At 45.2% G+C, this 72,089-nt stretch overlaps 2 protein-coding genes across 10 annotated transcripts; both read right to left on the bottom strand.

Moving 5' to 3' along the window:
* Positions 1-13,255: 13,255 nt before the first annotated feature.
* Positions 13,256-48,799, bottom strand: LOC141110568 (uncharacterized). Of its 8 annotated transcripts, none has more exons than XM_073601976.1 (5): positions 48,574-48,799; positions 39,939-40,007; positions 39,562-39,701; positions 24,249-24,326; positions 13,256-16,887 (listed from the first exon to the last, which is right to left on the bottom strand). In XM_073601976.1, the coding sequence occupies exons 4-5, from the start codon at positions 24,322-24,324 to the stop codon at positions 15,902-15,904; spliced, it is 1,062 nt and encodes a 353-aa protein (XP_073458077.1). In that variant the 5' UTR covers positions 24,325-24,326; positions 39,562-39,701; positions 39,939-40,007; positions 48,574-48,799; the 3' UTR covers positions 13,256-15,901. The 8 variants fall into 8 exon arrangements, with proteins under 8 accessions (XP_073458077.1, XP_073458076.1, XP_073458073.1 ...); XM_073601975.1 differs by lacking the exon at positions 39,562-39,701 and adding an exon at positions 25,509-25,694; XM_073601972.1 differs by lacking the exon at positions 39,562-39,701.
* A 6,547-nt stretch (positions 48,800-55,346) lies between these two features.
* Positions 55,347-68,194, bottom strand: LOC141110567 (uncharacterized). 2 transcript variants are annotated; one of them, XR_012236302.1, is made up of 3 exons: positions 67,522-68,194; positions 61,932-64,794; positions 55,347-61,836 (listed from the first exon to the last, which is right to left on the bottom strand). XR_012236302.1 is itself a non-coding variant. In XM_073601969.1 (2 exons), the coding sequence occupies exons 1-2, from the start codon at positions 68,160-68,162 to the stop codon at positions 63,747-63,749; spliced, it is 1,689 nt and encodes a 562-aa protein (XP_073458070.1). In that variant the 5' UTR covers positions 68,163-68,194; the 3' UTR covers positions 55,347-63,746. The 2 variants fall into 2 exon arrangements, 1 of the variants encoding a protein (XP_073458070.1); XM_073601969.1 differs by having other exon boundaries at positions 55,347-64,794.
* Between the last annotated feature and the right edge of the window lie 3,895 nt (positions 68,195-72,089).

Here is a 72,089-nt window from a genome sequence, read left to right as displayed (position 1 = left end):
CCCCCTTGTATCCTGGTCCTTTTTTCACCTTCTTGAATCCTGGTCCTTCTTCTACCTTCTTGGATTCTGGCCCTTCATCCACCTTCCTGGATCCTGGTCCTTTAAGTCACCACCCAAATTCACTACCAAGGCCTTCCTCCTTGGGCCGGCCCACAGTGGGCGCACATTCTTCCTCTGCCATCCGTATGGTCATTATTTTTTCCTGGTTAGACCTCTCAACACCCCAGTGGATGGCTACCACAAAAAGGAATGGATTCCCACACTATCAGCGAGACCCACCCAGGCCTAGTTTTACACTTCTGCACTTAGGGAGCTTGTCCATCACTTTCCAGAGCTAGAAATGGAGAACACTGTACACAAAGGGTGGTAAGACTGGTACCTTGACATCTAACCCTACCATTTACAAATATACTTTTCTGTCTACAACCAAAATTATTTAAGGTAAAGGCTGCAATACTCCCAGGTACATTAGTAACACGCAGGTATTGTTTAACGTCAGCTTGCAAAGACTAGTCTGCTGAGCATTTGATTCGGCATGCAATTACAAAGCATTTATCGAGCTTCACATGGCTCTTACGAAGCCCTTAAAACACTTCAGCTCCAAATGACATTTTTAAGGTCTGAGTCCTTAAGAAGTACAAACATTCAATAATAGTAGGAAAAACTGCAAGTTAGGCAGAACAATTGGTAAAAAATTATAGTGTAAGGTGACCTACTGTTCATGGAACGCAGGGAAGGATCACACAGACAAGTCATAAGCTACAATTGCTCCTAGAAACCATTAGCATTTGGGCTGTTTGGGATTACCTGAGGGAGACTCAGCAGGGTTCCCTGAGAATAAGAAGCCCTATTGAAAGCAATGTGGGCTTGACAGCTCTCTCAGCCATGTGCGGCCATTTTTATGTAGCGATTACCTGCAGGCGATTAGCCCTGGACGCAGACTGTCTGCATCCAGAGCTAATCATCCTCAGGTAATCAATGCATGAGCAAGTAACCTGCGAATGGCTGCAGGAGACTCAGCAGGGTTCCCAGTGTAAGGAATGCCCTATTGAAAGCAATAAGGGCCTGACAGGTCCCGCAGCCATTTGCGGCCATTCGCATGTAAATGCTTAAAATGTAAATGTAGTGATTACCTGCAGATGATTGGCCTGCGTCCAGGGCCAATCATTCGCAGGTATTCGCTGTATGAGCAATTACATGGAATCCTGTGGATGATCGGACTTGAATGCAGACAGTCTGCTTCTAGGGCCAATCACTAGCAGGTGCTGTCAGGCTCCCATTGGATCAGTGGGGTTTCCTACCCAAAACTAATCACAGGGAACAGATGAAGCAGTGCTACAACCACCTCTTCCATCCACATCTCCAGGCACCGGGCTTCTGATAACCTCCATCACTATGTAGTTCATAGGAAAAGCTGGCATTCCGATAATTCAGCATAAATGGTTATCCTTTATTACAAAATAGTGGAGTACAGATGATAAAAACTCCAACGTGTTTCGGCCGTCAGGCCTTAGTCATGGCTCAGACCTCATGGTTGAAACTGAAACGCATTGGCTTTTTTATCAAATTTACTAGACTATAAAGAATAACAATTTGTGCTGACTTATAGGAGTGCCAGCTTTTTCTGTGGACTTATCACAGGGAACCCTGCTGAGTCTTCCTCGGATAATCGCAAATGGTCCCATGCGCAAGTGTGCATGGGGCTTAAGGGCTCATTTACACCATGTGTATAGGGCTGCGTTGCTCAATGCATGCTCAGTCTACGCAATCAGCCGAAATCCATTGTTTCCAATAGTCCCAGTTCCACCAACGTGCCGCGTTGGCGACTGAGCAAAAATGAAACATAGAGCTTCCTTTTGGTGGTATTTGGTCACCTCTGCATTTTTTTTTTTTTTTTGCGCTAAAAAACAAAACAGTATTTTTTACTTTCTCCTAAAAAACATACCCAATAAATAAAAAAAAAATCTAATTTCTTTATCAATTTAGACCAATATGTATTGTATTCTGCTACATATTTTTGGTTTAAAAAAACTTAATAAGCGTATATTCATTGGTTTGCGCAAAAGTTAAAAGCGTCTACAAACAGGATATTTTTATTAAGACCCCTTTCACACTGAGGCGGTTTTGAGGCGTTTTAGCGCTAGAAAAAGTGCCTGTAAAGCGCATGAAAACTGCCTCCCATTCATTTCAGTGTGACTTTTCACACTGGGGTTGTGTGCTTGTGGGACGTTAGGAAAAGGCCTGCAAGCAGCATCTTTGGGGCGGTTTAGGAGCGCTGTATTTAGTGCTCCCAAAACGCCCTTCGAATTTAAATAAATGGGCAGCACTTCCAAAGCACCTGAAAAGCCTTTCAGAAGCGCCGCAACACGTCTGCTTTTAACAGCTTCTTTGGGGTTAAAAGCACCCCGATATTGGCCGAAAAGCATGGCTTAAACAGCACTAAAGCGAGTGGCACTTTAGCACCAACGCTGCCCCAGTGTGATAGGGGTATTTATTCATTCTTTACTAGTAATGGCGGAAATCAGACTGCGATATTGCAGTGGACAGTCGGACACTAACTGACACTTTGTTGGAACCAACACTGATACAGTGATCAGTGCTAAAAATATGCACTGTCACTGTACTAATGACACCGGCTGGGAAGGCGTTGGCATCAGGGGTGATTAAAGGGTTAACTGTGTTCCTAGCCAGTGTTTTAGGCTAGGAATACAGAAACCCCATTGAGGCAATGGGAGCCTGACAGCACCTGCTGGTGATTGGCCCTAGAAGCAGACTGTCTGCATTCAAGTCCAATCATCCACAGGATTCCATGTAATTGCTCATAAAGCGATTACCGGGACGAAAGCCAATCATCTGCAGGTATTCTGCCTAAAGCCTCATACACATGATCGGATTATCAGACGGGAAATGTGTGACGGCAGGCTGTTGGTGGAAAATCCGATCGTTTGTACGCTCCATCGGACAATTGTTGTTGGATTTTCCGCGGACAAATGTTGGCTAGCAGGCTTTAAAATTTTCCGCGGACAACGATCTGTTATCAGATTTTCCGAACGTGTGTACACAAGTCCGTCAAACAAAAGTCCAAAGTACAAACACACATGCTCGGAAGCAAGGAGGAGCCAGAAGCGGTCGGTCTTGTAAACTAGCGTTCATAATGGAGAATTAACATTCGTGACGTGGCAAATTATGAAATCTCGAAATACAGCGCACAATTCTCTTCTTCTTTAGTGGGATAATAATGAAGCTGCTTTGCTGGTGATACTAATGGAGTTATTGCAAACGAATTTTCAAAGGCTTTTTTTTATAGTGATATCAAGAATAATATTATTGTGCTTTTTTTTTATTTTTTTTTTATTTGGGCAAGTTACTACAACACCATTATCCCGTAGTTTATAAGATCAAAGATACAACTATGTTGGTGTCCCTTGTCAATTTTACATTGTATTTTTTAAAATGTAACTGTCTACTCCCAAACTGTCATTTGAAGTATAACACATAGCCAAGTATTATTCTACACAATTTTTTTTATTGTGCATTAAAAAAAGAAAACAAATAAAATTAGATATGCTATCCGCCAATAGAACTTAAAGCGGTGTTCCAGCCAAAAACTGTAGCTGCTGACTTTTAGCAAGGACACTTACCTGTCCAGGGAGCCCGCGATGTCAGCACCCCAAGGCCGGTTGGTCCATCGGATCAGGTGCAGGCGCTGCCATTCCAACTAAGGGAAACCAGCAGCGGAGCCTTGCAGCTTCACTGCCGGCTTCCGACTGCGCATGCGTGAGTCGTGCGGTGCTTTGTGAATGGCCAGCTTGTCTTCTGGAACACACACATGTCCCAGAAGACAACAGGGGGGGGGGGCTCGCTGCAGAAGAGGAAGTGACGTCCTTGGTCGCGGCCTGGCTGGATCGGAAGTACTTTTAGTACTTCCAAAAAAGGTACGAGAGAAAGTATAAAAAAAATGTTTAAATATCCAAAAACGAGGGGTGGAGAGGTGGTCTTTCATTTAAGACCACCTCTCAAAATTGGGTGGAACTCAGCTTTAACCAAAAAGTGCATTCTATGCATCCAAAAATATAACTAATTAAATCATTACTATTCAACCACAAAATAAAATAAAAGCCTCATGCATGTGTCCTGCTTCTTAATATAGGGGGTCAACAATGCCAAGAGTTGGTGAAAGCAGGGGTCCGTCATCCGGAGGTAATTCCGAAAATCATCTGGATTATTCTCCTGGAGCTCCCGCAGCAAAGGCATATGACATAATTGGTCACGATTAATAATGCAACCAACTTTTGGTCCAAGAAATCCTCCTCCTGTTTCTGGACTGGACTTGGGTCAAAGCAATAACTCCAAGGCCAATAATAAATAACACGTTATCACCTCCGATTCCGCAACATGGCTGGTTGACGAACGGCCGTTCAGAAACGAACTGAATAACGCAAACTGAAAAGTGCGAAATGAAAAGTGTGAAATGAAAAGTGTGAATCAACACTCACCAAACTTCTACTAACACGAAATTAGCAGAAGGAGCACAAAGGGTGGTGCCTGACAATTGAACTTCCTCTTTTTCAGCTCGTAGTACGTCTAGTACATCACTACATTCATGTTTGTTGACCGACAATTATTTTCCGTTTGTATGCAAGACAAGTTTTTGGCCAATGCCCTTCGGACAAAAGTCCAAGGCTTTGTCTGCGGAAAATCCGATCGTGTGTACGAGGCTAACTTGCAGTTTTTCCTACTATTATTGAATATTTGTACTTCTTAAGGACTCAGACCTTAAAAATGTCATTTGGAGCTGAAGTGTGTTTTAAGGGCTTCGTAAGAGCCATGTGAAGCTTGATAAATGCTTTGTAATTGCATGCTGAAGCAAATGCTCAGCAGACTAGCCTTTGCAAGCTGACATTAAACAATACCTGCGTGTTACTAATGTACCTGGGAGTATTGCACCTTTTACTTTAAATTATTTTGGTTGTAGACAACAGAGTATATTTTTAAATGGTAGGGTTAGATGTCAAGGTACCAGTCTTACCACCCTTTTGTGTACAGTGTTCTCCATTTCTAGCTCTGGAAAGTGATGGACAAGCTCCCTAAGTGCAGAAGTGCAAAACTAGGCCTGGGTGGGTCTCGCTGATAGTGTGGGAATCCATTCCTTTTGTTGGTAGCCATCCACTGGGGTGCTGAGAGGTCTAATCAGTAAAAAATAATGACTATATGGATGGCAGAGGAAGAATGTGTGCCCACTGTGGGCCGGCCCAAGGAGGAAAGCCTTGGTAGTGAATTTGGGTGGTGGATGAAGGGCCAGAATCCAAGAAGGTAGAAGAAGGACCAGGATTCAAGAAGGTGAAAGAAGGACCAGGATTCAAGAAGGTGAAAAAAGGACCAGGATCCAAGTAGGTGGATGAAGGACTAGGATCCAAGAAGGTGGATGAAGGACTAGGATCCAAGAAGGTGGATGTTTGCTCAGTCTGTCTTCTACTAGGACCCACAGATCATTCTCCATGCTGGAATCCCCCAGAGGTTCTCCCCTTAGTGAGAACCTCTGGGGGATTAATTCAGGTTTGGTCTCCACCCAGAGACTGACCACATCAATCACCTTGCAGGTGGACAGGGAGAGAGGGGAAAAATATTATAGCCAAAACCAGGATGCTAGAACCAGCAACTATGATGGAGCAGGAGCACACATGCTCCTGACAGATTCATTGGATAAGACTCATGGACTTCACACTTTATGCCACTGGACTTTGACCGCCACCTACTAGACTTATAAGTAATGGACCCACCTACCCATCACTGAGGTATGGTCCTTATACGTTCTGCAATGATCCACCCCAGAATCACACCCCTCTCTCCATTTCCCTTCTTCTTTCCTTCACTTCACTACTTCAGTACATCCTCTATGACCCTCAGTTGAGGCTACTTCAGAACTCCAAGATGCCACATTACTCTCTTCCTAGTATGTTGAACTTTCCTAGGCACCTGGAACTCAATTACTCTCTATGGCTGGCCTGTGTGCCAGGCCAGTGCCATGGTTATTTTCTAGCAGTTCTGTATTTACTACCTTTCAATTAATAAAAATGATTGAATTAAAGCAGAGGTCCCCAAAGTCCGGCCCTTTGCTTGCCTTTATCTGGCCCTTTGGGCACTTTTCCTCCCACTCATGCAAGACCCTATTCCTCCCAGTGACACCAATAATGGGACATAGTTCTTGTTGCTGACAACAGGGCACTATTTCACCCATTGACATAAATGATGGGGCATTATTCCTCCCAGTGATGCCAAAAACTGGGGCACTATTTCTCCTATTGACATCAGTGATCGGGCACTATTCCTCCCACTGACACCAATGATGGGACACTATTTCTCCCACTGACACCAGTGATGGGACACTATTCCTCCCATTGACACCAGTGATGGTACACTATTCCTCCCACTGATACCAATGATGGGGCACTTTTCTTCCCAATGACACCCAATGATGGGGCACTATTCCACCCACTGACACCAATAATGGGGCACTATTTCTCCCATTGACATCAATGATAGGGAGACCTATACTATTGCTTGCACAGCTGAGATGCACCATGCACATTGTGAGTTTTATACCGGTGTCGTACCGGTTTCTGCTTCCTCCAGAGCGGATTATTTGTGATTTTATGCTGGTCTATGTAAGTGCTCTTTTTAAGCAATAAAACATAAAGCGGTATTACACTATATCCTGCCTTCTGTGGCTCTTTGTTGGGAGCTATTTCACAGACCTACTTGATGCAAGTTGATATATGCAGTGGATGCAAGTTGATATATACAGTGGAGAGATGTTATAAGATGAAGACACCTACATTTGTATACCTGCAAAGTGAATTGGGATCCAGCTTCCTCCATAAATGATTGCTTGATTGGAATGGGATGCACAAAGCAGCTACAGCACTGAATGAAGGAGTCCTTCCTATTAGTCATGCTTTGAGGTCACTGTGTGGCCGAGGCGATTTGGTGAGCGCATTTTGTTATCACTTCGGGTGAAGCACTTTAACCACTTGCCGCCTGCCATATAGCAATATGACGTCGGCAAAGTGGTTGCGATATTCTGACCAGACGTCATATGACATCGCCAGGATATCAAGCTGCTGCGATCGCGGCGATCGTTGTTGCGGTGTGTCAGCCTGACACACCGCAACGCCGATCTAGGTAAAGAGTCTCTGACAGAGACTCTTTACCACGTGAGCAGCCGTGTCCAATCACGGCTGATCATGATGTAAACAGGAAGAGCCGTTTATCGGCTTTTCCTCACTCGCGTCTGTCAGACGCGAGTAGAGGAGAGCTGATCGGCTGCTCTTCTGACAAGGGGGCGTCTGTGCTGATCGATAATCAGCGCAACCCCCCCCCCCCCCCCCCGAGGATGCCCACACCAGGGACTCCACCAGGACTACCAGGGGTGACCACCACTAGTCACCACCAGGTATGCCACCCATGGCCACCAGGGATGCCAATCAGTACCCACAATGGATGCCAGTGTCCACAATGGGCATCACTGATTGGCAGGAATTATTGTTTGGCACTGATTGGCATCCATCAGTACCATCCATTAGTGTACATCAGTGCCACCTATCAGTGCCCATCCGTGCCCCCTATCAGTGCCGCCTTTCAGTGCCCATCAGTGCCACCTATGTGTACCCATCAGTGCTGCACTACATATCAGTGCCCATCAGTGCCGCCTATCAGTGCCCCATCAGTGCCGCATATTAGTGCCCATCATCAGTGCCACCTCATCAGTGCCCATCAGTGAAGGAGAAAACTTACTTATTTACAAAATTTTGTAACAGAAACAAAAAAAAACTTTTTTTTTCAAAATTTTCGTTTTTTTTTATTGTTTAGCAGAAAATAAAAATCCCAGAGGTGATCAAATACCACCAAAAGAAAGCTCTATTTGTGGGAACAAAATGATAAAAATTTAGTTTGGGTACAGTGTAGCATGACAGCGCAATTGTCATTCAAAGTGTGACAGCGCTGAAAGCTGAAAATTGGTCTGGGCAGGAAGGTGTATAAGTGCCCGGTATTGAAGTGGTTAAGCAGTTTATTGAAGCACGTTTGCACTTTATTTTTCATGGTGTTGGAGCATACACAAGAAGATTTGTTCACATATGATTATTATGGACATTTCTGATGGTTTATTTTATTGTGTACTTTATTAATTAGATACACAGTGTATATTATTTATTTGACATTTGATTTTTGTACTGATTCTTTTGCGCCCTTTATATATATATATTTTTGCAATGACAGGGCACTATTCCTCCCACTGACACCAGTGATGGGACACTATTCCTCCTACTGATACCAATGATGGGGCACTATTCCTCCCACTGACACAAATGATGCAGCACTTTCCTCCCATTGACACCCAACGATGGGGCTCTATTCCTCACGCTAATCCCAAAGATGCACTGTTTACTCCCACTGATGCCAGGACGGTTTCTACTTTTAATGGCCACAGTCCGGCACCCCTAAAGTCAGAAGGACAGTAAACTGGCCCTTTGTTTAGAAAGTTTGGAGAATCCTGAACTAAAGACAGAAATTGCATTTTTTAGCGATGCTGAGAGTGCGGCCAATGTACGGAGCGTCCCAGATCATAGGTAGCACGGTACCGATCTCTCCCACGGCACTTCCATTAACTTCCACATTGTGAAGCTCCTGCACAGTGCAGTTTATTACAAAGAGTGACCTTAGCCTTTAATGTTCAAGGACATATTTGCCTGCTTTATTTTTGGTCCCAGATTCCTCACACGGAGAATAAAGAGCACATGTGGGTTGGTAAAAACAATAGGTGTTGCAGCGTCAAAGCTTCGCTAAACCTTCCGTGGATTGAATGGCTCGGATCAATACAACCTTCTGCCCCAGCATCAGGGGAGCACTTGGTGTAAAGAAGGCACACCGTGTATCTGTTTTAATGCTGGTCAGTGCGAGTTGAGACTTCAAACCGCCCTCCTTGATGCTTCCAGGCATTTATCTAATTTTAAACTCACCTTGATGTCATTTGGAGACTAGAGATCCGCAATCCACTAAACTCACACCAGACGCCGAGTTTACATTTCAAAAGACGCCACTGGCAGCTGTGGTCACCTCGCAGCTTGGAGCTAACTCCGTCATTGATCTGCACCTCCGGCTGGATGGTGTTTCAAAATTTCGACAGATCTGCAGATTATTATCTGAGCAAGAGACTACATTACTTCTCACTTGTGTCCAATTTAACGTTTTACTTGGTGCTGTGGGAGGTATATGTATGGTATATTATTTATAACAGGTATTTATATAGCACCAATAATTTACACAGTGCTATACATACTGTACATTCACATCAGCTTACAATCTAGGATCCCTATCTCACATACTAGGTCCAATTTAGACAGGAGACAATTAACCCTCTTAGCATGTCTTTTGAGTGTTGGGCTGGGGGAGAACTGGAGTACCCAGAAGAAAATCAGAACAGGCAAACTCCATGCAGGTAGCGGCTGTTTGAGATCTGAACCTAGAACCCCAGTGCTGTAAGGCAGGAGTGCTAACCCCTAAACTAGTGGGCTCCAAACTGCAGCCTGGGGACTGGATGTGGCCCTTTGCTTGCAATAATCCAGCCCTTTGGGTCCCTATTTCATCCACTGCCAACAACAATGGGGCATAATTCCTGTTGCTGACATCAACAATGAGGCACTATTCCTCCCACTGATGCCCTCAAAAGGGCACATTTCCTCCCAATGGCACCAATGATGGGGCACAATTCCTTCCATTGGCACCAACGATGGGCCACTATTCCTTACACTGACACCAAGGAAAGGGCACAAATCCTCCCACTAATACCACTGGAACAGGATCCAAGAAGGTGGATGAAAGACCAGGATCCAAGAAGGTGGATGAAGGACCAGAAACCAGAAAGGTGGATAAAGGAGCAGGATCCAAGAAGGTGAACGAAGGACCAGAAATCAGAAAGGTGGATAAAGGAGCAGGATCCAAGAAGGTGGATGAAAGACCAGGATCCAGGAAGGTGGATAAAGGACCAGGATCCAACGAGGTGGATAAAGGACCAGGATCCAAAAAGGTGGATTAAAAGGCCATGTTCCAAGAAGGTGGATAAAGGACCAGGATCCAAGGAGGTGGGTAAAGGACCAGGATCCAAGAAGGTGGATAAAGAGCCAGGATCCAAGAAGGTGGATAAAGGACCAGGATTCAAGATGGTGGATAAAGGACCAGGATCCAAGAAGGTGGGTGAAAGACCGGGACCAAGAAGGTGGATGAAGAACCAGGATCCAAGACGGTGGATTAAAAGGACCAGGATCCAAGACGGTGGATTAAAGGACCAGGATCCAAGAATGTGGATTACAAGGCCATGTTCCAAGAAGGTGGATAAAGGACCAGGATCCAAGAAGGTGGGTAAAGGGCCAGGATCCAAGAAGGTTGGTGAAGAACCAGGATCCAAGATGGTGGATTAAAGGAACAGGATCCAAGAAGGTGAATTAAAAGGTCAGGTTCCAAGAAGGTGGATGTAGGGCTGGGATCCAAGAAGGTGAAAGGAGGGCTAGAACACAAGAAGGTGGATTAAAGGACCAGGATCCATGGAGGTGGATGAAAAGCCAGGATCCAAGAAGGTGGATGAAGGACCAGACTCCAGGAAGGTGGATGAGAGACCAGGATCCAGGAAGGTGGAGTTGGCCCACCCTTTGGAGCTATGCCAGCTTCACCTCTTCTGGGAAGGCTGTCGACAAGGTTTAGGAGTGTGTCTATGGGATTTTTTTGACCATTCTTCCAAAAGCGTATTTGTGAGGTCAGGCACTGATGTTGGACGAGAAGGCCTGGCTCGCAGTCTCCACTCTAAGTCATCCCAGAGGTGTTCTGTTAGGTTGCAGTCAGGACTCTGTGCAGGCCAGACAAGTTCCTCCACCCCAAACTCTCTCATCCGTGTCTTTATGGACCTTGCTTTGTGCACTGGTCCAAATCATTTGGCGGGGGGGGGGGGGGGGATTATGGTGTGGGGTTGTCTTTCAGGGGTTGGTCTTGGCCCCTTCGTTCCAGTGAAGGGAACTCTTAAGGCGTCAGCGTACCAAGACATTTTGAACAGTTTCATGCTCCCAACTTAGTGGGAACAGTTTGGGCATTGCCCTTTCCTGTTCCAACACGTCTGCGCATCAGTGCACAAATCCAGGTCCATAAAGACATGGATGAGCGGGTTGGGGTGGAGGAACTTGACTGTCCTGACCTCAACCTGATAGAACACCTTTGGGATGAATTACAGTGGAGACTGTGAACCAGGCCTTCTCTCCAACATCAGTGCCTGACCTCACAAATGTGCTTCTGGAAGAATGGTCAAACATTCCCATAGACACACTCCTAAACCTTGTGGACAGCCTTCCCAGAAGAGTTGAAGCTGTTATAGCTGAAAAAGGGTGGACCAACTCAATATTGAACCCTACAGACTAAGACTGGGACGCCATTAAAGTTCATCTGCGTGTAAAGGCAGGTGTCCCAATACTTTTGGTAATATAGGGTATATTGCATGCTCGGTTTTTTGTTACCTAAAGAAACATATTGGTCGCATTTGCTTTAAAGAGAGGCATACTACGGAGTCACTTGAGTGCAAGCTCTGAGTCTGCTGGGGATGCTAACATCACATCCAAGATGGAGGCATCCTGCAGCAGTCTCATGGCTTTTGGATGTCTACACAAGGTAGGCTTTTACTAGTAAATAACTGTCATAAAACATGATCAGCGGAGCTGTGCAGAGCAGAGACGGACCCAGTGCCGCTCTCCTCTATAGATTGGGTGAAAATGGACCGCCTGTGCCGTTCCACCAGACAGATAGAAAATAGGACCACCATCCATCTGGATTTTGCAGACAGGATCGGATCGGATAGTGGTGAATATCAGTGGACCTGAACGGACTGCCGGTGTGAAATGGGCCTAAAGGTTGTTTTTTTTTCTCTAAAGAGCAAACATGTCATACTTACCTGCTCTGTACAGTGGTTTTGCACAGAGCAGCCCAGATTTTCCTCTTCTCGGGTCCCCCACCAGCACTTCTGGCTTCTCCTCCTTAACCAGTGCCCCCATAGCAAGCAGCTTGCTATGGGGGGAACTGGTGCCTGCTCGCTCCTGAGCCCCTCTATGCATTCGTTAGACAGCTCCACCCCCCCCCCCCCCCAATTTCTCCTCATTGGCTCGCTGGCTTTGTCTAAGCCAATAAAGAGGAGAGAGACCAGGGACAGCCGAGGCTCCCGTGCACATCGCTGGATCGAGAGGGGGGGGGGCTAAAGAGTATAAAGGAGAGGCTGTGGGGGGGGAGCAGTACATAGCTCATTATGAATTATTTACCTGAGATTGAAGCCCCCACTGCGGTGCCCGTACACAGCACCAGCCGGCAACATCTCTCCCTGGAGTTACTTCCGGGTATCGCGAGCTCCGGCGCTGTGATACCGGTAACGGCACAGTCTAACTGAAGCAACGGCACGTACTGCCATTGCTTCAGTGCTCATGTGCCGATGACATCAGCACATGCAAATACAGGGGATATCTCCTAAACAGTACAGGTTTAGGAGATATCCTGGGTAGCTACAGGTAAGCCTAATTATAGGCTTACCTGTAGCAAGAAGTGGTTGTAAAGGGTTTACAACCACTTTAAAGTGGATGTAAACCAACTCTCATCCTTTTTAAACTACTGCCATAGGGGTTATCTATAAGGATATACATGCCTCCTGCATGTATCCTTACCTTTCAAATGTCTCCCCTCTCTCTGCTTTGAGACCCGAAAAATGGCAGATTCTGTGGGCGGGTATGTTGTCTGGAGCTCAGTGGGTGGAATCGTGATGTCAGCAGACTCCCCCGCCCACCTCTACACTCCCCTTGTCCACATGAATTTTTTTCACTGAACTTCTGCTATGATCACTAACATCCAGTCAAAACCCAGAAAAGTCACCACATGACTTCAGCAGGCCCAATCATGCTGAGGTGTGGAGCAGCCAATCCTGGGAGAGCTAGAGAAGAAAGGAGGAGGGCATCTGAAGTACACAGAATGCCTCTCTAAGGCTCCTGCATGAGATATGTACTTGTATGAAAGAGACTTTTTCATACAAGTACATGGTACAGCAGGCACGTATTAGGAATATGAAATGATGGGTTATTGTATCCTTTGAATCAAGCTTTTCAATAGTATCAGCTTATGACAAGGTGCAGGAAATTACTACATATAAGGATTACATATATAAAAATTTGTAACTCGAATAGCTGATTCTTGACTTTATTTCTTACACATTACATATTTATTTTGTGTCAATTTTTCAATTGGCATAGAAATACAGTAAACCGTACAGACAATAGCAGTGCAAATTTCACTTGACACAGTGTGCTTATATGCATCTTCTATACAATGAGGAGGTGCAGAAAGGGCAGGAGTGGTAGTGCCATTTTAGCTGGTCAGTTCACCCAAATGTGATATTTCAGTCTTTGGTTGATAACTGGAGCAACAAATCCCTTACAGCTTCTTATAATACTCTGCCATTGAACTCTTAGTTTGCTGAAGTGATTCTGCCATCATAAGAGGGACCCCTCCCTGTTCTACTGCCTTTTTACTTAAAGTGGTTGTGAACCTCAGACATGAAATATGAACAAAAAATATCCCTCTATAGTGTGTACTTGTCTCAATCCAGAGCACTGAGTGTAATTTCTGTCCGCTGACTCCTTCCTCTGCTATCAGTATTAGTCACTTCTAATGAGTTTTCCTGACACCAAGAGAAAAATGGTGACAGGGGAGGGCACAGTCTGTGATTGACAGCCTCAGCTCTGTTCCAGTATGCTGTGTGAAGGGGGGCGCCTTCCCTCCCATCAGCTATCCTCACTGATGTAACTTCAGCTCCCTGTCCACTGCTTTTTACAGCTGAGAGATCCTGTGTAAATTCTGCACCTTGAATGGATGAAGGGAAAAGATGGCAGTAGATAAACAGGTACAATTTATGTAGGAGGATTTGTTTCATCTCTGTGTATCACTTGAGGTCAGTCACTTCACTGAGTAGATGTGAGGGTTTACAACCACTTTAAATAAGAACAACCAGGAAGAATGGGAACAACCCAAGGTGGACAGGAATGCCCACAACTTTAAGGTGGGTCAGGAAAGAATTAGGATCTTTGGTTGCAAGTGTGCGTGGGCAGGGACTGCAAGATTCGAAGAGATAGGAGAGCTTTAGATAACTCTACTTCATCTATAAACAAAATATCACTTCAAGTATCTCACCAGCTTCCATTCTCTCCTGAGAGGAGATCTCAGAACTCAAGTTCTCAGCTTCACCCAACTGCCTTGGTCATTAGAAGGCCTTGTGTTCCCTTTTAATTTTTTTATATTTACAAATAATTCAGCAGAAATGGAAAGCCTCCATGGTGCGGGTGAGAACAGTCGGAAGCTTCAGTGGGGAAATCACTACTAGAGTCCCAAAGAGATAAGAGGTGATACCAGGTGGTTTTCTTGCCGAGCCAGGTTCCTGACAGGGACATCTGTTTGGCAGGTGTTGAGTTTATGTCTAGACTAGTGATCATGTACGAACTATCTGAAAGGCTGGCTTAGACCTTCTTTGCTACAACTTGCCTGTTCATACAACCAGCCACCATGTTTGTAGGCTGCTCATAACCTTTGAGGCCTATTGGCATTTGTCTGATATGTGGATTTTGAATAACCATTCTTACTTTTTCCTGAACAGTATGAGTAATCGTGAATATGGGTGGTTGGCAACCAGCCAATCCTTCTATCAAGAATAGAAGTGTTTGGAATCCACCCAAACCTTCCATTCTGAATATGGGTGGTTGGCAGCTATCCAAATCCTCTGCCATGAATATAAGTGTTTGTTTTTTGCCTGCTGAATATGCTGAATATGGTTGGGTGGTTGCCAACCAGATCTTCCCCATTGAATACGTGTGGGTTGACACCAACCTTCCACCCTAAATGTAAGTTGTTGGCAACCACCCAGACTTTCCACCTTGAATATGAGCGGTTGACAACCACCCACACTTTCTATCCTGAATATGGTTGGGTGGCTACTACTTAGGCGCTCCACCCTGAATATGAGTGGCTGGCAACCACTGAGACCATCCATGCTGAATATTAGTGCTTGGCAACTACGTAGACCTTGCACTCTGAACAAGAGTGGCTGCAGCCACCCAGACTTTCCATCCTGAATATGATTTGGTGATTGACACTCAGATCTTCCTCCTGAATATGTGTATGTTGTCACCAACCTTGCACCCCAAATATGAGTGGTTGGCAACCACCCGGACCCTCCACCCTGAATAGATGTGGTTGGCAACCACCCAGACCATCCACCCTGAATATGAGTAGTTGGCAACCACCAAGACTTTATATCCTGAATATGGTTGGGTAGCCACTACTTAGGCATTCCACCCTGAATATGAGTGGTTAGCAACCACCCAGACCTGCCATCCTTAATATGATTGGTTGGCTACCACCCAGACCTTCCATCCTGAATATAGTTGGGTGGTTGCCACCCAAATCTTCCCCCTGAAGGTTGACACCAATCCTCCACCCCAAATATAAGTGGTTGGCAACCACCCAGACCTTCCATCCTGAATATAACTGGTTGGCAACCACCCAAACCTTCTGTCCTAAAATATGGTTAGGTGGCCACTACTCAGACCTTCCACCCTTACCTGTCTTGTAGTCAAAATCTGTTTAGGATCGGTTTGTCTGTGGCAGCACTGACCATCTGTCTGAGGATTTCTACTGCTCTAGCACCTGTCTGTTAATTTGTCCCTTGTAGGTCTTTTGAAGTCCATGTCCTTGAAGTCCATGACACCAGACCTGAAATATCCTTCTGGGTGGTACAGAACATTAAATAGGGTGTACAGGAAGCGGGCAAGACAACGACTTAGTGCACTGGTCTCACCTCCCCTCTGGCATGTTGTATATAGTGCTCATGCAGCCCACCTTCATGCTGAAAGTGAACCCCACACTCAATACATTTAAAGTCCCCCTTTTCCTCCCACCTATCCGTTTCCTTGCGGTGAGTTCTCAGATGCCGTCGGTAATTTGAGGCCTGGCTGAAACTCTTTTCGCACAAGTCACATGGATATGGCCTCTTGCCTACATGAATAGCCCAGTGCCGCTGATAATTAGACCGTTGGTTAAAGCGTTTTCCACACTGCTGGCACTGAAAGGGTTTTTCCCCTGTATGAACACGCAAGTGCCGCTTATAGCGAGAGGAGAAGAAAAAAGTTTTGCCGCACACGGGACAAGTGTGCGGTTTCCGCGAAATGTGCAACTTTCTGTGCTTCTCGAAAGTGCATTGGGCCCGAAACCTTCGCCCGCAGTCCTTGCACTGGTAGGGTTTGGGATCCTCGTGAGTCCACTGGTGGACACGGAGGGTCTCAAGCTGTGTAAACGCCTGAGGGCAGTCTGGACACTGATAGGGTCGTTCCCCCGTGTGAATACGCATATGCCTTGTTAGTTTTGCCGAGCAGTTGAAAGCTTTGCCACAGAAGATGCATGTCCTGTCTTTGCGGTGAGATTGCTGGTGTCTACGGAATGCTGGCTGGCTGGGCAGCTGCTTGCCACACTGCGAACATTGGTAGCCTCGCTGTCCCGTGTGTTGCTGTTCGTGATGGCTGTGTAGAGCTAGTAACCAGCAGAAACGACGTCCACAATGAGAGCAGGCATAGGGCTTTTCACTGCCTTCTGTAGCACCGGCTCGAGCTGTGTCGCAGTCTTTGCAGGTGTAGGAGAGGTCGGCAGTGTGGTTGCGCCGATGAAGTTTGTGGGCCCGAAGGGTTTGGAACGTCCGACCGCAGTCAGGGCAAGGATGAGTCGGGGAGTCTTCTGGTGCCAAATGGCACTCTGGATGGTCCATTAATAGTTCTGTAACAAAACAAATGGACAGCCAAATGACAACTAAGGCCAAAACAAACAAAAAATAAGGCATATCTATAACCAAAGCTTTTATTTTAGTCTTGTATGGTGTAAGGTACTTTTCCAAGCAGAGGTTAAAGCTAAAGCTTTACCACGCTCCCCCTTACTCAACCCTTCTCCTGACTTTGTGGCCCCTGTTGACCACATTTTATGCTATTTTTGTTTTTATACTTACCTTTTCTGAAGTGTTCAGGCCGGTCAAGTGACACTGCAGGGTCCTCTTCATCTCCACCTCTTCCCTGGGCTGGAAAGGTCCTGATGCTGAGACATGACATAACGAGGTTTATTTAATAGAACTGGGGAGTGCAAAACCTGCTGCAACTCTGCATAGTAACCATTGTCAGTGGTTCCCTGCTGACAGCTGAATGTAAACCAAAGAATTGCCGGTGTTCTGTCAAAATAGCCAATTCATCGAGATCTCCAATTACATCAGTTCCTGTTACTGAAAACCATCAGTAATTGCAGATTTCAACGACTAGCCCTTTTGAAACAACACCGGCAACCGTATACACTCCGGTACACAAAGACATTGCTGTTTTGACACAACAGCGGCTAATGAGGAAAAAGTTGTCGCTGCCAAGTACTGGGATTGAGGTATCCATCCAGGCCAGATTACCTCAATCCCAGTACTTGAATGTCTTTCTGCTGCTGGTGAAATCGTTTTTATGTTTGGGGTCAGTATTTTCAGCTGTTTAAATGAATCTCGGATAAAACTGCTGTATATGATAAAATGTAACTATTGAATGCACAATGATATTCTGTGCATGATTTTGATGTTGCATATTTTACTATTCTCATAGAATCACAGCATTTGGAGTGTTGAAGGCCCCTGAGGAAGAACCACACTATATATATGTGTAATTGAAACGCGTCGGACATCCATTTGCAAGCCTCCTTCCTTCCTCCAGCTGGTTTCCATACTCACCTCCCATACATATGTTCTTATCATTGGTTATATGTTTTTCGCGTTGTAATGTATGTATTGCACAATAAATTTTGTAATTTTTATACTCATTACTGCCTGACGTCCATTTAAAGTCCCATTTCTGAGGAATCTTTTATTTACTATTACTATTTTGGATATCACAATTCCCAAATAAGTAAAGTGGTCCACCCACTGCAGCGGGAGAGATGGGGACGAGGAGGATCTAGCCCCCTCGTCCACTGGGAACAACTGGGATTTGTGCCAATTTACCCGTAATCCCGTGAAGGCAGAGAAGGTGTTCATTATACTGAGGTCACCCTGCAGAGAGGGTCCAGCATCATTCAAGAAGAGTAGTAAATCTTCGGCATAGAGAGCCACTCTCTCCTCCAGCCATCCCACCCGAAGGCCACGAATCTCTGGTGAAATTCTGAGGGCTTCAGTGATGGCTTTCATGGCCAGGGCGAAGAGGGCCGGGGAAAGAGGGCATCCCTTTCTGGTACCCCTCTGTAGGGGAAAAGGGGCAGATAGCAATCCGTAAAGCCTCATGTTTGCCAGGGGGCCCTTGTAGAGCGTGCGTACCCAGTCAATAAAATTTTAGTGGGAATCCCATCCTTCTCATCACCTCCAATAAATACGCCCATTCCACAGTATCAAATGCCTTTTCCATATCTAGGGTAGCAATCGTTCTGGTGCCCTGGTTTGTGTGTGGGGCAGGATGTTGGAGAATAGTCTGCATATGTTGATATCTGTGGACCTTCCTGGCATAAAGCCCATTTTTATCTGGGTCTACAAGGGATTTTATAACTTTGTTCAGCCTGGTGGCAAACAACTTGATAAGGATCTTCAGATCACAATCGAGAAGTGCAATTAGTCTGTATGAGGTGCATAGCTTGGGATCCTTATTGGGCTTAGGTATTAGGATAATGTGGGCTTCTTTCATGGAGGGGGGCAAAGAGCCTGTTTGTAAACAGGATGTGAACTCATCCAATCTTGGGGCAAGCAGTTCGGTGTGGGCTCTATAGAATTCGATGGGTAAGCCATCAGGGCACGGGGCCTTACCCGCCGGGAAAGACTATATGGCAAGTGTGATTTCTTCCGGGGTGATGCCTGCAGAGTCGGAGAGCCAGCCCTACGCCATCTGCTGTAAGGATTTCAGAGACAACTGCATCTTGTTGTGCTAATAGTGACCTGCTGTTGTCCCCATGTTCAAAGTACTCCTGCCTACAAGACTGTATGCCAAGTCTGATGACCTCAGAGACATGAAGGTGCAATTCCCTCCTAAGTGAGGAAAGGTGATCAAAATTTGGGGCAGTGGGTGATGCAGAGTATTGACTCAAGGTCTAATCAACCTTTTGCTGCAGTGAATAGACCGCATCACTGTGCTCTGCCTTTACAGCAGCCACAGCAGAGATATACTGCCCCCTGCTGTGAGCCTTGAATGCATCCCATGTTACCTCTGGGGAGGCCTAATCCAAATTAATTACCCAGTATTCCTTCAAATGGGGGGGGATCCGGTCCTGAACTGATTCATGGTTAATCCAATGAGATTGCAGTCTCCAAAGGGCTCGATTGTGTGTTTTTTGGGGTTTTAATGGTCAATATCAGCGGATTATGATAGGAGAGGCCAGAGGGATGATAACATGCCTCTTGGATCTCACTAAGGAGGGCCGTGTTTGCAAATGCCAGGTCTATACGGGATGAGGTCTTAAAGGTGGTAGAGAAACAGGAGTAAGTTCTATCATGAGGATGTAACCATCTCCATACCTCAGTAAAGTCCATGGCATGTGCCCAGGTGCCCAAATCTGAGTGAAAAATTAGCTTGAGATGAGGGCCTATCCAAATCTCGTGATAGGGTGGTGTTGAAATCTCCCATAAACAGAACCTGGGCAGGGCAGTGTGGAGCCAACCTTTCGTATAGAGGGTAGAGGGACTGCACCTGACTAGGAGGGGGCAGGTAGACATTTACAATAACATATTTCTTGTTGTATATGGTCAGTACCAACATACCATATTTCCCATGAGGGTCTATATGTACATCATGTATTATACACTGTAATGGTTTACTGATCAGAATAGACACCCCACGGGAGTATATGGAGTAGGTCGCATGAAATTCTTTTTGTACCCACGGTTTCTTAAGAGCCATTACTCTGCTTCCCATTAGGTGGGTCTCCTGCAGCAAAACTACGTGGGGGTTGTGCATTTTCAGGTATTGAAACAGTAGTGACTTCTTGTATTTGGAGTTTAGTCTGGAACTGAGCTTCAATTTCCAAGAATCAGCCCGCTCATCCCTAGCCATGTGCATGGACACATACTTAGTAAGGGTGTCAGATCTGCTCATTAGCAGGCCCGGCATTGCAAGGGAAAGGAGGCAAAACCATTAGTTGCTGCTATTTTAGCAATCCAAGCTGCCTCCATATTAAAACAACATCCTGCTGTGTACCATAATTAGAGCAGAGTTCCCTAACCTGAGCGCCGTGACTTCATATTTCAGGTGGCGATTAACAATGTGTCCCGTGACATCGTTACCCAGGATAAACTTTATAAACAAAGACATCAATTATTTAAAACTACTTCTTTGTTTAAATGTCACTCGGTGGAATTAACAAGGCCCTCCGTCGAGATCTGCAGTCAAGCAGAATTTAGCAGTCGATAATAAGAACAGATTGCAATTATGCTCATCAGAATGTGGAATGCTGCGAGAAACTGAATTCATTAATGCTAATTAGGAGTTTTTTTTACTGTAAATCAGACACAGGGTACCTGCTGGCTGCCTAGTACAGGAGGGACTACAAGGATCAGCAAGCTTCTCTATACAGCTCCTGTATAATAAATGATGGAGCCTTTTTATATCAGTGATAATCTCAGTCCACCCCCCTTTCCCTTGACTGGGTTTGCTGATCTCATATTGTGCCATATATACATTTATATACTGGCAACACATTATGGCTGGAAGAGTGAGGGGCAGTACTAGGAGCCAATCAGGTAAGCTGTATGCTAATAAGAAACATGGTGACAGGAGGAGAAAGCACTTGCATGATCCCACTGTCCAATCACAGGCTGAGGGCAGGGAGGTGATCAAGCAGTGTTGCTTATTCCCTTCAATACTGGGCACTTTTACCCCCTTCCTGCCCAGGCCAATTTACAGTTTTCAGCACTGTCATACTTTGAATGACAAATGCGCAGTCATGCAGCACTGTACCCAAATGAAAGGTTTATCTTTTTTTTTTTTTTTTTAAGACAGATCTTTCTTTTTTCTTAGTTTCTGTTATAAAATTTTGCAAATAAGTTCACTGATGGGCACTGATATGTTGCACTGATGGGTACCGATGAGGAGGCACTTATGGGCACTGTTAGAGCTGCACTGATCAGGACACTGATGATCAGTGCCCTGATCATCAGTGTAAATGTCCTGTCACACTTGCCGGTTAGTGCGTGAGGAAAGAAATCCAAACAAATCGGCACGTTTGTTTACATGTGATCAGCTGTGATTGGACACAGCTGATCACGTGGTAAAAGGCCACTATGATTGGCCCTTTACCCTGACCTGTAATCAGTTCTGTTCGAAGGATGCGCGCCCCAGTGGGCGCTGCGGGGGGCATGGTTTTGGGAGGACGTCCAGACCTGGACGACCATGCTGTAGCCATCTTTCAGACTATAGAAGTGGTTAAGAGACGTGCCGCTTTACAAATGATGGCTGCAGCATCTGTGCTGCAGCTGTTCCCCGCTGGCTCTACACCAACAACTGAGCAATCAAAGGCTGCTGATCGCTCAGTCCACAGTTTTCAGTGAGCAGAGAGCCGGTGACTGTAAGTCGACTCTCTGCTCTGCCCCATCAGTGCTCACTGGAGCCCTGGACTGTGGCGGGGGCAGGAGCGGCTGGCTCAGGCTCTCAGCCGGGATCCCCGAACAGCCTGTACTGGGTCTATGACATCAGTCGACAGTGGGCTAGGACTGTTCCTACATACAGTGGGACCATAGAGAACGAACAAAGCCACCCTCTAACAGGAAGCCAGATCACAGCAGCACAAAACTAGCTTTAGGATCAGCTGCCAAACTGTCCAAAGTGTAGCAAGGTAAGCTGGAGGCCTCTCAGGTTCTCCATGATATTTTAAGACTATGGACTTTATTGGGTAAATCCAGAAAAGGTGAACCGATCAGCCATGACATTATGACCACCCAATTAATCAGCAGGTCCCAATTTTGCCACCAAAACAGCCCTGACCCATCGAGGCATAGACTCCACCAGACAAAGTATCACACTGCCTCCGCCGGCATGCCTCCTTTTCATACTGCATCCTGGTGCCATTTCTTCCCCAGGTAAATGACGCACACGCACCCGGCCGTCCACATGATGTAAAAGAAAATGTGTTTCATCAGACCAGGCCACCTTCTTCCATTGCTCCGTGGTCCAGTTTGAATGCTCACGTGTCCATTGTAGGCACTGGTAGCTGTGGACACAGGTCAGCATGGGCACCCTAACCAGTCTGTGGCTACACAGCCCCATACTCAACAAACTGCGATGCTCTGTGTGTTCTGACACCTGTCGGAACCAGCATTTTTCAGCAATCTGAGCTCTAGTAGCTCTTCTAGTGCCAGTCTTCCTTCACCATGTGCATCAATGAGCCTTGGCTGCCCATGACCCTGTCACCAGTTTTCCATCTTTGGACCCTTTTTGGTTGGTCCTGACCACTGCAGACTGGGAACATCCCACAAGAGCTGCTGTATTGGAGTTAATCTGACCCATCCTCTAGCCCAGGGGTCTCCAAACTGCAGCACGGGGGCTGGATGCGGCCCTTTGCTTGCCTTTATCCGGCCCTTGGGGCACTTTTCCATCCACTGATACAAGGCACTATTCCTTCCACTGACACCAACAATGGGGCACTATTTCTCACACTGACACCAAAGACGGAGCACTATTTCTCCCACTGACAGCAACAATGGGTCACTATTCCTCCCACTGGCACTAACAATGGGGCACTATTCCTCCCACTGGCACTAACAATGGGGCACTATTCCTCCCACTGGCACTAACAATGGGGCACTATTCCTCCCACTGGCACTAACAATGGGGCACTATTCCTCCCACTGGCACTAACAATGGGGCAGTATTTCTCCCACTGATCGCAATGATGGGGCACTATTCCTCCCACTGACACCAATGAAGGGGCACTACTCCTCCCACTGACACCAATGAAGGGGCACTATTCTTCCCCTAATACCAAAGATGCATTGTTTAATTCCACTAACACCAAGATAATTTCTACTCCCAATGGCCACAGTCCGGCCCCCGTAAAGTCTGGAGGACAGTAAACTGGCCCTTTGTTTAGAAAGTCTGGAGACCCCTGATCTAGCCATTACAATTTGGTCCTTATCAAAGCCTTACGCTTGCCCATTTTTTTTCTGTTTTCAGCATATCAACTTCGGAAACAACATGTTCACTTGCTGCCGAATATATCCCACCCACTTCCATGTGTCACTGGAACAAGAAATTCAATGTTAGTCACTTTACCTGTCAGTGGTCATAATGTTATGGCTGATTGGTTTAAAAACAACATACAGCCTAATTGAGAGGAAGATGAGCTAAAATACCTTTCCTGGAGAAAATGCTGTTCCTGGCTCACTCAAGTGCTGCCCCCAAAGCCAACAGCCTTGGTTATTGATTATGCATTCCCTGCAATAAAAGAGCATCAGAGTAAGGCTGTCTGATTTCACTTGGTCACGTGACCAAATGCCCAGTTTTTTTTTTGTGGCAAACACTACAGGGAAACTTTAGCAGCATTTTCCCCAAGAAAGATAAGTATTTCAGCCTATCTCTTGTCCTTTATTGGTCCATCTATTAAATCCAGGAGACAGAGCCATGTGTTTAGCACACTGAATACAACGCTGTTGCTAAGTCAAGACAATGGGGGTTGATTTACTAAAGCTGGAGAGTGCAAAACAAGGTGTAGCTCTGCAAAGAAACCAATCAGCTTCCAGGTTTTATTGTTAAAGCTTAATTAAACAAGCTGAAGTTAGAAGCCAATTGGCTACCATGCACAGCTGCACCAGATTTTGCACTCTCCAGCTTTATTAAATCAAACCCAATATTGTGCAGAGTGCCCAATGGGTGGATCCCCATCTCCATGACTAAGCCCTGTGGGTGGGACGAAATGCGTCGAAGAGGCATTACCTGGATGGATCTAGACTGAAGCTGCTTTTGCCCATACCTGGGCTCTAGTAGGTGTGTGGCATTTGGGTTTTTCTTTCCATTCAATGTATCTATGGCATTATCTCACTCATTCATGCAGGATACCCCCCTAGAGGAAGATATCCCCCCAAAACAAGGATACCCCCAGTCATGCAGCCCACAAGTGTGGATTCCACTGACAGTGTGTCAGTTCACCTGGTGTGGTGTCTCTCTGTCCATCTGATTTCTCTTCCCAACAAGATTCTGAAGCATCCTCCAATGACAAGGACATTTCTGCAGAATTAAAAAAAAAAAAAAAATGTTTAAGAGCTTAAAATTAAAACTCCAGGCAAACCGCTAAATACATATGAAGAAGCTGGTAACTTGCCAAATGCATAGCTCCCAACTGTCCCTGATTTCTAGGGACTGTCCCTGATTTGGAGCAATGTCCCTCTGTCCCTCTTTCCTCCTCATTTGTCCCTCATTTTGGTCTGATCTATATAGTTGTATATAAAATGCACTTTTTATCTATCAAAAAGTGTTTCCCAGTGCTAAACCTTTCATCTGATTTCTAAATTGCTGCATTTGTAAATTCCAAAAGTCAGTATAAAGGAATAGTAGTGGTAAAAAAAAAAAGCACTCGTGGGTGTAACCAATCTTGTGTTTTTGTACAATTCTCCTTTAAGGGGGCGTGGCCAGGGGTGTGTCCTATGCCTGCATACTTTTGCTGATAGGTGTCCCTCATTCCCATCTCAAAAAGTTGGGAGGTATGCAAATGAGTTTTTAGTTATGTCCATACAGCCCTAAGATTTACATAGCTCTGCCACACTGCAAAGCCCTATCTGGCAGGACAGAGGACATACGGTTCTTGTCCTTCCCCCAGCCTGTGACTGGACAGTGAAAGAAGAAGCAGCAGACTTTCCTCATCTCTATGTCACTTTGCTCTCTCCTCCTGTCGACACACTTCTAGCATTGCAGCAAAACAAATGAACCGATACTAGGCTGATACTAAGTTAAATCAAGGTACAGTATTTACACTGCCTGCATGAAAAAAAAAAAACACACACACACACACTTTTAATTTAATTTTAATTTAATGATTAGCACAGAGGTTTCAAACTCAAATTACCTGAGGGCCACTGGACAAGTTATCATATCCCATGGGGGCCGCATGCAAACTTTCAAACTTCAAAAACAACATTAAACTATATACAGTGGTAGTTACTGCTACCAGTCACTGCAGCCTCCCCAGTGCCATCAAAGCAGCCTGATCAGTGCCCACCAGGGTGGATAAAATGGATGCTTTAAAAAAAAAAAAAAAAAAAAAATCTTTTTTTTTTTTTTTTTTTTTTTTAATTTAAAAATTGGATTTTTTTTATTTAAATCGGATTGTTTTGATTGTTATCAAATTTATTTTAATGAAATGCTTTTGGAGTAAAAACCTTTCTAAAGATAGTTTTCTATTTAACCACTTACAGACCGGAAGGGTTTGCCCCTCTAATGACCAGGCCATTTTTTTGCGATACGGCACTGCGTCGCTTTAACTGACAATTGCGCGGTCGTGCGACTTTGTACCCAAATAAAATTGATGTCCTTTTTTCTCCACAAGTAGAGCTTTCTTTTGGTGGTATTTGATCATCTCTGCGGTTTTTATTTTTTGCGCTATAAACAAAACAAAAAAAGAGCGACAATTTTGAAAAAACAACACAATATTTTGTACTTTTTGCTATAATAAATATCCCACATTTTTTTTTTAAAAAAAAGCAATTTTTTTCCTCAGTTTAGGCCAATATGTATTCTTCTACATATTTTTGGTAAAAAAAAAAAAAAAGCGTATATTGATTGGTTTGCGCAAAAGTTATAGCGTCTACAAAATAGGGGATAGATTTATGGCATTTTTAGTATTATTTTTATTTATTTTTTACTAGTAGTGGCGGCGATCTGCGATTTTTATCAAGGCTGCGACAGGAATTTGTGTGTTTACACACACACACACACACACACACGTGCCTGTTCTGTCTCTCATGCCCGCGATTGCACGTGGCCAGCGGTCATCGCGTCTACTGGCCACAAGCATCGGCACCCCCCGCTGTGCAGCCAGCGCGCGCCTGCTATCCCACTTAAAGGGACTGACGTACAGCTATGACGGTTCGCGGGATCGTGCCGACCTGCTGCTGTATAATGACGGCGGCTGGTCAGTAAGCGTTTGAGTTCTTTTGTTTGTTTTTTTCAAAGATATTTTGTTTATGCACTTCAGTTACTAAACATTGATGTTTAATCAACTACAAGAATATGTAATATAATCTTATTGTTTTAATTAAATAAAAAAATTTGAGTAGTTCTCCTACTATGTGCGATTAAACGAATAACCTCAAATCGGTTCTGATATCGCTGCTTTACTAACCTGACAGCTTAATTATTCTAAATAGGAAACCTTCAAAAAAAGTATTTGATCCCCTGCTGATTTTCTATGTTTGCCCACTGACACAGAAATGATCAGTCTATAATTTTTAAAGTGGGTTTATTTTAACAGTAAGAGACAGAATAACAACAAAAATATCCAGAAAAACTCATTTCAAAAAAGTTATAAATTGATTTGCATTTTAATAGCTTCAGCCCCGGAAGATTTGGCTGCCCAGAGAATTTTTTGCAAGTCAGCACTGTGTTGCTTTAACTGACAATTGCGCAGTCGTGCGGCGCTGCACAGAAACAAAATTGATGTCCTTTTTTTCCCCACAAATAGAGCTTTCTTTTGGTGATATTTGATAGAGCTGCACAATTCTGGCTAAAATGAGAATCACGATTTTTTTGCTTAGAGGATAGATCACGATTCTCTCACGATTCTCGCGGCGTAACATCATCTTTCACATTAAAACAAAAAAAATTGTGCTAACTTTACTGTTTCATTTTTTTAAATTTATTGAAGTGTATTTTTTCCCAAAAAATTGCATTTGAAAGACCGCTGGGCAAATACAGTGTGACATAAAATATTGCAGCAATTGCCATTTTATTCCCTAGGGTCTCTGCTAAAAAAAAAAAAAATGATATTATAATATATATATATATATATATATATATATATATATATATATATATATATATATATATATATATATATATATATATATATATATATATATATATATATATATATATATATATATATATATATATATCTCATGTTTGGGGGTTCCAAGTATTGATTTTAACTTAAGGCCCCTTTCACACGAGGCGGGCTCTGTTTCTACGGAGCCCGCCTCGGTCCGCCGGCTCAGTGGGAGATCTGTCCGTTGATCTCCGCTGAGCCGGCGGATGACAGGTCCCTCTCTGCTCACTGAGCGGGGAGGGGCTTGTCAGGCGCCGCTGCCGCCTATGGAGGGATCGGACGAAAACGGACAGCGTGTCCGTTTTCGTCAGATCTCACCCGATCCGATCCGCCAGCGACGGATCTGGACATAGAGCCATACGTCTGCTTTTAGCGGATCGGACGGGGTCGGATGTCAGCGGACATGTCTCCGCTGACATCCGACGCTCCATAGGCTAACATGGATCGCCCGTTCAGGTCCGCCGTCAAAACTGACAGGCGGACCTGAACGGTCCGATCGTGTGAAAGGGGCCTTAGAAAGAAGTGTCAGAAAAAGATTTAGACTTTAAGTGGTTAAACTTCCTGCATTTACACGTTGTTTAAAACTTGGCAGATTGCCCAGGTTATTTGTTTACACAGAGAAGTTTATCCCTTTGTTCTAAGAAGGAAGTTAGTTACAATGTTTCAAGTTCTAAACTTGGCAGAATGCCCAAATACTTTCTTTTGACAGCTGAGTGAGCAGATAATCTCTCCACTTGTTTATATGAAAGAATCGGCAAACTCAGCAGGAGAGATCGTCAGGGGAGGTGAATCGAGATCACGATTTTTTAACGATGAATTGTGCAGCTCTAATATTTGATCACCTCTGCGGTTTTTATTTTTTGTGCTATAAACAAAAAAAAAAAAAGCGACAATTTTGAAAAAAAAAAAAAAAAAAAAAACGCAATATTTTGTACTTTTTGATATAATAAACATCCCCATTTTTTTTTTTTAAAAAAAAGCATTTTTTTTCTCAGTTTAGGCCGATATGTATTCTACATATTTTTGGTAAAAAATAAATAAACAAATAAATCGCAATAAGCGTATATTGATTGGTTTGTGCAATTTTGTATATCTACAAAATAGGGGATAGATTTATAGCATTTTTATTATTTTTTTTTTTTTAACGAGTAATGGCGGCGATCTGCGGTTTTTATCGGGACTGCGACATTATGGCGGGCACATCGGACACTTTTTTGGGACCATTGGCATTTAAACAGCGATCAGTGCTATAAAAATGCACTGATTCGTTTATTTTATTTATTTCAGGTACCTATATAGCGCCATTAATTTATGCAGCACTTTACATTGACATTGTACATTCACATCGCTCCATACCCTCAAGGAGCTTACAATCTAAGGTCCCTAACTCACATTCATACATACTAGGGACAATTTAGACAGAAGCCAATTAACCTTCCAGCATGTCTTTGGAGTGTGGGAGGAAACCGGAGTACCCAGAGGAAACCCACACAGGCACAGGGAGAACATGCAAACTCCAGGCAGGTAGTTTCGTGGTTGGGATACGAACCAGCGACCCTTCTTACTGCTAGGCTTACTGCTGATTACTGTAAAAATGTCACTAGCAGGGAAGGGGTTAACACTAGGGGGCGATCAAGGGGCTAACTGTGTTCCCTCTCTGTGTTCTAACTGAAGGGGAGATGGGACTTGCCAGGGGAAGAGATAGATGGGTGTTCATATTTTGTATGAACACACGATCAGTCTCTTCTCTCCTCAGAGAAACACAGAGATCCCGGTTCTCGCTGCGTCACGAGCGATCGCGGGAGCCCGGCGGTCGCATCGGCTCCGGGGGTGAGCAGCGCGCGCCCCTAGTGGCCACAGGGCGAAGCGACGTAAGGCAACGTCGTTTCGCCCAGCCGTGCCATTCTGCCGCAGTGCAACTGTGGCGGCTGGTCGGCAAGTGGTTATTGAGTGAAATAAGTATTTGATCCCCTATCAAATCAGCAAGATTTCTGTCTACCAGGTGTCTTCTATACAGGTAACAAGCTGAGATTAGGAGCACTCTCTTACAGGGAGTGCTCCTAATGTCAGCTTGTTATCTATAGAAAAGACACCTGTCCACAGAAGCAATCAATCAGATTCCAATCTCTCCACCATGACCATGACCAAAGAGCTGTCCAAGGATATCGGGGACAAGATTGTAGACTTACACAAGGCTGGAATGGGCTACAAGACCATGTTAAAAGTGCGGCTCAACCGCAAGGTTTTACCGTCCTACAATTGCTGGAGCGAACGTGCCCTTAGAAGCCTTGTTAGGGTCAGAGATGGCACATGCGTCATGCTGCGGGCATACGTGCCCAAAACTTTCCTAGTGTGGCTCCAGCTGACAGATACCAACCATCGTTCTCACTTCTTACCGCTCCAGTAAGAAGAATCCTCCTACGGACCCTTGATTGTCTTTCCTGCCATAAAACCAGAGAAATTACTTTATTGAATTTCAATAAAACGTAACGGAGAAATCAAAAAGAGGAGGGGCTGAAGAGAATACAAGAATCGTTGAAGAATATTAGAATTGAACAAATGTCCACCATCAGGCAGAGAAAGGGGGAGACTTGCCTGGTTTAGATTTACTTTCAGCGATAGAATAACTGGATTATAATTCACGTCGTACATTTTATACAAAGGATGCCAGAGACTCGCAAATCGGACAGAAAAGTCGCCGTAAATTATTCTAGCTAAATGTGGACTTTTCCTTATTAGTTCAATTCAATTGTAAAGTGTACCTGTCACAGCTAGAGCAATAGCATGCAGACACCTCCGAAGTCTTCTCAAGGACCCAGTTGTATGCCTATTGAGACATGTGTAGTGCCTGATCCCTCCCACATCTTCCTATTGGCTAATTACTATGACGGGCGGCCATACCAGCCAATAGGACAGTGTAGAAGGTGGCCACAGTCACTGAAGAATGCCTAAAATTGAAGGACGGCTCCCTAGATAGATATCAGACCTTTCCGAGAAGACTTTTCAAAAGGTACCACTTTATGTGAAGGTACCACTAGGTCTAAATCCAGTGGTTCTGCACGATTCTGGGAAAAATGAGAATCGCTATTTTTTTGATTAGAATAAAGATCACGATTCTCGTGGCGCAAGATCAACTTTCACATTATACAAAAAAGTTGGGCTAACTTTACTGTAACTGTTAACTTTACTGTATTCTTCTTCTACATATTTTTGGAAAAAAATAAAAAATAAAAAGATAAAATCGCAATAAGCGTATATTGATTGGTTTGCGCAAAAGTTATAGCATCTACAAAATAGGGAATAGATTTATGGCATTTTTATTATAATTTATTTTATTTTTATTAGTAATCGATCTGTGATTTTTATCATGACTGCAACATTATGGCGGACAAATCAGACACTTTTGACACTTTTTTGGGACCATTGTCATTTACACAGCGATCAGTGCTATAAAAAGGGATTGATTACTGTGTAAATGACACTGGCAGGGAAGGGGTTAAACACTAGGGGGCAATTAAGGGGTTAAGTGTGTCCTAGGGAGGTGTTCTAACTGTGGGGGGGGGTGGGCTCACTACAACATGACAGAGATCAGAGCAGTAGATCCCTGTCATGTTGCTAGGCAGAACAGGGAAATGCCTTGCTTACATAGGCATCTCCCCGTTCTGCTGCTCTGTGTCACGTTTACGGGCCCCCGGCGGACATCGAGTCTGCGGAAACCGCGCGCACACCCACAGTTCCGCGTCTTAAAGGGGACGTACAGGTACGCCCATTTGTGCAGCTGTGCCATTGTGCCGACGTACATCGTTGTGCGCTGGTCGGCAAGCAAATACAGCGTGACATAAAATATTGTAACAACCACCATTGTATTCTCTAGGGTCTCTGCTGAAAAAAAAAAAAAATTCGGGAAAAATCGCAATCTCAATTCTTAATGATTAATCGTGCAGCTCCAAAATCCAGTTGAGCCCCGTAGCTGGCGCAACTTGTCATGCGATCTTATAGTTCCAAGTCGCACCCCACTGCCGGCAATCATGTCGCATGTCCAGGAATCCAGCGTCCCCCATACCTGGGCCGGTTCTTTGCCAGTCTCTGGGTCCTTGGCACGTCTACTAAGGGAAACTGGCTGTTCCTTGTAGCTTCACAGACGGCTTTCCAGTGCGCATGCTCAAGCCGCTCTGAGCTTTGTGAATGGTCCTGCAGCTTTCTGGGACTCAGATGGCTGCAGGCAAAGAGTGGAGGGGGGGGGGCAAACATCTACCCGGACTGCCTACATCAGCATCCCCATCAGAGTCCCCTTTTACATCAGAGTCCTCATTAGAGTCCCCCCTTACATCAGGCTCTCTATCAGGATATACTTTACATTAGCATCCCCATCAGACTCCCCTCTTTACATCAGGGTCCGCTTTAGGGTTTTCCCTTACATTGGAGTCCCCATCAAAGTCTGCTTTACATCAGGATGCCCATCAGTGTCCCCCATATATCAGGGTCCCCATCAGAGTCGGCTTTAAATCAGAGTCCCCTCTTTAAATCAGGGTCCCCATTAGTGTCCCCCTTACATCCTGTGCACACTGAGGATATGGCACTGACCCCATCTACAGGCCATACAAGATCTTGTAGTGGGCTGTAGTTTGAGGACCCCTGCCTATAACTTAACAAATCTTCACATCTTGAATTCAGTTCCAAACCGTCATTGTTTTTAAAATTAAAATAACAAAACATATCCTACTTACCTGCTCTGTGTAATGGTTTTGCACAGAGCAGCCCAGATCCTCTTCTTCTGGGGTCTCCAACTGGCGCTCTAGGCCCCTCCCCTTCGGCGGGTGCCCCCTCGGAAAGACGCTTTTCATGGGGGCACCTGTGCGTGCTCACTCCCAAGCCGCCCTGTCTGCGTCTATTGACTCAGAGTGGGCAGCTTAACCCCCCCCCCCCAACTGCCGTGTCACAGCATTTGATTGAAAGCCAACGGCTCCCGCTGCCCAATGAGGAGGGAGTCAACAGTGAGATCCGCTGCTCTCGTGCACATCGCTGAATCAAATCGGGCTCAGGTAAGCAAAACGGGGAGGGGGGAGGGGGGAGTGCAGCACAGAAGTTTTCCCAACTTGATTCATAGAATGCAATAAAAAGGAAGTAAACTTCAATCTAAGTTTTACCTAGAATAAGGCTTACCTATAGGTAGTGTAATTATCTCTTAAAAGTGCACCGTTTAGGTGATATTTACTGTACATGCAGCCAGTGACATCACTGGCGTATGCGCTCCGAAGGAACAGCCCGCCTATGCCGTTCCTTCAGAGCCCCGTGCCGTGACCGGTGGCTCCTGTGCGCATGCCGGAGTCCACAAACCCGGAAGGTAGACCAGGTGAAGATAGACGCCGTCTCCAGCGATCACATTGCATTGCTAGAAGGCTTTGTTATGAGGTACGTTTCACATAATGTGCTAGTATGTGATGTATACTAGCACATTATGACTTTGCCTTGCAGGTAAAAAAATAAAAATAAAAAGGGCCATGGTTTACATCCGCTTTAAGGTGAAAAACCTTAACTACTTCAATACCGGGCATTTACACCCCCCTTCCTGCCCAGGCCAATTTTCAGCTTTCAGCTCTGTTGCTGTTTAAATGACAATTGCGCGGTCATGCTACACTGTGCCCAAACAGAATTGTTATCATTTTGTTCCCACAAATAGAGCTTTCTTTTGGTGGTATTTGATCACCTCTGCAGTTTTTATTGTTTGCGCAACAAATAAAAAAAGACCAAAAATTTTGAATTTTGTTTCTGTTATAAAATTTTGTAAATAAGTAAGTTTTCTCCTTCACTGATGGACACTGATAAGGTGGCACTGACAGGCACTAATGAGGTGGCACTGATGGGTGGCACTGATATGCATTGATAGGCGGCACTGATGGGTGGCACTGATATGCAGCACTGATGGGCATTGATAGGTGGCACTGATAGGCACTCATTGGTGGCACTCATGGGCACTGATAGGTGACACTGATGGGCACTGAAAGGCTGCACTGTTGGGCACTTATGGGTTGCACTGATAGATGCCATTGATAGGCTTCACTGATGGCACTGGTAATGGGCACTGATTGGCATTGTCCCTGGTGGTCTAGCGTGGCATACCTGGTGGTCCAGTGTGGTGGCATCCCTGGTGGTCCTGGCGGCATCCTTGTGGTCCTGGGTGGGCATCCGAGGGGGTGGCTGCGCTGATAAACAATCAGCACAGACCCCCCCCTGTCAGGAGAGCAGCCGATCGGCTCTCCTCTACTTGCGACTGTGAGACGCGAGTGAGGAAAAGCCGATCACCGGCTCTCCCTGTTTACATCGTGATCAGCTGTGATTGGACACGGCTGATCACGTGGTAAAGAGGCTCCGTCAGAGACTCTTTACCTAGATCAGTGGTGAAGCCGAATCAGAATGACACACCGCACCACCGATCACCACGATGATCCGCGAGAGCGGTCCTTCTGGAGGGCCGTCATATGACGTCCACCCAGAACGAGAGCCGCCCCGCCGTCATTTGACAGCCGGCGGGCAGGAAGCGGTTAAAGTGGTTGTAAAGTCAGAATGATTTTTTATAGTAATGCATTCTATGCTTTAAGATAAAAAAAAAAACCTTCAGTGTGCAGCAGCCCCCCTAATACTTACCTGAGCCCCCTATTCATCCAGTGAGGTTGCACGAGAGTCTCGGCTGCCGGGGACTCACCCTCCTCATTGGCTGAAACAGCAGCGGGGAGCCATTGGCTCCCACTGCTATCAAAGTCAGTGAGCCAATGAGGAGAGAGAGGGGGTGGGGCCGAACCGCAGCTTTGTGTCTGAATGGACACACAGAACAGTGACTCGGATCATGGCGCCCCCATAGCAAGCTGCTTGCTGTGGGGGCAGGAGGGAGGGGCCAGAAGCACTGACGAGGGACCGAGAAGAGGGGGATCCAGGCTGCTCTGTGCAAAACCATTACACAGAGCAGGCAAGTATAACATGTTTGTTATTTTTAAATAAAATTTTAACATTTTTAAAAAAAAGAGACTTTAGTATCACTTCAGTCGTTTTTTCTATTAAATCTTCTGCCCTTGTTGTTATTTTAACTTTGAATAGTAAAACTTTTTTTTTCTGCCAGTAAATACCCTATACAGCCCACTTCCCGTTCCTTGTCTGGTAAAAAGCCTAGGCTTATGATATCATGCACAGCTCTCTCTCTCACTTTTGTGAGTGTTTGCCAGGAAGGGAGGGGGGGGGGGGTGAGTCATAAGAGGGTCAATGAGTGCTGCAGAACTGGAGGTGTGCCTCTGTGTGTCAATGCAGGAAGTGAACAGGCAGCAGCTTCAGCTGCCCACAGTTAAAATGGCTGCAGCCAGACTCAGTGGAGGGAGAATTCTGCAGCGTATTTGGCAAGTACAGAATTACAGTATATATATATATGTATATATATATATATATATATATATATATAATGCAAAGTGTGGTTGGAGGGAAGCTTCAGAATGGCAAAGATATTTTTATTACAAATTATGTGAGCAGACTGCAGTTCCTCTTTAATGAGTATGATGAATGCAGAGCTTGTCAAAGCACCAAAAACACGCTCACAAGTGTAAATGGGGCCTTACTAAAAAAAAAAAAAAGAAGAAAAACATCAATATTTTATGAAGCGATTAGTTACCAAACAGATCGGGTCCTATGAGGCATTCCGACCAATTAGCGTTTTCTTCGTTATCATTAAAACCATGATCACTGCTATGTCAGGCGGCCCCGTTCGGCTGCGCTCGGCTTAGAAGGGAGTTTTGAAGAGTGGTAGAGCCATTCATTTGCCAGCACAGTGCTGTCTCACCCTGGACCTAATGAAGACCACATTCACACACAAGGGTATTGATCTGCAGGTCTTTAATGGAGTCATCACGCTGTGAGTGACAGCGCCCGGCTCCAGTACAGTAGTTACTGGCCGGCGGTGGATCATCGCGGTGGGCGTACGCGCCATTGTGACACATGTATTTGTGATTTATGCAGATTTGGGTTAGGCCTGACAAGTAGAAGAGAACAGGGCTTTGAACGCTTGCCCAAAAATAGGATGGAAAGGAATTAATGTGCATTATCATTTAAAGCTGAACTCCGAGCACAAATATTTTTATTTATTATTGTTATACAACATGAGGGCAGACAGTACAACTACAATACAAATCAATACAGGAGGGATCAGAGGGCCCTGCTTGTTGGAGCTTACAATCATTTAACTACTTGACGTCCGCGCTATAGCCGAATGACGGCCACAGCGCAGACCTGAATTTCCGGGAGGCTGTCATATGACGGCCTCCCCTGTGCACGCTCCCTGCAGGGCACACGCTGTGATCACAGAGTCACTGAGACTCGGGTGATCACCAATCCAATTACCATGTTATCAGCTGTCAGCCAATGACAGCTGATCACGTGATGTAAACAAAAGCTCGGCAATGTTTTTATTTTTCCTCCTCACACTGACAGCGTGAGGAGAAAAAAAAGCCGATCGCCGGCTCATCTGCAAGGAACATCGGTCCCGAAGAGGAAGAGGCAATTATGCCACCTGCCATTGCCACCTACCAGTGCCACCTGCCATTGCCACCTAACAGTGCCCACAGTGCCCACCAGTGCCACCTATCAATGCCCACAAGTGGTGCCAATCAGTGCCACCTAGCAGTGCTGCCTATCAGTGTAACCAATCAGTGCCCATTATTGCCACCCATCAGTGCCGCCTCATCAGCATACATCAATGAAGGAGAAAAAAAAATTACCTGTTTTAACATTTTTTTTTAAATTTGGTCTTTTTAAATTTTTTTAACAAAAAATAAAAAAAACGCAGAGGTGATCAAATACCACCAAAAGAAAGTTCTATTTGTGGGAAAAAAATGATAACAATTTCATTTGGGTACAGTGTTGTATGACCGCGCAATTGTCATTCAAAGTGCGTCAGCGCTGAAAGGTGAAAATTGGTCTGGATAGGAGGGGGGTTTAAGTACCCTGTAAGCAAGTGGTTAAATATATTCTTCAATAGCCACAGAGTATATAAATCCACTTTGTATGTACCCAATGCAAAAAGAGTTGCAATATCATCCCTGTGCTTTACATAGCCAGTGCAGAGAGCAGAGCTGTGGGAGGGGGCCAGCAGGCCCTACACACTACAGGCTGCCTGCAGAAAACTACAGGGGCGGAGACAAGACCTGTCACCCTGCACAAGGAGAAAGAGCAGAGCTGTGGGAGGGGCCCAGCAGGCTCCACCCACTAGGGCTGCCTGACGAAAACTACAGGAGGGGGCGGAGACAGGACTAGTCACCCTGCACAAGGAGAGAGAGCAGAACTGTAGGAGGGGCCCAGCAGGCTCCACCCACTACAGGTTGCCTGCAGAAAACTACAGGAGGGGGCGGAGACAAGACCAGTCACCCTGCACAAGGAGAGAGATCAGCAGTGAGCGGTCTTTATTACAGGAAGGAAAAGTCTCACACTGGATTATTGCACAGATCTGGAAGAAATACACAAAGTACACCGAGATTCAAGGAAGAATACACAGGACGAATGGATTTAGGGCCCAATCACACCAGAACGCAGTGTAGGAAATCGGCGTTCTGTTTGCATTTCAAAACGCACTGCACTTGTGATCTGTAGTCAATGTTAGCTTAATAACACCCCAAAACACAGGTTGCAAACTGCAATCCGGTCAACGTGCTTTATTTAATGTAATCGTCACCTGCCGATTACATAGTACAGAGGCAGAACGACAATCTGCCTATGTAAACAAGGCAATCTGCCACTTCCTGGTCCGCGGAGCTCCTCGAGACTTCCTCCTTCACCTGTGCTCCTGGGAAATGATGACACATCATTTCCCGTAGTCTGTGGGCAGTACTGTGCTCTGCGCTACGGCCGCCATTAAATTGCGCATGCGCGAGATCAAGAGGTGCATGCTGGTTACCAAGCAAGCACCTCTCCCAAGGTATTCCAGGAAGCGATCTAGATTGGGCTTCACATGCCCACATTAAGGATAGAAACGGCCACAAACAGGAGCATAAAAGATACAAGCAAGATAATTATATTATTTAAAAAGCGATCTTGATCATTGTATTGTCTGTTTGAAATTTAATTGCAATAATGCTAGGGAGGTGGAGTCAAATGCAAAGCTCCCTCTAGTGGCTAATCTACAAATCAGTAAATTTAACCACCTTCTATCTGTAGAAGGCTTGTGTCGATAAGCTTCTGTTTGCTTCAAATGGGGTTGGTATTCCCATATGACTTAATGGGAATTCAAAACCTGCTTGAAGCAGGTCATAAGGAAGTCAACCGCACGACATAAGAACCGGTCATTGAAGTCTGGATGATCTCACGAAGGATCTCAAACTGATGCCATTAACACAAATCCAAAGATTGTCAACATTGCTCAGAATGATTTCTTGTATTTAGACCTGCACAATTCTGGATAAAATGAGAATCACGATTTTTTTGCTTAGAATCACGATCACGATTCACATCATCTTTCACATTATACACAAAATTGGGTTAACTTTACGGTTTGGTTTCTTCAAAGTATTTTTTCCCAAATAATTGTGTTTGAAAGACCGCTGCGCAAATACAGTGTGACATATAATATTGCAACGACCGCCATTTTATTCTCTAGGGTCTCTGCTAAAAAAAAATATATAATAATTAATAAGCAAGTAAATTTCTAGCAAAAAATACTGATTTTAACTTGTAAGCAACAAGTGTCAAAAAAAGGCTTAGGCTTTAAGTGGTTAAACTGACTTCATTTCGAAGTTCATTCCTTTGATCTCTAAAAGAACAGAAGGATACAATGTTTCTTTTTATCTCTCTTTCAGCGCTGAGCAACGTTGTTGATAAACATTTCCGGCTGCTTTTTTTTTTTTGGACAGCTGTGAGCAAGAGAACTGCACTGTTTACATGAATCATGGAAATGCTAGAATAGGATCGTGAGGGTTGAATCGAGATCGCAATTTTTTTAATGAATAATCGTGCAGCTTTACCTGTACTGGAGGAATGCTAAAGTGGACCTAGCATACATGTTAAATAATGTGTGTGTAAGTAGAACACATTCATGTATTAGGCAAGAGAAATGTTCCAAACGCCGCACACCAACATGCCCTACAGTCACCTTAGTAAAGAAGCCTCAGCCCTGCTCAGTCCAGGCCACTCCCCCAATGCATTTCACCCCACCTACGGGACTTACTCATAACCTCCATGACTAAGCCCTGTGGTCAGGACGAAACATGTCTGAGGCGTGGGTTGAACAGAGCTAGGCTGAGGCTGCTTTACTAAGGTGACTGTTGGGCATGTTGGTGTGCAGCGTTTGGGACATTTCTCTAGTGTCCTTCTCTGAGCTGGCCGCTCATCTGTCGGCTAATTGCCAGCTTCTATCTCTCCACAGTGACTCACCTGTTGATATCCTGCTCATCAGTCCTGACTACTTAAGCCGTCCAGTCCAGATGATCTCTGCCTTCACCTTGGTCACATCTCTAAAGACGCTCTCCTGTGTTCCTGTTAAAGCGGAGGTCCGCCGATTTAAATTTTTTTATTAAGTCAGCAGCTACAAATACTTTTAAAATAAGGACACTTACCTGTCCAGGGAACCCGTGATGTCGGCACCCAAAGCAAATCTATCCCTCGGCTGTCGGGTGCTGCCGCCGCCATCTTTGGTAAGGGAATCAGGAAGTGAAGCCTTGCGGCTTCACTTCCTGGTTCCCTACTGTGCATGCGCGACTTGTGCTATCCCACTTGTCCCTGCTGTCTTCTGGGACCTGTGTGTCTCCCAGAAGACAGCGGAGGGGGGACGGAGAAGGCGCCGGAAGTGGCATAGATACCTGCAGGTGGCTCGGGTATCTATGCCCGGAAGTGGGAGCAAAATACCTGTATTAGACAGGTATCTGCTCCCCCGTCCCACCTGAAAGGTGCCAAATGTGACATCAGATGGGCGGAGGAACTGGAAAAGCGGAAGTTCCATTTTTGGGTGGAACTCCTTCTGGCTCCATATCCTACTTGCTGTTCTACTACGCTGTTCTCTGGCTCCCTGACATTTTGGCTTGTCTGACTATCCATTCCAGTTCCTGAACTCTGGTTATGTTTTGACTACGTTTACTCTGTTTACCTTTTTTTAAAGAAGTGATTTAACTGTACTTCTGTCTCAGTCTGATTCATGGTTTCTGACATCTAGCTAGATTTAGTACACAGAGCCAGGACGGGCTCTCCCCAGCCAGCACCTATAGTGTGAGCCACCAGATGGGGATGAAGGAGACTGGAGCTGCGCCACCAGTTTTCTGAAGCCACATCCAGGTATTGATTATCTCACAGAGATCAGTCCCCCTGACTATACTATCATATATATTCGTAGATTTAAAAAAAAAAAAAAAAAAAAAAAAAAAAAAACACACACACTACAGGATCAGAAATAGTGAGTCTCACTTTCTGGGCAAAGCAGCTCTACAGCACAGAGGACTCCTTAAAAGCGCACGCCAACCGAACAATTGACATTACGATGGCCATTACATCTACTGAAGAATCGTCCTCTCTCCGACTTTCTCTTTAATCCCCGCTCTGCAGCACTGCCGAAAAAGGTGCAGATCATTTTATTTTGCATAACATTTTTTTTTTCCCCATCACGTACGTTCCAATTATAGAAAATGTTTGTGCGCGCAGGAAGCGAGCCGGTAATGATGCCGCCTCCCATTTAGTAAAATAACATTTGCTTAGTGGAGACTGTGTGATCTGGATATTGACAAGCGGCAGACAGCTGTGAAAATTTCCCCGAGAATGTTAATGTAGCAGCAAAAATTCCTCACCGTCTCCCATTCGCTGTAATTAGACTTCACTCCGAGCGCTGGCGGCCCGGTGCCGCGGCTTCCGAGAACCTGTTTGATGTGAGGACATAAGGCGTGTAAGTATCCGCATAAATCTTTTATACAATCGCCAGCAGAACCGCATAAAATCAGCATTCTGCTTATAGAAAGAGCCTCTATTGGGAATTGTATGGATATTTAAGAGCCGCTATAAACGCAAGCTTGTTGCATTTAGGGGGATATTTTTAATTTGATGTTTTACTGAAAAGCAAAAAAATGCACCAACTCATAACATTACAATAGTCTGGGCGCTTTGCTGAAAAAGCTATGTTGCAGTCTGTGCTGGGAGGACAATGCACTGCAGACCGCATTCTTTAAAGGCCCCTTCATACCAGCCCTGTTCGCTGCGGTGGGTTAAACGCATGCTTGTTGTGTTGGGGCAATCCGATAATTTGAATGGGCTACCCAACGTGCCAATATTTATGCAAGTGGCATTTTGAACAGATTAGTGCGCTGTGCTGCATCGTATGTTTGTTGGCATGGTGCACCAAGGTGACACATTCCATTTGTTGGCACGGTACTGTTTTCTGTAATGAGTGGAGGTCAGAGGGAGATACCGATGAGAGCTACGAGGTGTTATAGTGCCCCATCCAAGGTGTGAAGTCTCATTACCTGTTGGTCTTCACCATAGCTCCTGATGGTGCAGATGGGCCGGAAATCCCAGAGGGCCCTGGTTTACTTTGATGGAAAAGGGCAGCAGGTCGTGGCCCCCGGGATAACCCTACCAAGGGGTTGCTGGAACAGAAGGGCTACGGTGTAGAGACTTTTTATGAGGTGGTAGACAAGAGAGCAGTCGGGTTCAGGCAGAGATCATGGTAGGCAGCAGGCAAGTCAGTAGTCAAGTCCACACAAAGGTCGTGGTAGGCAGCATGCAATTGAGTAGTCAGGTCCAGGGAGGGGTCACTATCAGGCAAGTGAGTAGTCAGGTCCAGGCAGAAGTCTTGGCAGGCAGCAGACAAGAGAATAGTCAAGTCCAGGCAGAGGTTGTGGCAGGTATCAGACAAGACAGTAGTCAGGTCCAGGCAGAGATCATGGCAAGCGCAAACAAGAAAGTAGTCAGGCCCAGGCAGAGGTTGTGGCAGGCAGCAAGCAAGAAAGTAGTCAAATCCAGTCAGAGGTCATGGTAGGCAGCATATAAAGGTAGTCAGGTCCAGACAGAGGTCATGGCAGATGGCAGACAAAAGAATAGTCAGGTCCAGGCAGAGGTCATGGTAGGCACCAAGAGATCAGTCTGGTCCAGGCAGTGTTTGTGGCAGGCAGTATACAAGAGAGTAGTCAGGTCCAGGCACAGGCAGTGGCAGGTGGCAGACAAGAGTAATCAGGTCCAGTTAAGAGGTCATGGCAGGCCTTACAGAAGAGAGTAATCAGGTACAGATAAAGATTGTGGCAGGAGGCAGACAAGAGAGTAGTCGGGTCCACACAGAAATTGTGGCAGGCAGCAGGCAAGTCAGTAGTCAAGTCCAGACAGAGGTCGTGGTAGGCAGCATGCCATTAAAGTAGTCAGGTCCAGGCAGAGGTCACCATCAGGAAAGTGGGTAGTCGGGTCCAGGCAGAAGTCATGGTAGGCAGCAGGCAAAAGAGTAGTCAGGTCCAGGAGGAGGTTGTGGAAGATGTCAGACAAGAGAGTAGAAAAGTATTGAAGTATTATGGGAATTTTAAAGGTGCATATACTAGTAGACAGATCCAAAGAGATACATTTGAAAGAGAAACACTTTATTTTAACATTGGTTAAAAAATGTTTAAAAACAGTTTTACAGCAAGTACATGTGGTACAGTCCATATGGATACAGCAAAATTCATGTGGTTACCAACATTTTTCGCCCTTAACATGGACTTCCTCAGGGGATGCTGTCCACTTAGAAACAAAAGCCTGCCTAGGATCCAAGATAAATATATCAAAATGCAATCAATGGAGATTCAGGAATGCTACAAATGCCACAGCAAGCCAAGGACAGCAGGTGACCATAGGAGGCATTTAAGGACCAAAGAATATGGCTAGCAAAAAACACAAAACATCCAGGGACACAGAGTTTCCAGGGCAGGGCAATCATACTGTATATGGAACTGAAGTCAAGCGTGTCCCTGTGGTTCCAGGCTGGAATTTTTTAACCAATGTTAAAATAAAAAGTGTTTCTCTTTAGATATATCTCTTTGGATTTACTATTATATGCACCTTAAAAATCCCATAATCCCTTTTTTATCTCGGGGGGGGTGGTGCTAAATTCTGTGTTTTGTCCATGGTTAAGATAATATCAGACAAGAGAGTAGTTAAGTTCAGACAGAAGTTGCGGCAGGCATCAGAAAATAGTAGTCCAGTCCAGGCAAAGCTCATAGCAGGCAGCAAACAAGAAAGTAATCAGATTCAGGCAGAGGTCGTGGCAGAGGGTGGTCAGGTCCAGGCAGAGGTCATGCTAGGCAGCGGACAATAGTATTCAGATCCAAACAGAGGTTGTGGCAGGCAAAACAGTAGTCATGTCCAGGCAGAGGTCGTGGCAGACAGCAGAAAAGACCATAGTCACGTCCAGACAGAGGCTGTGATAGGAAGCAGGCAATTGAGCAGTTAGGTCCAGGCAGGGGTCACTATAATGCAAGTGAGTAGTCAAGTCCAGGCAGAGGTTGTGGCAGGCATCAGACAAGGGAGTAGTTAGTTCCAGGCAGAGGAACCCTAGTTAGTACCCTGGCAAAGGTCATGGCAGGCGGCAAACAAGAAGGTAGTCAGATCCAGAGAGAAGTCATGGCAGAGAGTGGTCAGGTTCGGGCAGAGGTCATTTAAGGCAGCAGATAAGAGTAGCCAGGTCCAGACAGGAGTTGTGGCAAGCAAAAGAGTAGTCAGGTCCAGACAGAGGTAGTGGCAGATGGCAGACAAGAGCTTATTCAGGTTCAGACAAAGGTTGTGGCAGGCAGCAGGCAAGAGTGAAGTCAGGTCCAGGCACAGGCAGCAGACAGGAGAGTAGTCAGGTCCAGTTAGAAGTCATGGCAGGCCTCACAGAAAAGAGTAGTCAGGTACAGGCAAAGATTGTTGCAGGTGGCAGACAAGAGAGTAGTCAGGTCCAGACAAAGGCCGTGGCAGGAGAGTAGTCAAGTCAGAGCAGAGGTCTTGGCCAGCAGCGAGTGAGAGTAGAATAGCCAGGTCCCATAGTTGGCAAGCAAATAGGCTGGTCAATCCAGAATGGCAACAAACAGGCAACTGGCAAGTAAGTATTATGCCCCGTACACACGATCAGACTTTCCGCAAACAAAACCATGGATTTTTGTTCGAAGGTTGTTGGCTCCAACTTGTCTTGCATACACACGGTCACACAAATGTTGGTCAACAATTACGAACGTGAGAACGCGGTGACGTACAAGATGTACAACGTGCCGAGAAAAAGGAAGTTCAATAGCCAGTGGGGCTCCTTCTGCTTGATACCGAGCATGCGTGAACTTGTGTGCGTCGGACTTGTGTACCCACGATTGGAAATTCCGACAACAAAGTTTTGTTGGCAGAAAATTTGAGAACCTGCTAGCCAACATTTGTTGGCGGAAAGTCCAACAACAAATGTTTGATAGAGCATACACACGGTCAGACTTTCAGCCAAGTTCAAATCCAACATTTGTTTCAGAAAATCCGATTGTGTGTACGGGGCATTAGAGTGTTTTTGCTCTCAGGTAGTTGGCCAGAAGATACATCACGAGCACTTCTGGTCGGTGGACACACCCAGCATTGTTACTAGGAACTCTGGAAGCTCTGGAGGTCTTAAGAATGTTAGAATAGTGGGGATCCTGTGAGGAATTCTGGAAGACCTGGCAGGAATCCAGTACTGTAACAGGTGGGCACTGGAGATCGACACTCCTGGAAATGTTGGGACCTGATCTTTCTCTGCCTTTTCATTTTCACTTACAGGCCCCCTTCCAACCCTTTTACTGGACAGTGAAGGAAGAAGCAACATGCCGATGGGCCCATCTCTCTGTTACTCTGCTCAATCCTCCTATCAGCATGTTCCTTGCACAGTAACACACCTGATTGGCCCCTTGTGCTGCTTCTTCTTTCCCCAGTGTGAGCTCTGTGGTACTGACTGTGCAGTAGACTGCAGGTGTAAAAGTTTTTTTTAATGAATACAGCGTTGCACCAACTCATGTAATGTGTCATGGGCCAAAGTAGTGCATGTAGTATTTTCAACAGTGTACTGCAACACAACGCATGTTAGTGCGCTGCTACATGTTATGTTTGCGGCAACGCACGTCCATTGGCAAGGTGCATTGGGATGCCTTTCAGGATGGATTTGTTTGAATCGGATGTGAGAGTGTGAATGGGCCCATAATGCATGTTGCCTGCCTATCAAGATAATCTGGTGGTGTCAATACTTTGAGTCAATGACCTGAAAACAAACATGCAACCAGTGAAGTCAGATCCCTGGATATATATCTGGTCCAGGTCAGTGACTAAGGAGCCAGTTTATAAAGTAAAGCAGATATTGCTATCAGCTTTTAGTTATACTATGCAGTCCAATCCCACAGCCTGCATTTTGCAGCCCATTCATAAAATGCAGGTGGCAATAGTGATCCTGTAGTACTTCACAGAGATCGCTCTGTCTAACACAGATCACCTAACTGGGCGGACTTCCTCAGTAGGGATATGCCGCTGCTGTTCAAGAGCGCATTCAGACAGGCATATTTATTTACCCTGGCAGCAGGGTAAAATCTTCTCAGTGTGCTGTATATATGTAATGCTTTTGCAACGTTTACATATGCATAGTATAACCAAACTCAAAGTACACATGGAACTGCACTGGCAGCATGGTCCACTCACTTCCATAGCAACCAGTGACATCAGGCCTGCATCCTACCAACCAAGGACACTAGGCAGCAGGGTCTGCCTCCTTCCTTTGAAACCTGGGAAATTCAGCCTGTAGCCTAGCAACCAAGTAAGCTAGGCAGCAGGATCTGCCTCCATCCTTAGCAACCTGGGACATTAGGCCTGCATCCTCGTAACCAAGGACACTAGGCAGCAAGGTCCGCCTCCTTCCATACCAACCTGGGGCATTAGACCTGCATCTTAGCAACCAAGGATGCTAGGCAGCAAGGTCTGCTTTCTTCTTTAGCAACCTGGGACATTAGGCACGCAGGCCAGCAACCAAAGACACTAGGCAACAGGGTCCACCTCCTTCCCTAACAACCCAGGGACATTAGGCCTGCATCCTACCAACCAAGGATGCTAGGCAGCAGGGTCCACCTCCTTTCCTAGAAACCTGGGACATTAGGCCTGCATCCTAGCAACCAAGGATGCTAGGCAGCAGGGTCCACCTCCTTTCCTAGAAACCTGGGACATTAGGCCTGCATCCTAGCAACCAAGGATGCTAGGCAGCAGGGTCCACCTCCTTTCCTAGAAACCTGGGACATTAGGCCTGCATCCTAGCAACCAAGGACACTAGGCAACAGGGTCTGCCTCCTTCCTTAGTAACCTGGGACATTCAGCCTGTATCCTAGCAACCAAGGAAGCTAGGCAGCAGAGTCTGCATCCTTCCTTAGCAACCTGGGACATTCAGCCTGTATCCTAGCAACCAAGGAAGCTAGGCAGCAGGGTCTGCATCCTTCCTTAGCAACCTGGGACATTTAGCCTGTATCCTAGCAACCAAGGAAGCTAGGCAGCAGGGTCTGCATCCTTCCTTAGCAACCTGGGACATTTAGCCTGTATCCTAACAACCAAGGAAGCTAGGCAGCAGGGTCTGAATCCTTCCTTAGCAACCTGGGACATTTAGCCTGTATCCTAACAACCAAGGAAGCTAGGCAGCAGGGTCTGCATCCTTCCTTAGAAACCTAAGACATTAGGCCTGCATCCTAGTAACCAAGGACACTAGGCAGCAGGGTCTGCCTCCTTCCCTACTAACCTGGGGCATTAGGCCTGCATCTGAGCAACCAAGAATGCTAGGCAGCGGGGTCTGCTTTCTTCTTTAGCAACCTGGGACATTAGGCCCGCAGGCCAGCAAGCAAAGACGCTAGGCAGCAGGGTTTGCCCCCTTCCTTAGCAACCTGAGATATAAGGCCTGCATCCTAGTAACCAAAGATGCTAAATAGCAAGGCTTGCCTCCTTCCCTAACAACCGGGGACATTAAGCCTACATCCTAGCACCAGGGATGCTAGGTAGCAGGGTCTGCCTCCTCACCTAGCAACCTGAAATATTAGGTATGCATCTCAGCAACCAAAGACACTCGGCAGCATTTACATGTGATTAATGTGTGGGCAACAGGTATTAACGAGCCTTGGTTAATGGCCATTTTTAAAACACTTCCTGTGAGTGGAGGAGGTCATAGACCCACAGGGAGGAGCATAAGCACAAAACTCTTTACTCACAGTACACAGAGAACTGCGCTGGCAGCATAGTCCGCTCCATTTCTAGCAACCAGGGACATTGGGCCTGCATCCTAGTAATTAAGGACACAAAGCAGCAGGGTCTGCCTCCTTCCCTAGCAACCTGGGACATTGGGCCTGCATCCTAGTAATTAAGGACGCAAAGCAGTTCCCTAGCAACCTGGGACATTAGGCCTGTATCCTAGGAATCAAGGACGCAAAGCAGCAGGGTCTGCCTCCTTCCCTAGCAACCTGGGACATTAGGCCTGTATCCTAGGAACCAAGGACGCAAAGCAGCAGGGTCTGCCTCCTTCTGTAGAAACCTGAGACATTAAGCCTGCATCCAAATACTAAGGACGCTAATCAGCAGGATCCACCATCTTCCCTAGCAACCTGGGACATTAGGCCTGTCAACTAGCAACCAAGGATGCTAAGGATAGGCAATAATTTCCCTTCGGGATTAATAAAGTATTCTGAATCTGAATAACAAGGGACAATAGGCAGCATTTACGTGCTTTTTGATGTATGGCCAACAGGTATTAACAAGCCTCTGTCAATGGCCACTTTTACTCTACTAGCTGTAAGTGCAGGGTGTCATAAACCTGCCCCCGGGGGGAGGGGCATCAGCGCAGAACCCTTCACTCACAGTACACAGAGAACTGCGCTGACATCATCACGCCATAAACACACGTCATTGATCGCAAATACGATATAATATACAAACTGTTGGTGATCAGTATGCTGGAGACTCTGCAAAAAGCCTCATCTTCCTGTGTACTGTTACACTAGACCAGCAATACACCACCAGATGCAGTCTGGGGAACTACAGGTCCCAGCATGCACTGCAAGGCCACTAATGGTCACCTGACAGGGAGACAGTCCTGGGTACCTCCCTGTACAGGATCAAGCATCATATACAAGGGGAAGTGGGGTGATGATGTCATCATACAGTCTTGTAGAACTGTCACATAGTATTATATGATGTCATACAGTAGCATATAATGTCATATAGTATTGTATGATGTTATGGCCTATTGTAAAATGTAATCCAGTACTGTATGATGCCATACAATATTATATGTCATGCAGTATTCTATGATGTCACAGTGTATTGCAGAATGTCATGCAATATTCTATGATGTCATGGCGTAGTGCAGAATGTCATGCAATATTCTATGATGTCATGGCGTAGTGCAGAATGTCATGCAATATTCTATGATGTCACGGCGTACTGCAGAATGTCGTGCAATATTCTATAATGTCACGACGTATTGCAGAATGTCATGCAATATTCTATGATGTCACAACGTATTGCAGAAAGTCGTGCAATAGTCTATGATGTCATGGCGTATTGCAGATAGTCGTGCAATATTCTATGATGTCACTGCGTATTGCAGAAAGTCGTGCAATATTCTATGATGTCACAACGTATTGCAGAAAGTCGTGTAATAATCTATGATGTCACGGCGTATTGCAGATAGTCGTGCAATATTCTATGATGTCACAACGTATTGCAGAAAGTCGTGCAATATTCTATGTCATGGCATATTGCAGAACGTCGCGCAATATTCTATGATGTCATGGCGTATTGCAGAATGTCACACAATATTCTATGATGTCACGGCATATTGCAGAACGTCGTGCAATATTCTATGATGTTGTGGCTTATTGCAGAATGTCACACAATATTCTATGATGTCACGGCATATTGCAGAACGTCATGCAATATTCTATGATGTAATGGCGTATTGCAGAATGTCGCGCAATATTCTATGATGTCATGGCGTATTGCAGAATGTTGCGCAATATTCTATGATGTCATGGCGTATTGCAGAATGCCGCACAATATTCTATGATGTCATGGCGTATTGCAGAATGCCGCACAATATTCTATGATGTCATAGCGTATTGCAGAATGTCATGCAATATTCTATGATGTCGTGGCGTATTGCAGAACGTCGTGCAATATTCTATGATGTCATGGCGTATTGCAGAATGTCGCACAATATTCTATGATGTTGTGGCGTATTGCAGAATGTCGCACAATATTCTATGATGTCATGGCGTATTGCAGAATGCTTTGCAGTATTATAAGCTGTCATGTCATACTGTAGAAAGTCATATAGTATTAAATGATGTCATGCAGTATTGTAGAATATCATACAGTATTCTATGATGTCACGCAGTATTGCAGGCTATCACACAGTAAGCTGTCACCTGTCACATCCCACCATGCACCCAACACACTCACCTTTCCAGGGATCACGTGACTGATCACAGGGCGGACCGCTGATGAGCACCTAGTACAGAGCAGCGCTGTGACCCCGCCCCCTTTTTCCCCAATCACCTCGCGCCCTCTGACATCCCACGGTTTGACAGCTCAGATCACGTGACTCCGCCCTTCTCACCTCTCCAGCTACTGAGCCGATGTCTTCGGCGGTGGGCGGGACTGTGTTGGTAGCGCCCGGGACGTCATGCCGCACGCCGTAAAGAGGCTCTGCGTCTTGCGATCGTCCGGCTGCAGTGGCCATCTTGGTTGTGGGAAATTTGTATTGTGTGTAGAGCATAGGCTGTGATGGAGGCAGGAGAGGAGAGATGTGGTGTCTGGCAGAATTCTCTTTATTGCATTAGATTTGTAATAAAGTTTAAAGTAAAAAAAAAAAAAAAAAACAAGCGATGTGTCATGCATTGCAGCGAGTGTCCACCATGCACGGGCCCAAAAGCCTCCGCAAGGCCTCCTTTCATGTGGGCACAGTCGTGTGGCAAATCCAGGTGCCTCATCTGCCTGTCAAAACCTGGCACAGTGCGACTGGATATACGCATATACACCACCATTGCTTGGCGCAGCGACAGAGTAAAAAAACATAAGGCATTATGCACTTAGCAGGTGATACACATAGAAGTGAATGTCACTGCGCATATTGGACATGCCTGAGGTGCAGTGAAGATAAAAAAATATATAGGCCATTTACTTACCTCATGAAGCCTGACTGTAAAACTCCTAGGACGTTGCTAAGAGACGCCTAGCTGTTATTATTTAGGCTGGGTTCACACTATTGCGAATTGGATGCGGGTTCCCTGCATTCAATTCGCAATAGCAGGAGATTTTGACCGGCTCCCTATGGAGCCTTTTCACATATCTCCGCTGCGATTTGCACCGGAGCCCTGTGCGTCTTTTGGGTCGTTTCAGGTCCGAATGGTAAACGGGGACGCGCTGCTGCAAGCCGCATGCAAAGATAGTGTGAACTAGGGTTGCCACCTCATCCCTTTAAACCCGAACACATATTAATTACACAGGTTCTGTGGCTGATTAAGGTGGTAATTAAACTCACTTAGTCCCTTACCTGCATTGAATTAGCCACAGAACCTGTGTAGTTAAAGAGGAAGTAAACCCTGATGGGTTTTACTTCCTCTTTATTTCCCTGCAACGATAAAGCATAATGGACTACTATGCATCGGTGACCCCGCCCCCCTCTGACAACACGGGGAAAGCCACAGGGAAGTCCCGTGAATTCCCTGTGCGTCAGAGGAGGGTGGGGTCACCGGGTGGCCCCGCCCTCCGTTATATAAGAAATGTGAAAAGAAGCAAAGCGTCACGCGGCTGAAGATTCCCACTGAGGCGGATCGCGCGGACGGAGCGGAGAAGAAGCCTGGAGGAAGATGCGGGACGAGAAGAGCGGAGGAAGAAGAAGATGGAGAAAAAGAAGATGAAGAAGAAGAAGAACACCGAAGGAACACCAGAAGAAAGAAGATGGAAGAAGAAGCCGAAAGAAGAAGAAATTAACAAAGGACTTGCCAAAAACCATCTCTTGTGTTTTTTAACCTTTTTGACACTTTTTTTTGTGAAATTGTAGGGGTACATTTGTACCCCATTACCAATTCACATGGGGAGGGGGGGGCGGGATCTGGGGGTCCCCTTGTTAAAGGGGGCTTCCAGAGTCCGATAAGCCCCCCGCAGAATCCTACAACCACCGGCCAAGGGTTGTGGGGATGAAGCCCTTCTCTCCATCAACATGGGGACAAGGTGCTTTAGGGGGCTACCTCAAAGCACCCTCCCAATGTTGAGGGCATGTGGCCTGGTACGGTTCAGGAGGGGGGGCGCTCTCTTGTCCCCCCCCTCTTTTCCTGCGGCCTGCCAGGTTGCGTGCTCGGATAATGGTCTGGTTTGGTTTTTTGGGGGGACCCTACGCCATTTTTTAAAAAATTTTGGCATGGGGTTCACCTTAATATCCATACAGACCTGAAGGGCCTGGTATGGAATTTAGGGGGACCCCACGCCATTTTTTAAAAAATTTTGGCGCAGGGTTCCCCTGTGGGGAAATCCCATGCTGTTTTTGTTAATTAACTTTTATGTGTATTGTCGGACCGACAATTCATTAATAGCGGCGAGTAGTTTTAAATTACTTTTTTCCTTTGAAATGTCATTTTGCTGTCAGACTGTTCAAAACACGGGAAACATGCGCCCCTTTACAGGCAAACTATAGACACCCCCCAGGTACGAATATTACACTTTTATTGTTTGACTTTAAGCATTATTAAAATCACTGCTCCCAAAAAAACTGCGTTTTTAAAACTTCTTTTTGCATTGATCCATGTCCACTGGGGCAGGACCCAGGTCCCCAAACACTTTTTATGACAATACCATGCATATAAGCCTTTAAAATTAGCACTTTTGATTTCTCCCATATACTTTTAAAGGGTGTTCCGCGGCTTTCGAATTCGCCGCCAACACCCCAAATTGTTCGCTGTTCAGCGAACCAGCGAACAGCCGATGTTCGAGTCGAACTCGAAGCTCATCCCTACCCCCTGCACCTCTGGCTGACAGCTCACTGAGAATTGAGGGGGGGTGGGGGGGGCAGCTCTGTGGTGCCCGTGGGATCTCCATGCAGCTAGCAAGTCTCTTCCGTGTGTACTGTGGAGAGGGGAGGGGCCTCCGACCTGGGAAGCTAATCGGCTGCAGTGTACAAGCGAATTGCTCTGCTTATACACTGAAGAGAGTAGCCGATTAGCTGCCCAGGTCGGAGGACCCTCCTCTCTCCACAGTACACACGGAAGAGACTTGCTAGCCGCATGGAAGATCCCCTGCAACCATGTTTTCACAGCCGGAAACTGCAGCCTGTGATCGGCCGGTGACAGGTTGCTGGGACATGGACAGATTTTTGAACTTGGGAAAACCAGGTACCGCTCCCCCCCCAAAAAAAAAATAAGTGGCAACTGTTAAAGAGGAAGTGAGGGGGGGGGGCAAACAAGAGGAACTTCCCCTTTTTAGGTGAAGTTCACCTTTAAGGCATGCAAAAAATGGACCTGAGCTATTGTCTAAAACGTGGTTTATCGCATAGATGTGAATAGGCTCTATAACATTGCCTTTGATGACACACGTGCATTAGTGCATTCAAAATATGTGTGAATGGGGTCTTATTCATTAGAGGCATTTATATAGCGCCGTAATTTTATGCAGCGCTTTACACCCTGTACATTCACATCAGTCCCTGCTTACAATCTAAGATCCCTATATCACCTGCATACATACAAGCATACACTAAAGCCTCGTTTACATGGGCAGCCAGCCCAGGGGAGCAGTAAAAACAGGTGGTTGAACCATGGTTTTACAGCTCCCCCCACGATTGCTATGCTGCAAGTTAACATAACCAGCGGCCATATTCATACTCACTGCCACGGTCACGGTGGTGAAAATTTTATACAACAGGTCCCATTTGGTAGGTAAAAAAGGCAAAGCAGGAAGCGCCACCTGAGTGTAGTATTAAAATGAACAGTTTTAATCACAAGGGTAAGAACAATCACAGGAACAAAGTAAAAACAGGCTCATCTGGTGCATGGGGGGGGGGGTGCTCCGATCCATCCCACGGACATCGGACTGAGCACAGGCGACACAGTAGACACTGGTGCTGTGAAGAGGCTGGATGGTGTCCAAAGAAGACGGGAGAGCTGCCATGGACTGCAGGGTAGATGTGAAGTCACCAAGGGCAGGGAGGCGGCCAGGATACACACAGGAAGAGCACACTGTGATAGACAGGCATGCCTGTTTTTACTTTGTTTCTGTGAATGTTCTTAACCTTGTGATTAAAACTGTTCATTTTAATACTACACTCAGGTGGCGCTTCCTGCTTTGTCGTTTTCACTTGATTTCACAGAGTTGGCTTATCTCTGAGGGCGGCTGGACTTATGGACTCATTTTAGCCTGGTAATTGACTATTTTTTACTTCATGTTGCCCATGAATATATGTGATTACCCATAGGGCGTTTTTAGTGTGCATGATTATATTGTTCTTTGCGCCCGTTACCCCCATTTGCCATTTGGCAGGTAGTCCCTCCACCAAACACTAACCGCTCAAGCAAATGGGGCCACGCCACAAGCATTTGACTCACAGTTGTGGCGCGGCCCCATTCCCTTGAATGGGTAGGGTTTGGTGGAGGTACTGCCTGCCGAAAGTGGCCTGCAAGCCATACTCCTGCAACAATGTATTCCCATTCTGAGACTCGGCTTAAAAAATAAAAATAAAAAATTAATAAAATATATATATATATATATATATATATATATATATATATATATATATATATATATATATATATATATAGTGGAACCTTGGATTACGAGCATAATCTGTTCCAGGAGTTTGCTCGTAATCCAATGTACTTGCATATCAAAGCAAATTTTCCCATTGAAGTCATTGGAAACTAAAATAATTTGTTCCGCATTGACTTCAATGGGATGCAATATCGCATGCGGGCAGAGGCGGGGGGCACCAGAGAGCCTCGGAAACGGCCGAAAAGGCTCGAGGGACACTTCGGCTGATCTCGGCAAACCTTGGAAAGACCCCATTCACGAGCCTTTCTGAGGTTTGCCGAACTGTCCTCGGGCCTTTCCGTGCATTTCCGAACGGCGCCGATCTGCGACTTTCAGCTTGGCTCTGCTCGGCTCCGGCGCCCCCCACCTCAGGCCAAAAGCGGTACTGCACACTGCTTTTGGCCTGAATCCTGCTCATTTTGTGAGACAACACTCACAAACCGAGTTAGGATTTTTAGAAATACAGTGCTCGGTTTGCAAAACGTTCATTATCAGCGTTACTCGCAAACCGAGGTTCCACTGTATATATACATACATATACACACACCTCAAAAAATTTGAATATCATAAAAAAGTTAATTTATTTCATTAACTCAATTTAAAAAGTAAAACACATATTATATAGATGGGTTACACACAGAGTGATATATTTCAAGCATTTCTTTCTTTTAATTTTGATGATTATGGCTTACAGCTAGTGAAAACCCAAAATTCAGTATCTCAGAAAATTAGAATATTACATAAGATCAATAAAACACAGAAATGGCTTACTGAAAAGTATGTCTATGTATAGTATAGTTTTCTATATAGGCTTCTTTTCCATGAATTACTGCATCAATGCGGTGTGGCATGGAGGCGATCAGCCTGTGGCACTGCTGAGGTGTTATGGAAGCCCAGGTTGCTTTGATAACGGCCTTCAGCTCATCTGCATTGTTGGGTCTGGTGTCTCTCATCTTCCTCCTGACAATACCCCACAGATTCTCTATGGGGTTTAGGTCAGGTGAGTTTGCTGGCCGATCAAGCACAATGATACCATGATCATTAAAAAAGGTATTGGTACTTTTGGCAGTGTGGGCAGGTGCCATGTCCTGCTGGAAAATGAAATCAGTATCTCCATAAAGCTGGTCAGCAGAGGGAAGCATGACGTGTTCTAGAATTTCTTGGTAGACAACTGTGCTGACTTTGGACTTGATAAAACACAGTGGACCAACACCAGCAGATGACATGACTCCCCAAATCATCACTGACTGTGGAAAGTGTTTTGGTCAGATGAGACCAAAATCTAGCTCTTTGGCATCAACTCAACTTGCCGTGTTTGGAGGAGGAGGAATGCTGCCTAGGACCCCAAGAACACCATCAAACATGGAGGTGGAAACATTATGCTTTGGGGGTGTTTTTCTGCTAAAGGTACAGGACAACTTCACCACATCAAAGGGACAATGGACAGGGCCATGTACTGTAAAATCTTGGGTGAGAATCTCCTAACCTCAGACTGGGCATTGAAAATGGGTCGTGGATGGGTATTCCAGCACGACAATGACCCAAAACACACGGCAAAGGCAACAAAGGAGTGACTCCAGACCATTATCCCATAGAAATTATGTTGAGGGAGCTGAAGGTCCAAGTTACCAAACGTCAGCCTCGAAGCCTTAATGACTTGGAGAGGATCTGCAAAGAGGAGTGGGACAAAATCCCTCCTGAGATGTGTGCAAACCTGGTGGCCAACTACAAGAAACGTCTGACCTCTGTGATTGCCAGCAAGGATTTTGCTACCAAGTACTAAGTCATGTTTTGCGAAGGGGTCAAATACTTATTTCACTCATTAAAATGCAAATTCATAACTTTTTTGAAATGCGTTTTTTTGGATATTTTTGCTGTTATTTTGTCTCTCACTGTTAAAATAAACAAATAAACCTACCATTAAAATTATAGACTGATCAGCAGGGGATCAAATACTTTAATACTTTTTTCCACTCACTATATTATATATATATATATATATATATATATATATATATATATATATATATATATATATATATATTTTTTTTTTTTTTTTTGTATTCTTAATTATATAACCAGGCACTCAGTAGGTGGAAATATCACTGTAGCAGTAGCCACTGCTCTGCCATCCTCTGAAAAGTGAACCACTGCAAATCGCTTTTCAAAGAGTGACGCTCGTGTAAGCAAACCCTTACTGGGCCAAGGGCTAGGAAATGGGAGATACCCACACAAGCCCTGGCAGAACATGTAGATTCCGAGCAGATAGCATCCTAGCTGGGATTCGAAGTGAGGATACCAGGACTGCAAGGCAGAAATGTTAACTAATAAATCGCTGTGCTGCCCTGAGAGCAGTATAATGATATGCTTACACACCGGAATCACGCACCTACACATGCTATACACACATACAGAATGTAAACACCGCAGTCATGTCATGTTTAACAGCAACTTCTTTATTAAGCAATTTACCATGACGAGAAACATGACGAAAACCAGACAGCCATATCATCGACGTGCTTACAACAGCGCAAATCTGTTTGCTAGCAATATTCCCAGCCCCCCTACACAGACATGCTGTTGTAAAGAGACAATCTTTAATATAGAAAACACAGAGATGGGTATTGAAAGAGCTGTAATCATAGGCGTGTCACACTTGTACTGTGTAATAAAAATCTATAGGGCCCATTTACATTCTGTACTTAAAAAATGCGTGCCTTTTTAATATACTGTTTCTTGTGCCTTACTCTGTGCATTTTCACGGGCATTTCTTGATAAGGAGGTGACAAAACTTTTTGCATGCAGCTGCAATTTTTAAGGCGCAGGTAAATGCAATTTTTATATGCAGTGTCATTCATACCAATGGAAGACATTTCTCCAGTGGCTCAATCCCTCCTGGTTAGAGTTGCTGGATTTGGGCAAGGCGGCCAATTGGTGACTCTATAGCACGTAAAATTCCACCACTTGCTGTGGCTGTGACCTGAAGGAAATGAATCAGGCTATTGGAAAGGGTAAGGTGTTGGTGCCGCTTATACCGCTGTATTTAAATACCAGAGGAGGGGTCTAGAAGAGAGTTATCTTTTTTTTTGGATAGAGTAGGGAATAATTAAAAACCCTGACAAGCTTTTTTTTTTTGCTGTCTGTGTGTAGACACAAGTCAGAAGGATGCAAACTCACATGACTAAGACCTTCGTGACTTAGACAGTAGCACATCACTAGACACTCTCCTACTACTTCCACTTGCTTCTCTGCAAATGGGGCCTAGTTATGACAAAGACCTCCATGACTAAGACCAAGACCTTCATGACTTAGACCTTCATAACCAAGACACATAGCTAGATGACCAAGATCTTCACGAATGGGATGGTAGCACATAGCTAGATCCTCTCCTACTGCTTCCACTTGTTTCTCTGCAATAGGGTCATAGGTATGGCTACAAACTTCATGACTAAGATTGTAGCACTAAGCTATACCATCTCCTGCTTCTGTCCAATAAGGGCATAGTTAAGTCTTAGACCTTCATGAATAAGACTGTAGCACATACTCTCTCCAACTTCTTCTACTTGTTTCTCGCCAATAGAGACATAGTTATGATGAAGACTTTCATGACTAAGGATGTAGCACATAGCTAGACCCTCTACTACTACTTCCACTTGTTTCTTTCCCATAGGGGTATATTTATGACTAAGACACATAGCTAGATGACTAAGACCTTCACGACTGGGATGGTAGCACATAGCTAGATCCTCTCTTACTACTTTCACTTGTTTCTCTAAAATAGGGTCATAGCTATGACTACACCCTTCATGACTAAGACTGTAGCACATAGCTAGACCCTCTTCTACTACTTCCACTTGTTTCTCTCCAATGGGGGCATAGTTATGATGAAGACCTTCACAGCTAAGGCTGTAGCACATAGTTAGGCCCTCTCCTACTACTTCTTCCTGGTTCTCTGCAAATGGGGCGTAGTTATGACTAAGACCTCTATGACAAAGACCAAGACCTTCATGACCAAGACACATAGCTAGATGACGAAGATCTTCAAGACTGTGATGGTAGCACATAGCTAGATCTTCTCCTACTACTTCCACTTGTTTCTCTGCAATATGATCATAGTTATGACTACAACCTTCATGTCTAAGACTGTAGCACATAGCTAGACCCTCCCCGACTTCTTCCACTTATTTTTCTCCAATAGGGGCATAGTTATGACGAAGATCTTCATGGCCAAGGCTATAGCATATAGCTAGACCCTCTCATACTGCTTCCACTTGTTTCTCTGCAATAGGGAAGAGTTATGGCTAAAGCCTTCATTGCTAAGATGAAGATCTTCATGACTTAGACCTTCACGATTAAGACTGTGGCACATACCTAGACCCTTTCCTACTATTTCCACTTTTTTCTCTCCAATAGGGGCATAATTATGGCTAAGACTTTTATGGCTAAGATTTTCTTTACTTATTAGACCTTCATGACTAAGCCCTTATTGGAGAAAAACATGGAACCAGTAAGAGAGGATCTGGCTGCGAGCAATGTGCTACAGTCTGACTGTGTGAGTTTGTAGTTCTTGCAATAAAGCGTGTTGTGTAGCAAAGAAATAAATATATAAAAAAAGGGTATCTGGATATATGGGGAGGAATCGATCTCAGTACTGTAGGTATGCACCCATATCCAGTGGATGACCTGTAAGACCACCCAGAGCAGTAATATCTTTATGTATGTTTACAGGAAGTCAGAGGAAAGCTCTTCGAAGTGAGAGAATCTTCACTGCAAAAAGTTTCCCCCGAAGACTACACTTCACCACCTGTTCTGGTGACCACTCAAAACTCTGGATTTTCTTTCACCTTCAGTCCCGCTGACAATGATCACCAGGACAGCAGAAAGGGTGACTCTTCTCAGTGGGGGTCATGGACCAAAAAAAATAAATAAAAACGTTACTAAATTTTTCCTACTGTATCCAAAGCAAAAAATAAATAAATAAATAAATAAATAAAATGGAAAAACTGAGTAAAGTGAAGAAATGTAAACGGGGGGCCCTTGTAGAACTTCATTTAAAAATGTTTAAAGCATTACTCCAGCGAGGGATATACTTTTAAATCTAAGCCCCCCCCTTTCAATCGTTATCAAAATACAGTATATAAAATCAAAACCTCATAATAAATACTTTAAAAAGGGCCATAAAAGTCATACTCACTGGACCTCCTCTCCTTCTTTCCATCATTGAATCAAGTTTAATCCTGGTACACACCAACAGTTTTTTTTTTTTCGTTCAACCCGGAAAAAAAAACCTGACAGTTCTGGTCAGAGCCGCTGTACTAACAATCTTACATTAGTACAGTAATCCTCTTTCCCTGAGCTGTTGTGTTCTGACAGGGGGTGCCCCCCCCCCTGCCAGACAACTCCGATCAGTGTCCTCAGCCATTGGCTGAGAGCGCTGATCAGGAGTCGGTCGGCTGCTGGTTTTCCAGCATGCTCTGATAGAAGCCAGCCAAGTGACCAGCTTCTGTCCGACCGATTGACATACACACGCGCTGAATGTCAGCTGCTTTTTAATCGAAGTGGCTGATGTCTCCTGACATTCGGCCCGTGTGTACAGGGCTTAAGGGCGTGTTTACAAGAAGCGGGTTAAGTTGGGAACATTCCACTACTTAAATATGGTGGCTTTGCCCTCATCTTATAGAGCCGTTATAATGGAAGGCGGGTGCCGATGTATGTAAATGAGAATTTAAAGATGTGGGAAAAATAGTGGACAATTATTGGCCATACCAGTGAATTATTAAGGGGTTCCTCGTTTGCCTATAAAAATATACACTTTAAGGCGCCCCCTGAAAACCCTTTTCTATAGAGAAGCCTATCCTGCCTCCACCCAACAACTGTACTTTTATTTTCTCCATCAGCTCATCCCCCACAGCTATTAGCTTTTGTATAGCTTGACCCTCCCTTTTAGATTGTAAGCTCTTGGCCCCCTGATTCCTCTTGTATCGAATTGCATTGTGACTGTACTTTCTGCCCTCATGTTGTAAAGCGCTGAGCAAACTGTATAATAATAATAATAATACTACTATAGCCTATCATTGTGAATTTTCTCTATAGCTAAATTTCATTTTCCTGAACTCTGAGGACATATGATGCCACATACAGGAAAAATAAATGGCAGATGGAAGTTTGTACTCTCTTTTATTTCATGAACCAATATAGACATTCCACTTGCTAGTGGGAAACTTCCGCCGGTTTGCAAGTGATGATGGGAATTTGGGAATCCCATTGAAGGAGTATTATGGGTAGTTTCACATATAACAGTTTAAAGCAAAGTTTAATCTGCTTGTATTTTACAAGTACCTGAGGCCGGCGATCTCCCGAACAGACTCTGCTTTTCCGGTCCGGGGGATTTTAAATCCCGTGACTTTCTCTCCTCTTCTCCAGGGCTGACAGGACGGGCTACGCGGGTTCTGATTGCCCACGTGGCGGCGCCGACCAATTAGAATGCCTCCTATACGTACCTTTAGGAGTTACATTTAGGAGATTAAGTCGCAGGGGGGGGGTTCTGATCCCCCGGACCGGTAAAGCGGCTTTACGATGTGTCAGCGCGGGAGATCGCCGGCTTCAGTTACAGCGGGACCGGGTGCGGTGGGGAAGGGGTCCAGTGTAAGTTTATCTTAAAGATTTTTCTGTAAAGGTGAACTTACCCTTTAAAGAACTAAAATGTAATAAATGTAAAAGTCACAAGTCAGGGATAGAAAAGCTGGGAAGGATAGGGCTAGATGAAGCTGACAACCTCCAACAGGAAAATGAAGCGGGCTCTATCTGAGTTGCTGCAGCTTCTAATGCACATTGTGAGAAACTTGCAGTATGCAGTGAAATCAAAGTAATCAGAGGAGCCTATACAACTGTGCAAGACTGAAGGTAAGGGTGGAGATCAGCTTTAAAAAAACAAAAAACAATCAATATATCTTTTGCTTTTTATATGTAATTTTTCTTGAAAACTGCACCACTGTGCATAGCATTGTCATGCACCAGCTAGAAGCTGATATCTGGTAGATATGTGCAATTCGTTTAGTTCTGAATTTGTTAGACAAATTCGTTAATTGCGAAATTTTTGGAAATTCGAATATTTGAAATTTCATAAATTTGAAAACCCAAAAATAAGAATGAAAATCTAAAAATTCAAAAGAATGAAAATCTGAAAATTCGAAAATCTGAAATAACTAATAATAAATATTAAATTATAGGTATTGGAATTTCCTTTCAAATTTGGTTGTTAGTGAATGTAATGAGTACGAATTTATCCGAAGTTACGAATTATCTGAAATAATGTATGCCGTATCTAAACGAATGGAACATCACAATCTAATAATAATAAATAACAATTATAATAATAAAAAATAATAATAAAAACATTTTATTTATTAATTTGTTCCATTCCATTTGTTTAGATGCGGCATTCGTTATTTCCGATAATTCGTAACTTCAGATAAATTTGTATTCGTTATGTTCACAAACAGCCAAATTTGAAAGGAAATTACAATACCTATAATTTAATAGTTAGTTATTATTAGTTAGTTATTATTTCGAATTTTACAGATTTTCCTCTCTTTTTTTCAGATTTTCTAATTTCCGAATTCAGAAAAATCAGGAATTCGATAATTCACAAATTCGAAAATCTGAATTTACGGATTTCCGAATTCCAAATTTTCGAAAAAAAGCAAAAAAACTAACATTTTTTTGTCAGTGCACATGTCTAATATCTGGCTTGCAATGGGATTGTCATTTCCATATGGTGGTGGGCAGGTTGTATATATGTGAAAGTAAAGCAGTCATCTTGGTAGGTGAAACCATTTCTGTATATATATATGTCAAAACTGCATTAAGCCAATTGGCTGATGCTGCTTTTAAAAAATGATATCAGTTTTTGTATAAAAAAAATAAAAAAATTATATGGCCTTTTACATCTGCCTACCTTCTTCCTCATCCACTATTCCAGACATAGGGTACTGCAGAAATATTATTTACAGGCTTAAAAGTGCAAACATATAACCATTGTCATACATGCTCAGGTGCAAAATAAAGGTAAGCTGGGTCTCTAGGGTACCCACACATATAGATTTAGAGGTTCAACTGATTTTTTGGGTGTCCACTATTTAAGTTAGTTGTTTTCTGCTATAACGACCTGAGTTCCTTGTCCACCTTTCATCATGGGCCATCTTATTTTATTTTTATACTGAACTGACAGAACTATTTTAAAAATGAAACTTGTGCTAGAAAAGGACAACTGTAGACTAAAAGCTTGGATATTGTTAGCCAATACAGACAGGTCTTATTAGACACACAAGGCCCTGTGTACGTATACAAGCCCCACCCATTTAGGATCCCCCTAGGGACTCAATTACACTTGCTTCGACTTTAACACACATTAATGCGTCTACCGCTCAGGGTTGCCAACCGCCAGTAATTTTACTGACAGTTTGTAAAAATCAGTGATTTTTTTACAACTGCCAGTAAATATCAGGGGCTGATAATTTTACGCTGTGTTGACTTTTTAAGTGTAAATTAAGCAAATTAATTTGTTATGGGTATTGTCGGTGTTTCCATATCATGTTTATACTGTTCAAATATTCACTGTGTTAGTTTTCAATAGAAATGTCTTAGGTTGTCAGTAAAAAATGTGCTCTGCCAGTAAATTTTCCATGTTTTGCCAGTAAAAAATGCTGCAGGAGGTTGGCAACACTGCTTTTTGATGCTTTGTGAAGCTTTAATAAAGCTTGGCAAATGCCCTGTGCGTGTGTTGATTTTCTGTTTTAAAAGGGCCGAGTAGAACCCCAGCTCAGTAGTACCCCCCCCCCCCGACTCAGCAGATCCCCAGCTTATTAGTACCCCTGTTCAGCAGATCCCCAGCTTATTAGTACCCCTGTTCAGCAGATCCCCAGCCTATTAGTACCCCTGTTCAGCAGATCCCCAACCTATTAGTACCCTCATTTTGCAGATACTCAGCCTATTAGTACCCTGTTTAGCAGATCCCCAACCTATTAGTACCCTAATTTTGCAGATACTCAGCCTATTAGTACCCCCGTTCAGCGGATCCCCAGCCTATTAGTACCCCTGTTCAGCAGATCCCCAGCCTATTAGTACCGTCATTTTGCAGATCCTCAGCCTATTAGCACCCTCATTCAGTAAATTCCCTGCCCAGTAGCACCCCAACTCTGCCGATCGCCTGCTCAGTAGTAACCCCCAACTCTGCCGATCGCCCGCTCAGTAGTCACGTAGTAACCGCCAACTCTGCCGATTGCCCGCTCAGTACTAACCCCCCCAACTCTGCCGATCGCCCGCTCAGTAGTAACCCCCCCAACTCCGCCAATCGCCCGCGCAGTAGTAACCCCCAACTCTGCCGATCGCCTGCTCAGTAGTAACCCCCAACTCTGACGATCGCCCGCTCAGTAGTAACGTAGTAACCGCCAACTCTGCCGATCGCCTGCTCAGTAGTAACTCCCAACTCTGCCAATCGCCGGCTCAGTAGTAACCCCCAACTCTGCCAAATCGCCCGCTCAGTAGTAACCCCCAATTCTGCCAATTGCCCGCTCAGTAGTAACCCCCAACTCTGCCGATCGCCCGCTCAGTAATAACACCCAACTCTGCTGAACGCCTGCTCAATAGTACCCCCCCAACTCTGCTGATCGCCTGCTCAGTAGTAACCCCCCCAACTCTTCTCTCTCCAATCCCCGCTCACCTCCCACTATATTGTACTCACGCTGTTCATCATGTGTGGCATCTGCTAGTTTCTCCTACTTTGGTCCCCCAGCTCTGCTGATCCTCTGCTGCTCATCTTCTGCTATAGAGTTCCCATGCTGTACACCACATGTGTCGTCTGCTAGTTGCTCCACTCCAGTCTGGACCCCACTCACCTTCCTGCTGCTCCATGCTACACACCAGACCAGACATGAACTAAAAGTGACTGCTGATGACGTCTTTCTGATTCGCTTGTTGGTTTCCCAGTACGTCCTGGAATATCTCATATCTGCAATACCTCCAAAACAAAGTGAAGCTCATGCTGAATAAAAGCCCTTTAAAAGCTTCAGGTGCTGTAAGCCAGCTTTGTCATAGACTTCTATGGAGGCTTTAGAAGCACCAAGAAAACAACATGGGGTATAATTTTTGAAGCAAAGCAAAAGAAACACAATGCGTGAATAGGACTGTAAGCTTACCATTTTATTTAGTGACAGGGGCTTTGATTGGCATTCAGAGGGCTTTAAAAAGCGTGTCCAATGCCGCATTTTGAAGCAAGTGTAAATAAGCCCTAATAGAAATTTGAAGCCCCAGCTACTGTTAAATTGAATTTCAACATCTCCTTCATTAGGACCTACCTAGCCTACAAGATAATGCCCTTGCTCACAGCAGAGCTCCTATATTCACAGGTACATTACTACTTTTATAAAGAGGGCCTACATGAAGAGTTATCCTGTCTATAAGAGAAGATTCTTGCCCACAGAGAGAGCTTCTTTACCACCAAGGGGAATCCCTCTTGCCAAAGGGAGATATCTCCTTGCCTATAGGTGGCACGCCCTAACTTACACAAAGAGCCACTTCATCTAATAGAAATTCTACGATAGACCATTTATTTTGATACATCAACATTTGTCACGATATACTTTTAGGCTGAGAAGACAATCTGCACCCAAAAACTGCCGATTAAGATTATTTTTTTTTTAAACTACCACATAGTTCGGGGTGAAGGACAGCGCCATGCTTCCCACCTAGACAAAAATGCACCAAAGCATATATGTATAATGGTGTGCAAGTGCATTGACCTAGCAAGGTGGAGATCCAGGAGTGGTCTTGGAAGATCACACACAGGGCCAGTGACAGAAAGCAGTCCGTTCTTTGGCCACCTTCTGGTTGGTGCATCCATGAAGCAGCACCCTCTCGGCATCCTCTGCCATCCCCCAGACGGCTTCCACCAGAAGTCGGTAGGTGCGTTCGTGAGACAATTTGGTGGGGGCCTCCTCTCCTCCTCCCCAGTGTGGGATGTAGCTCCAGACCAGCTCAGATAAAGAAAGGGGCTGGGATGCCATCTGCAGCAGTTGTTCTGCACTTGGGTCTTGTGCCAGGGGGCATTGTATCTCGGTGCGCAAATCCTCAGAGCTGCATCCAGTCACTTGCGATATTAGGGTTAGCGAGTCGTCATCTAGTCCGTAGCGGGCACGGAATGATGTAAGACTGGACAAAAGTTTGCACAAAGCTTCAGGAAGCTCCCCTTGACATGACTGGGCACATATGTCCAGGCAGAGATCGTATATGCCCATCATTACTCTTCTTCGCTCTCTCCTTACTAGCTGAACAATTATGGATGGGATGGAATGCAGAAGCCTTTCTCTAACCAACTGAGGAGCTCCCTTCTCTAAAGCTACCCTTAGACCAGGAAAATCAGACCCATGGCGTTCTGACTTTTTTCCACCTTCTACCTGCCCTTTGGCCTCCTGTCTATGTTTCCTCTCTTCATCGCCACCAATCAGCATACAGTGTTTGCCAGCAGCGACCAAGGCTTCAACCAGGGTGGCACGGGAGCTGTTGTCCATCCCTGAGCCTACAATCAAGTAGACATCACAAGCTTCTGTCTGTAAGTTTTGCAAGTACTGCTCCACAGACATCGGTGGGGTACCTGGACCTGGAAGGGATCTCACAATAAGTCCTGAAAGTGGGGGTTCACAAAGGGCACAAAGAATACCATCTTTATCAGTGCCAGTTACGCCAACCACAGCAGACACCGGAGGAGGGTTGTCTATAAAGATGCTGAGGAGAGAGCAGAATTCTGAAAGTCCCTCTTGATCACACTGTACTTCGAATACTGACGCTAGTTCTTGAGTTTTAGGATCTGCCGTGTGACTAACCGGCCTGTAACCAAAAAGTAGATATCTGTGTTAGAAATTCAAATTTCCAATGCAAAAAAAAAAAAAAATAGTCCACAATGCCAGGACATGGAATATTCATTAAAACAAGTAGTACACAATCAAATATAAAAGTTATAAATATCACAAATATTTTTGCATTATGTAGTGACCCCCATTATGAGACTTGGAGGCAACAGAGTACAAATTATTATAAAATTATCAAACTTTATTATAATAGAACATGATAAAAGTGCAATGTATAAAATACAATTGCGGCTGTATGTTTGACAAACATTATAACGTAGTATAACATGGTGTTACAAGATTTCATTATAGACGGTACCCCTCATCCCTATGGCCAACCATATGCTGAAGTTGTAGCTTGTTGGTAGGAAATACCCAATGCATTTCAGAAAGATTGCTTTCCTTCCTCAGGAGTGTACAATATAGGGGGGTAGGGTCCTTTGTGTTAATAATTAAGTTACGAAATGTGCAGCCATCTCTTTAATAAAATAAATATGCTATCACGCATCTGTCCAACCCAGGGTCGCTGCTGACACCACCCTCAACCGAAGGAAGAGAGGACACACTGAGGCCACCGAATATGCGCCTCCCAGGGCAGGTTGCCCTTTGAAGGAGAAGAGAGCTATGGGAGCAGAGAACACACCACACTCCTCTATAAGGGCCATATAGGGTGACATGCAAGAGAACTGACACTGCTCCCATAGCTCAGCTTCAAAGGGCAATCCACCCTGGGAAGCGCATATTAGGTGGCCTCAGCATGTCCTCTCTTCCTCCGGTTGGGAGTGGTGGCGGCGACCCGGGGTTGCACAGATGCATGGCAGCATATTGAATTTTTGAGAGAGAGGGTTGTACATTTTGTAACTTAATTCTTAACACAAAAGGACCCTACTTCCGTATTTTGCACATCCATGAGGAAGGAAAGCGACCTTTCTGAAACGCGTTGAATCTTCCCTACCAACAAGCTACAACTTTATCATATTGTTTGGCCATAGGGATGAGGGGTACCATCTGTATTGAAATCTTGTAACACCATGTTATTTTATGTTATAATGTTTGTTTTAATATACAGTCACTATTGTATTTTTTTCCAATAGACTTTTATCATGTTCTATTAGAATCAAGTTTGATATGTTTTTTATATATTTGTACTCTGTTGCCTTCAAAAAAATATCATAATGGGGGTCACTACTCAATGCAACTGTTGAATTAAGGATAATGGCAACATTTTCTGTTTTTACCTGTCAAATATCACAAATATATGTATGTTATGTAATGTATGTTAACTTTCAAATTGCATAGAAGCTGGTCTACTGACCTATGTAAGCAGCCATTGTAGTCTAATGAGAGCTTAAGGCATAACCCCAAGCATACCTACATCTTTTACATTATTGGTACACTATAAATACAGCCCACACTATGGTTGTAGGATTTTTATTGGCCTCATTAGGCACCCCAAGGTCCAAAGCCAGCTAATGACCAAGATCTGGCAAACTGGTGACAATAGAATAGAAATTAAAAGCTATGAGCACTTCTATCCATTGTGGAAGCAGAAAAATGCCCACCAAACCAGAGGCGTAACTAGAATTTTCATGGCCCGGTGCAAAAAACCATGAAGAGCTCCCCCGGCCCCTGACCAGGGTCCTTCCCACTGAATATCGGGCCCTTTACTACCATCATGGGACCCTTTATTATGGTCCCGCAGCGGGCCACCTTCTTGCCCATCTTGGGGTCCCTCAACGGTGGCGGAATGCCAGGCGTAAGTGCGACCTTTGTAACACAGGTGTTTTTTATTTTTGTTGTTTTATTTCCTATTATTTTTTTAACACTTTATTTTATTTTTATTTATTTTTACAATTTTATTTTTTTTTTTTTACATATTTTTAGGACCCCCGTTGGGGGGCTTTGCTGAAATATCAGGGGCTTAAACAGACCCCTGATGTCCCACTTTTGAGGACAGATTCATCAGCCTCAGCTGCACAGAATGAACGAACAGGAATAGCTCTGTACAGAGCTTTCTATTCATTCATATGCTGAAGCATAGTAAACACAGTTACTATGCCTCAGTTTTGAAGGAATAAAAAAAAAAAAACAAATAAAAAAAAAACCACAGAGTCAGTGATCAGTACCGATCACTGATTTCATTAATTAAGACAAGGACGGGACCGGTAAATTATACATTTACTGGCCCCTTTCCCACTCTCCATCCTGACAGATCCCCTGCAGCAGCCGGGGGAGGGGGGAAACCCAGCAGTGCTATGGCGGGGGGGGGGGGGGGCAGGGAAGCACACAGGGGTCCAGGGCAGCAGGACAGGCATAGGGAGGTGGCAGGAGCGGCATGTAGAGGAACCAATGCCCTCCTTTTCCCTCCTAAAGCCGCTGAATGTCTATGGGATGGAGAGGAGGAGAAGCGGGCATTCAGCGGCTACATGGAAGGATTGGTTACTCTATATACCGCCGCTCTCCTATCCAGGCATACAGGGGGGGCCACATGGGCCCCTGGGTGCATGAAGCCCCCCTTTACGTACGCACCTGCACCAAACTTCTGCTACCACTTACAATTTCCTAATCACTGAGAATTGGACCTTGCTAGCACTGAGGCCTGTTGTGTCTACTCTGTCCTCCCCACATCACCCATTTCAGCTATCCCAACACACATATAAAAAAAGATTCTGCCAGTGTAATGTGCGGCTCTAAACTAATCTCTTACCTCTTCCACTGCAGCAACTCCCTCTCAATAAAATCCACCATCTCCACAAAGTCATAGTTTTGGGCTTCCAGGCAGGCCACCAGGAAGATGTGGGCTCCTTGAGGCCCACTTCCACCCAGCCTCTCTTCTGTTGTCCCCCTCAGGCCCAAAAGTGTTTGGCCTCTCCAGTAATTCTTCCCCTGCTGCCTCTTCTCTGTATGCAATATAAGGTCAACATGGGTCTGCACCACACAATAGGGTTTCCCTAAATGTTTTAGGGCTCCTAAAAGTTGCAAGTCAGCATCAGAGATGACCTCCCCGACTGTCATCACCAGGCAGTGGACATTTTCAGTTTTAACGCCTTCCAGGTACGCAGTGGGAGAATCGCCAGGGTTATACCCTGGGTAATCCAGAATAGTTACATTGGGTAGAGAAGGGTAAGTATGGCACGTGACTTCATGAGATCCTTCATTTCCTTTAAAATACGAGTCCAAGAACTTGGGACCGAAGTGCTCAGTTTGGTGGCAAAGGGATCGGACTAGTGTGGTTTTTCCTGATCCTCGTGGCCCGATAATGGCAATACCTAAACTGAGCGATTCTGGCGCAGCCAGCGAGTCCAGAGCTCCAGATAACGCCTCTGTAGCTATCTCCACTTCAGCCATGTCTACTCCTTTCTGGAAAATAAGAACAAAAAGATGCAAAGGTCCAGATAAAATATGAATATATCCATGTGAACAAGGCCTTATACTGTATATAATCAGAATACTTTATTAATCCCAAAGGCTAATTTTGTGCTGCCTGTCATTTTTAAGATCTTAAAATCTGTAGCTTTCATTAAAATTATCCCTGGAGATCCTAGCATAAGGGTCCCTTTTCAGGAACTTCCTGATAAAGGGTGACAATGCTAAGTCCTGGTCTCTCAATTAATCCTGTAGTCACTTCCAAGTAGTAAGACATGCAGAAGCCATCTAAAGTAAACTTGTATTGGAAGAAATATGTAGGCTGTCATTGCTGATCTCCTTCTGAAAAAAGCTGATTGTCTGGTTGTCGTACCGAGCAACTGATTTTGTGATTTTTTTTGTGCCAATGACCCAGAATATATATGCTGCTCAGGAGTTTTGACCTCTGTGGCTGCAGGCTTATACAAGGCCAATATTGAAGCGAGAGAGAGAGAGAGAGAGAGAGAGAGAGAGAGAGAGAGAGAGAGAGAGAGAGAGAGAGAGTCAGGCAGCTAGCATTTTCAGAAGGAGGTCAGCAATGGCAGCCTATGTATTTCTCTCAGTTAGGCCCAAGCTTTTGCCCATAGCACTCAAGATATGCATAACAAACATCTTCAGCTGCGGCATGCCTCACAGGCTCAAGCACATTCCTCCTCCCTGGTGTTAACGGAGCATGCCTTGGTTGAAGAGGTGATGTTGGCTGGGAACAGAAAGGGTATGATCTCCAGAGTATACTCAACCATGACCCCGTCAAGCTACCACGTAGAAGTAAACAAGAGTAATGCCCCGTACACACGATCAGACTTTCTGCCAACAAAACCGTGGATTTTTGTTCGAAAGGATGTTGGCTCAAACTTGTCTTGCATACACACAGTCACACAAATGTTGCCCAACAATTACGAACAGTGACGTAGGACGAGCCGAGAAAAAGGAAGTTCAATAGCCAGTGCAGTTCCTTCTGCTTGATTCCGAGCATGCTAGCCAACAGTTGTTGGGAGGAAGTCCGACAGCAAATGTTCGATGGAGCATACACACGGTCGGACTTTCAGCCAAAAAGCTCACATCCAACATTTGTTGTCGGAAAATCTGATCGTGTGTACGAGGCATTAGACTTGGGCAATATTGGTGGAGATACTTAAAGATCACCGGCCTCCCCCCTTTTTTTTTTTCTTTCTTTTTTTAGACACTACCAAGCAAGGCATAACTAAATATTAATGAAAACTTATAAAAATATAATAAAACATAAAATAAAAATACCACTGTAAAAATATAAAAATATAAAGTTAGCCTACCTTCAGGCTGCATTCACACTAGAGAACCGCGGGAAGATTTGCGGCCCCCCCCACCCCAAAGCACCTTGGCCACAAGGGCCTCTTCCCGACAACCCTGGCCGTTGGTTGTCGGGGTCTGCGGGCGGGGGGCTTACTGGTATCGGTTATCGGTATCCGGGAGCCCCCTTTAATAAGGGGGCCCCCAGATCCCGGCCCCCAACCCTATGTGAATGAGTATGGGGTACATTGTACCCCTACCCATTCACCTAGGGAAAAAGTGTCAATAAAAAAAAAAAAACACACTACACAGGTTTTTAAAGTAATTTATTAGACAGCTCCGGGGGTCTTCTTCCGACTTCGGGGGTCTCTCCGGCCTCTTCTCCCGGTGTCCGGTTCTTCTCCACTCTCTCCAGCTTCTTCTCCCGGTGTTCAACCTCTTCTCCGGATGTCCGGTTCTTCTGCCATCTCCTCCGCTCTCTTCTGCTTTTTTTTTTCTTTTGGTCACTGGGTGATGTTGACCCCGCCCCCCTTATGCCGTCACAGTCCCAGCATGCCCAGGGACTGTGACGTCATAAGGGGGCGGGGTCACCGCCTATATAAGTCATAGCGAAGAGCCCAGACAGCATTACAGCCGGAGAGAGCGTCGTGTCAACATCGGAAGAAGAGAAGAGGGAAGAAGGCAACGCAGAAGTCCAGACCACCGCTAGCAAAAGAGCGGCAGAAGATAGCGGAGGAGCCGGCAGAAGAACCGGACACCGGGAGAAGAGGCCGGAGAGAGCGGAGAAGAACCGGACGCTGGGAGAAGAGGCCGGAGAGACCCCCGAAGTCGGAAGAAGACTCCCGGAGCTGTCTAATAAAATTACTTTAAAAACCTGTGTAATGTGTTTTTTTATTGACACTTTTTCCCTAGGTGAATGGGTAGGGGTACGATGTACCCCATACTCATTCACATAGGGTGTGGGGCCGGGATCTGGGGGCCCCCTTATTAAAGGGGGCTCCCGGATTCCGATAAGCCCCCTGCCCGCAGACCCCGACAACCAACGGCCAGGGTTGTCAGGAAGAGGCCCTTGTCCTCATCAACATGGGAACAAGTTGCTTTGGGGTGGGGGGGGCCGCAGGGCGCCCCCCTCCCCCAAAGCACCCACCCCCCCCATGTTGAGGTCATGCGGCCTGGTACGGTTCAGGGGAGGGGGGGGGCGCTCGCTCGTCCCCACCCCCTTTCCTGACCGGCCGGGCTACGTGCTCGGATAGGGGTCTGGTATGGATTTTGGGGGGACCCCACGCCGTCTTTTCGGCGTAGGGGGTTCCCCTTAAAATCCATACCAGACCTAAGGGACACTGTCGCCTCGCACTCGAGCAATAGGAAAATTTGTTTTTCTTATTGCAGCGAGCCCGAGATGTAGTACCCTGCCCTCGCGTCGTATCTGGTCTGTCGGACCAGCATACAGACAAACGGGCTTTCCGTCAGGAACTGAGTCCGGTGGAGTTACGACATAAAGATTTGAAGCAAGTTTCAAATCTAAAGTCCGTCGAATTTCCAACCGAAACGGTCCATCAGAAGTCCGATGCAGCCCACACACGGTCGGATTGTCCGACCAGTCCGGTCGGAAAGTCCGCCCGCGTGTACGCGGCTTTAGAGATCCTTTTTGATATGAGGATAATGCCATCGAGTTGACTGTAAGGCTCGGTTCACAATACTGTGATGCGAGAACCCGTGGAAATCCAGCAAGGTCCATAAACACATGGATGAGCGAGTTTGGGGTGGAGGAACTCGACTGGCCTGGACAGAGTCCTGACCTCAACCTAGGGTTGCCATCTCATCCCTTTAAACCCCAACATATATGAATTATACAGGTTCTAAGGCTAAGTTAATGTGGATAAGGCACCAAGTGAGTTTAATTACCACCTTAATCAGCCACAGAACCCGTGTAATTAATATGTGTTTGGTTTTAAAAGGATGAAGTGGCAACCCTACCTTAACCCGATAGAACACCCTTGGGATGAATTAAGAGCGGAGACTGTGAACCAGGCCTTCTCGTCCAACATCAGTGCCTTACCTCAGAAACGCACTTCTGGAAGAATGGTCAAATATTCCCATAGACACACTCCTAAACCCTGTGGGCAGCCTTCCCAGAAGAGTTGAAGCTGTTATAGCTGCAAAGGGAGGGCCAACTCAATATTGCACCCTACGAACTAAGACTGGGATGCCATTAAATTTTATGTGAGTGTAAAGTCGGGTGTCCCAATACTTTTGGTAATATAGTGTACTTTAATTACCCTAACAGTAGGGCCTCATTCACATGGGCCATGTTTAACCCAATGTGGATGCACGGGAGCTCTGTGCATCCTCGTGCAGGCAGCCCTATTGATGTCAATTGTGATGCACGGACACAGCGGCTGCTCCAAATATGACATCTATGCGGATACAGGTGCATGGCCTCGAATACAAACAGGGTGCGTTCGCGGGCGTGCAGCCACACTAATGCCAAATTGGGAGTAGCGTCTGTGTCCCTGAAACCACTACGTCCCAATTGACATCAGTGGGACTTAGGGTAGCCACCTCATCCCTTTAAACCCGAACACATATTAATTACACAGG

This window comes from Aquarana catesbeiana, linkage group LG10, assembly GCF_042186555.1.
Source record: "Aquarana catesbeiana isolate 2022-GZ linkage group LG10, ASM4218655v1, whole genome shotgun sequence".
In the NCBI taxonomy this organism is placed as follows: domain Eukaryota; kingdom Metazoa; phylum Chordata; class Amphibia; order Anura; family Ranidae; genus Aquarana; species Aquarana catesbeiana.
Note: the sequence above shows the minus strand (reverse complement) of the source record. Positions and strands in the feature narration are given on the sequence as shown.

Excerpts from the sequence above, each read along its gene's own strand:
- LOC141110567 (XM_073601969.1), bottom strand. The coding sequence starts at position 68,162 with ATGGCTGAAGTGGAGATAGCTACAGAGGCGTTATCTGGAGCTCTGGAC. Across the intron at positions 64,795-67,521 it reads GAGTTGCTGCAGTGGAAGAG|GCCGGTTAGTCACACGGCAG; the intron begins GTAAGAGATTAG and ends TTTTGGTTACAG.
- LOC141110568 (XM_073601970.1), bottom strand. The coding sequence starts at position 17,213 with ATGTCATGTCTCAGCATCAGGACCTTTCCAGCCCAGGGAAGAGGTGGA. Across the intron at positions 16,888-17,113 it reads GCCTGAACACTTCAGAAAAG|AACTATTAATGGACCATCCA; the intron begins GTAAGTATAAAA and ends GTTTTGTTACAG.